The sequence below is a fragment of the Perognathus longimembris genome, chromosome 27 (genome assembly GCF_023159225.1).
Source record: "Perognathus longimembris pacificus isolate PPM17 chromosome 27, ASM2315922v1, whole genome shotgun sequence".
Lineage (NCBI taxonomy): Eukaryota > Metazoa > Chordata > Mammalia > Rodentia > Heteromyidae > Perognathus > Perognathus longimembris.
The window spans coordinates 738,110-809,693 of record NC_063187.1 but is presented as its reverse complement, the minus strand read 5'-3'; the positions used below and the strand labels follow the sequence as shown (position 1 = coordinate 809,693).

Below are 71,584 nucleotides of genomic sequence, written 5' to 3'. Positions count from 1 at the left end.
ACCACAGCTCCACTTTCAGTTTTCTGGTGGTTCATTGGAGATAAGAGTCGCACAGACTTTCCTGTGCAGGCTGACTTTGAACCACGATACTCAGGCGTGAGCCATCAGTGCCTGGCTAAAGTTTTATTTTTGGCATTGGTTCTGGGGCTTGAATTCAGGGCCAGTGTGCTGTCCCTGAGCTTTTATGATCAAGGCAGGTGCTCTACGACTTGAGCCACACCTCTACTTCCCAAGCTTTAAATATGGAAAGAAAATTGTATAATACTAGAAGTTTTTGTTGGTAAGCTATAGGTGCACTGGTACTTTATGAATTTTTGTTATTTTTGCAACTTGAATTTGATATAAAAACATAAATTATATTATGAACAGATTAATAAGTGAAACTCAAATAAATGTAGCCTCTAAAATAGATCCTGCAACGTATTTGAGAATCTACGACATACCATTTCAGATCAATAGAAAGTTTGTAGGTTTTGAGAGAGCTAGCTAAGCTTTGTAATAAAATATATTTATAGCCAAGGTGCTGGTTGCTCATTACTATACTATAATCCTAGCTACTCAGGAGGCTGAGATCTGAGGACGGTGGTTCGAGGCCAGCCTGGGCAGCAAAATCTGTAGAGACTCTTATCTCTAATTAAACACCAAAAGGAAGTGGAAACATGGTTCCAGTGGTAGAATTCCAGCCGTTAGCAAAAAAGCTAAATGACAGCACCAGGCCCTGAGTTCAAGTACTAGCACACACAAAAATATTAGATTCATATTTCTCATTTTAAAAAGAATTCCAGACCGACTAAATATTCAAATGAAGATACAACATTAAACCAGTGAATAACCACAATCACAAAAGTACCTGACTGTTGAGAATTATTAATGAAATAGCATTTTGACATTGTACTGCTGTAAAATGTCTGCTTTGAACTCTGTGAGGTTGACAGAATGGGCTAGATTTTATTGCTCACTACAGAAGCTCCACAAAACGTTCATCTGAAACCCATTAAAAGATCATTTCTATTTACTTATAACTTTAGAATCAATTCTTGGTTTAAAAAAATCGGAGGTGCATTTGGAAAATAGCAGCATTACTTGCTTCATTTCCAGTATAAGTGAGGAATGATCATCTAAACTAGGCACTGGTGGCTCACGCCTGTCATCCTAGCTACTCAGGAAGCTGGGATCTGAAGATCAAGGTTCAAAGCCAGCCCAGGTAGGAAAATCTGTGAGACTATGATCTCCAATAAACCACCAAAAAAGCAGGAGGGGTGCTGTGGCTCAATTGGTAGAGCACCAGCCTTGAGCAAAAAAGCTCAGGGACAGCGACTAGGCCCTGAGTTTGAAATTCAGCACTAATACACACACACACACACACACACACACACACACACATATACACACACACAAAGAGAGAGAGAGAGAGAGAGAGAGAGAGAGAGAGAGAGAGAGAGAGAGAGAGAAAAGTTATCCTAAGTCTCTTAGGTCTTTTCTCTTATTTTCATTTTGGATAAATTTATCTCCCTCTCCCCTTTCTTTTCTTCTTCTCTCCTCTCTTCATCTCTTCTCGCCTTTCCTCCTCCCGTCTCCTTTTCTCTCCTACCCCTTCATCAGAACCTGATCTCAGGTCTCACACTCAGATGACTTTCTTTTTTACAGCTGGTGCTCTATGGCTTGAGCCACAACCCTAGCCCAGCTTTTTACTAATCAACTGCAGATGAGGTGTCACAGACTTTTCTGATTAGAACAGTTCATGAGACTCATCTCCAGTTAAGCTCCCAAAAAGCTGGAAGTGGAGCTGTGGCTCACATGGTAGAGCACCAGCCTTGAGCCTAAAAGCTCAAGGAGAGTGCCCAGGCCCTGAGTTCAAACCCCAGGAGTAGCACAAAAAACAAACAAAAATGCTCAGTTCCTCCAGAACTGAGCATCCTAGCTAGGATTGAAGTTGGGAACCCCCTGGTCATGGACCAAAAGATAAAGGAAAAGAACAAACCAAGTCTTGGGGTTGAAGGCGTGATTCAACTGGTAGTCAACGAACAAAAGCATCAGGTACCAAGTTTGAGTCCTGGTCTCAGATCAAAAATAAGTAAATACATAAAGAAATGTGGAAGCCACCAGGCCTTGGTATTTATCACTAATTATCATGTACAATGTGAGTGCATCTATCAGAATTATGTAGCTGTTACTCTTCTCTAGAAAACTGCAAGATTATGAATAGCAAGATCATGCTGAAGCCCTTATAGAAGATAATAAAAGTGTGAAAAGTAAAATAAGTAATGCATATTATATATAATAGCAGATAATTATGGTGTACATAATATGCTAACATATTAGCATATATTATACACATGAATATAATAAATTACATATTATATATTATCTAATTTATAATGTGTTGTTATACTTAGATACTATGTTATTAATGTACTTGACTAGTTATATATGTAATATATAATATGTAAGTATAAGTGTATTATATAGATAATCTTTAGATTCAATCCTTTATCTGTTTGTTCAGATATAAAGACCTATATTCCATTATATATGCACTTTAGATCATCAAAATATTTCTACAGGTAATTATCATTTTAAATGTTATTCATAAACGCACTGTAGTTAAATTAGGTCTTCCTGGAAATACCAAAATAGAAAGACAAAGGATAAAAAGACAAACCAATGCAACAGCAATACTTACAAAACTATATGGTATAAACCAACTGTACAGCTCTTGGGGGGGGGAGAGGAAAATGGGGAAGCAGGGGAAAAATGAGGGAGGAGGTAACAAGTTGGATAAGAAATGTACTCACTCCCTTACGTATGAAGCTGTAACCCCTCTGTACATCACTTTGACAATAAAGAAATGAAAAAAAGAGATGACATAAAATATTCACTCTACTGAAACAGAAAGTTCTACCTGATCAAAATGTGGAATCTTATGCTCAATTAAGTTTATTATAATAAATACAGTAACTAAATCCTTGAAAACAATAAAAATTAGGTCTTTCTAAATGCTTTATTTTTTTTATTAATTGGGGAAAATGTGTATTTTAGGAATATCCATTTATATTAAGATATGGTATCATGCGTCCCCTAGTGGCCATAGTTTTAAAATGCCACCTGGACCATTCTCTAAAGAGATTTTTGTTTTAACGTCTTAAATTACCTTTAAGTAGTTTTACAAAGGGTTTGCAATTCAATGTGTAGGTTTATGAGTAGAATACATCTTGACCAGTGTCAAGATTGTAAGATTTCATTTGACAATGCAAACAAGCACAGACTAACTACAAATGGCGGTCATTAAATTGCTCAAATAATGTATGTGAAGCTGGCCATGTTTTCAGAGAGAAGCGTAGTAACGAGAAAATTAATCACTTTTACTCTATAAAATTCTTTGGTTTTGGTTGCTTGTGAGCCTTGAACTCAGGACCTGAGATTCTTTTGCTCAAGGCTGGCGCTCTACCACTTGAGCCACAGCGCCACTTCTGGTTTTTCCTTTTTTGTGTGTGTGGTTCATTGGAGATTAGAGTCTCAGGGATTTTCCTGCCCAGGCTGGCTTCGAACCGTGATCCTCAGATCTCAGCCTCCTGAGTAGCTGGGATGACAGGCGTGAGCCACTAGCACCCGGCTGTCAAGGAACATTTATTGCATGAACCACCAAGTGTGGACATGAACATGTCCCCTACCATTTGGACTTCGACTTTGACTTGATCTTTGTTCTCCTGTTCTTCATCCTGAGTTAACATGAACTCGCTTTCTTGATTCTCTCCATCTCTGTTCTCCTGCTCGTCTGTCTCCGGGGCAGTCGGCTCTCCTTTGCCAGGCTTGGGCACGGTGGGTTCCTCTCCTGTGGGCTGAGCACGGGGAGCACCGGCGTGATGTGGTCGTAGCGCGTGTGCAGGAGGCGCAGGGCAATGTCACTCGTGGCTAAAATCCTTGGGATTTCAAATCCCATTCGGGTCTGGGAGAAGCGGACACTCCTGTGCCTGTCAGGAATTCGTGGGAAAAGAAAGGGTGAGCCCTGAGGATACATGAGGTGTAATTCACACCCCACGTGAAATTCACCCATCCTGGTTGGTTTTCCTGTAGCATTTGGACCCTTCTCAGAGCATTATTTTGGACTTTATACCTCTATACACTCTTGTTCCCTTTATGGTAATATCTGTCCGTCTCTTTCTCTCTCTTGTGGTAACACTGGAACTTGAACTCAGAACCTGAACACTATCCCCTAGCTGTTTTTGCTCAAGACTTGTGACACCTCCACTTCTGGCTTTTTGCTAGTTAATTGGAGGAAACAGTTCATATTATAAGTGTGTTCAGCATTTGGTGGCTCATGTCTGTCATCCTAGCTAGTCAGGAAGCTGAGATCTGAGGATCATAGTTCAAAGCCAGCCCTGGAAAAAAAAAAGTCTGTGAGACACTTATGTCCCATGAACTACTTGAGCTGTGGCTCAAGTAGTAAAGTGCTAGCCTTGAGCAAAAGAGCAAAGGAAGGAAGGAAGGAAGGAAGGAAGGAAGGCTATAATTCACAATACCCAGCCATCTTCTTAACTTATGTATTCTGGTTATTTACCTTTGAAATTCACTACCATCCCCATCCAATTAACTTGAAATGTTTAAGATAAAGCAGCAACCAAATAATCAGAAATTTTGTTGTTACTCCTCAGAAAGATACTTCTTGGCTGAAAATTAAGGAAAAGGCACAAACTGTCTAAATAATAACCAATATGAAGCTAGGTACTGTGGGCTCAAGCCTGTAATTCTAATGACACAGGGAGGCTGAGATCTCAAAATCATGGTTCAGAAAAGTTTGTGAGATTCTTACCTGCAATGAACCACCAAAAAGTTGGAAGTAGAGTTGTGCTTCAAGTGGTGAGAGCACCAATCTTGAGAGAAAAATCTAAGGGATGGTACCCAGGCCCTGAGTTCAAGGCCCAGGATTGGCACAAACAGATACCTACCCAGTCATTGTGTCATGGAGGTCGGCCAGAAGAAGGAACTTGCTAAGCAAATGGAGAGCTATGATTCAAACCCACAATGGCTGCCATCCCAATACATACTTTTTCCAAGCACACACCCCAGCCAGCATCTGCTCATGGGGGAAGGGTCACCCCTGGGGTACCTTGGGTTCTTCTTGAGGTTTGCCCACAAGTATAGGTTAATATTCTCATCCTTAATGACTTTTTCCATATTTCCACTGTCCAGGTCGGCTAAATTACTAGCTTGCTAGAAGAAAAAGAGGAACACATTAAAAAGGACCCAAAGGTCTCAGAAAATTGCAACTTGGGTAAGTTATTTCCTCAATGACTCCCTTTGTTAGTTAACCCATCACCTGGGTGAAGTTAAGGTTAAATGAAAATGACAAAGGAGGTTCTCAATAATTCTCGAATTAATTGGGGTTACCAAAAGGGAAAATGGCTTGAGATGAGCCCAACTTCCAAAGTCAATATTAGCCAGACACTGGTGGCTCATGCCTGTAATCCTGGCTGAGAAGGTTAAGATCTGAGGATCGAGGTTCGAAGACAGTCAGTACAAAAGTTTGTGAGACACTTATCTCCGATTAAACCACCAAAAAGCCAAAAGTGGAGCTGTGGCTCAAGTGGTAGAGCCCCAATCTTGAGTGAAAAAGCTAAGTGACAGTTCCCACGCTCTGAGTTCAAGCTTCAGTAATATCACACACACACACACACACACACACACATATGCATACATGTATACACGCATGCAAAGTTTTACTTTCACTAATATGTTGAATCTGAACCTAAAATGATGATGATGATGAAGATGATCATGGGACACAAGTAGAAAACAGGGACAGTTTGGGAGGAAGAAGATTAGTGGGAGAGGAAATATTACTAGGGTGTGTGAGGAGGATGATCAAAATATTTCAAGTATAAAGAAATCATAATAAAGCTCACCCAATCCTGTTTGAAATGGCGAAAGGAGGGGAAGGGATAAACTTGTTGGAAGGATATTTGACCCATCTATGGAATTATAAAATGAAAACCCCTTGTACTACTAATATATGCTTAATTTAAAAGGAAAGAACATTTTCTCTAGGTGATATTAGCATATTTGTGTAAGTAAAGATTTCTTGTCCTAGTGATTTGTTTGTATTTGTGCCAATACTGGGAAATCAGGGCCTGGGAACTGTCCCTGAGCTTTTTCACTCAAGGTTGGTGCTCTACCATCTGAGACAAACTTCTACTTCCAGATTTTTTTTTGGCCAGTCCTGGGGCTTGAACTCAGAGCCTGGACTCTGTCCCTGAGCCTCTCTGTGCTCAAGGCTAGCGCTCTACTACTTGAGCCACGGCACCACTTCTGGCTTTTTCTGTGTATGTGGTACCAAGGAATCAAACCCAGAGCTTCATGCATGCTAGGCAAGTACTCTAACACTAGGCCACATTCCAAGCCCTGGCTTTCTTTTTTTTATTGTTGTGTCTGGGTTGTTTTTTGTTGGTTCATTAGAGAATAGAGTCTCACAGACTTCCCTTCCCCAGGCTTGCCTTGAGTCATGATCCTCAGATCTCAGCCTCCTGAGTCGCTAGGACGGCAGGTGTGATCTGAAGGCCAATACACTGACACTCTGAGAACAACATCTTCCTCTACAACTGCAGCCCCTCATGGCCTGGGCAGCTTGTGGACCCTTACCTGAGCCCATCACGACACAGGAGCCCGAAAAGCACTGATTTTATAGTCTTTCCCTCCTCATTCCCCAGAGAGCATCTTCTGTGAGCACAGGGTCTTCGCCACCCCATTCTGCACCCTCTTTCACAACAGCATTATTATGCGCGTGGGCATTCACTAACATGAGACAATCAGATTATCCCAAGGGTGGCCAGTAAGGAGCCAGGGACACAAGTCTCTGTTCTCACAGGACCCCATACGCAATGACATAATCCAGCCTGATCGGGACCAACCACCAGGTGCTCCAATTAGTCCTGCTCATCATCTTAGTCTTCGTTGTCGTCCTCCTCCTTCCCCTCCTTTCCTCCCTTCGCCTCTCTCTCCTTCTTTCAGTTTTACTCTTTCTCTCCCTTCCCTCCCCCCTTCCTTCCTTTCTTTTTTCTGCATATGGATTTGTCTGCCCAGGCTGGCTATGAACCACGATCCTCAGATCTCTGTCTTCTGATGACAGGTGCGAGCCCTTGGCACCCAGCTAAGATCAGTTCTTTGTGCAGTACATAAAGCTCCAATGCTTATAATCGTTAAGGAGGCACATACTCGAAGAAGGAGCTCTGTAGCTATGTTGAACTTGAGATGGAGGACTTCTTGCAGCTCGTGGATTGACCCTTTGTAGTGCATCGTAGCTTTGCTTCCCAGATCACACCGTGGAGTTTCCAAGAGAATCAATTTCATTTTCTCAATTAACTAGAATATAAAGAAAGATCGTTAATCCACCGAGAAGCAGAGGCGCAATGAAAAAGGGAAGTCCTGTCGCTTTGGGCCCAAGGAAGATCTCCTTCTCTTTATCCTATGATTTCAGAAGAAATCCAGAATAACTGTCACCAGGCTCGGGCCAGTGAGTCCACAGGTGAGTGACAGCTGGTCCCAATAGAGGCTGGGGCGTGATGGGAGGGGCTGGCCCTGGGCTATGGGGCTGTAGATGCATCCCAGAGGCAGGGAGGTTTAGGAAGAAAAAAGGTTCCTTCATTCATGGCACAGGCCTTGAAGCAAAGAGGGGAGACGCCAGCCCAGCCCACTACAGCCATGCATCTGGGGAGCCAGCGCCCATCCACCGGGAAGGGGGAGCCCCAAGGTTTAATTACCTGTGGTAAGCCCCCAAATAAGAGAAGAGCTGGCACTGGGGCTCACACCTGTCATCCCAGCTACTCAGGAAGCTGAGATCTGAGGATCAGGGTTCAAAGCCAGCCTGGGTAGGAAAGTCCATGAGACTCTTATCTCCAAATAAGAACCAAATTGGTTGGAAGTGGCACTGTGGCTCAGGTGGTAGAGCACTAGCCTTGAGCCAGAATGCTGAGAGACAGCACCCAGCTCTGAGTTCAAACCTCAGACTGGCACAAAGAGAGAGGGAGGGAGGGAGGGAGGGAGGGAGGAGGGAGGGAGGGAGGATGGGTGGGAGGAAGGGAGGGAGGGAGGGGAGGAAGGAAGGGAGAGACCACCTTCTAAAATTTACCAAGGAGTATCCCTTCCTCCCTTCCTTCCTCCCTCCCTCCCTCCCTCCCTCCCTCCCTCCCTCCCTCCCTCCCTCCCTCCCTCGGTACTCTATCTCTCAGCTTTTTGTCTCAAGCCTGGGACTCTACCACTTGAGCCACAGCTTCACTTCTGGATTTTTGCTGGCTCATTGGAGATGAAGTCTCCTACCCCTTGATCACAGCTCCACTCTGGCCTTTTGGTGGTTTACTGGAGAGAACAGTCTCACAGACTTTCTTGTCTTGAGTTGGCTTCAAACCAGGACTTGGATCTCAGTCTCCTAAGTAGCTGGGATTACAGGTGTGAGCCACAGTGCGGACAGCTTTAGTTATTTGTTTGTTATAGGGACTCTTTCAGTCCACCATCTCTACTTGCAAGGTGCTACCTGCGAGTCTGGGATTACAGGCAGCACCTGCAGCCCTGCCTGGCCTTTCCTTGTGCACTTTTCTACTGTTAATCGATGTAACTGCTGGGGTTAATATCAGGCAGTTTGAAAGGCCCACGCAGCAACACTTACATACAGGACGAGTTTGCTTTTCTCAATCACAGTTTCGAAGGTCTCATTGAGCTCCTCCCTCCACAGGCTGATGAACGTGTTCATTTCCTGAGACTCCGAGGGGGTCGGGGTTCCCATCGCACGCGATGTAATGCTTCCACTGGGGAACAAACACGCTTGAGAGCACACAAAGAACCTGCTGGAAGGCTCACTTCTCAATGTGGTGTATTTTTCTTTCTTTTTTGCCCCCTCTCCCAATTGCAACAGCTTTTGATGGCTTTAACCAGCAATTCTAGACAAGCCAAATTATAACCAACTACATCAGATCTCTTTCATCCAAAAATTTGTGTGTGTATGCATATGTGCCAGTCCTAGGTCTTGAACTCAGGGCGTAGGCACTGACCCTGGCTTCTTTTTTCCTCAAGCGTCACTTCGAGCTTTTTCTGTCTATGTGGTACTGAGGAATTGAACCCAGAGCTTCATGAATGCTAGGCAAGCACTCTGTATCACTAAGCCACATTCCCAGCCCTCTCATTTTACTTAAACTGTATCTTCTTTGCCTTTTTTTTTGGTACTGGGAATCGAACCCAGGACGTTGCACTTGTGAGGTGAATGCTTTGCCACTGAGCCACAGTCTAGCCCTATGGGATCTTCACCAGCACTGTCAGTACTGCTTCTGCCACTCTTCCATCACCTCTTCACCTTTCAGCTCAACCCATTCACATATGTGTGAAAGTCACAGGAGGCAAAGAAGACCAATTTGTGTTGGGCCTAACGCTACAACATCTACAGGCAGCTTAGGAGGGTGAGATTAAAAGGAGAACTTTTTTATTTTGCCAGTCTGGGGGCTTGAACTCAAGGCCTGAGCTTTGTCCCTGAGCTTCTTTTGCTCAAGTCGAGCACTCTACCACTTGAGCGACAGTGCCACTTTCCCAGCCTTTTCTGTATATGTGGTACTGAGGAATTGAACCCAGGGCTTCATGCATGCTAGGCAAGCACTCTACCACTAAGCCACCTTCCCAGCCCAAAAGGAGAACTTAAAAAAAAATATAGTGGAAGTTTCCTGGGATCAACATGAGTATCAAATTTCCCTGGTGCTTATGAAACAATTAGCTCAAAGAAGGAAATGAGTCTGTCTTACCCGAGAAAGAGATCTGATTTCTTGCTTTAATTTCTCTGCTTCTGGAAAACACAATTCTAATAGATAAAGTTCTCCCAGCTCCTGGTTCCTTCGCTCTAGATCCTGTGAGGCAGGAAAAGATAAATCTATCTGCTCTCTCTTTTATTTTTATTTTTGGTCAGTCATAGGGATTGTACTCGACTCTTTTGCTCTTTTGAGCTCTTTTGCTCAAAGCTAGCACTCTACCACTTGAGCCACAGCCCTACTTCTGGTTTTCTGGTGGTTCATTGGAGATAAGAGTCTTATGGGCTTTCCTGCTTGGGCTGGCTTTGAACCTTGATTTTCAGATCTCAGCCTTCTGAATAGCTGGGATTACAGGTGTGAGCTGCCAGTGCTAGCATTAATCTGTTGTTTCATTTTACTTTTGCTCCAAAAGTACCATCTATAATTTCTTTGGCTATGTCATTTCAAATGGAAATTTAGGGGCTGGCAATATGGCCTATTGGTAAAATGCTCGCCTCATATACATGAAGCCCTGGGTTTGATTCCTCAGCACCACATATATAGAAAACGGCCAAGTATGGCTCAAGTGGTAGAGTGCTAGCCTTGAGCAAAAAAGAGGCCAGGGACAGTGCTCAGGCCCTGAGTCCACGCCCCAGGACTGGCAACAAAAAACAAAACAAATAAAACAAAATGGAAATTTAAATAGCTTTGCATACAACTGATATTGCCTAGATGTTGCATCTCAAATCAGTGTTGCAAAAGCGGACTCTAGATTATGTAGATTTTACACACTTATGTGTAAAAGTCATCTTTAGGCTATCTTGGCTTCCTCACTTTTACTCATTCCTTGCTTTGGATCTAATAGAAAGGTCCAGAAAACTAGTTTTCTTCCATGAACTCTGAGGGGCTAAGAAAAAGGAGGATGAAAAGGAAGAGGAGGAAGGGAAGAAGGAAGAGGAGGAGGAGGTAGCTGAAGGCTTACTATTAGGGGCTATGCAGCAAGTGTAAAGGTCTGCATTCAAACCACAGGGCTACTAATAAATGTTTTAAAATTCAATTTTAGCCTGTAATCCCAGCTATAGAGGAGACTAAGATGGGGAGGATGACAGTTGGGAAGCCAGCCTGGGCAGAAAGTCCTCAAGACCCCTTCTCAATGAAGGACTAGTACATGGCGGCCTGTGCTTGTCATCCTAGCCACGTCAAGAAGCCCAGAAGGGGCTGGGCAGGTGGCTTAGAGTGCTCACCTAGCATTCATGAAGCCCTGGGTTTAGTTCCTCCGTACCACATGAGCAGAAAAAAGCCAAAGTAGAGCTGTAGCTCAAGTGGTAGAGTGCTAGCTTTGAGCAAAAGAAGCTCAGGGACAGTGCCCAGGCCCTGAGTTCAAGCCCCAGGACTGGAAAAAAACAAAACACAAAAACAAGCCCAACAATAGCCGCCAGGTGCAGCAGCTCATGCCTGTAATCCCAGCTCCTCTAAAGGCTGAGATCTGAGGATGGAGTTTTTTTTTTTTTTTTTTTGGCCAGTCCTGGGCCTTGGACTCAGGGCCTGAGCACTGTCCCTGGCTTCTTCCCGCTCAAGGCTAGCACTCTGCCACTTGAGCCACAGCGCCGCTTCTGGCCGTTTTTCTGTATATGTGGTGCTGGGGAATCGAACCTAGGGCCTCGTGTATCCGAGGCAGGGCACTCTTGCCACTAGGCTATATCCCCAGCCCCTGAGGATGGAGTTTGGAAGCCAATCTGGGTAGGAAAGTCCATGAGGCTCTTATGCCCAATGAATCTGGAAAAGAGGTAATGGAGCTGTGGCTCAAATGGTAGCGCCCCAGAATTGAGTGAAAAACCCAAGCAAGAGATCAAGGCCCTGATTTCAAGCCCCAAATATTGGCACATACAAAATTAATTAATTAAAAGTTGGGCACAGGTGGCTCATGCCTGTAATCCTAGCTATTCATTGAGGCTGAAAATCGAGGTTCAAAGCCTGCCTGGATAAGAAGGATCATTAAACTTTTATATCAGTGAACCACCAAAAAAGACAGAAGTGGTCCTGTGGTTCAAGTGGTAGAGTGCTAGCCTCGAGCAAAAGAAGCTCAGGGACAGTGCCCAGGCCCTAAGTTCAAGCCCCAGGACTGGCAAACAAAAATAGTTTCTGCATAGCAAGCATGAGGCCCTGAATATAATCTGCAGCATTACCTGTATATATGAAATATACATACATATGTAATAATATAGATCATCTATATTATATAATCTATATGTATATAATATATTATATATACAACATATAATACAGATTATATGACAGACATATAATATGTAAGGTTATATATTACATAATCTAATGATATTTATTATAGATTATATATTACACATATGTACATGTAATTATATATTAATTATATATTATATAGTATGATACATATCTTATATAACATTATATATAATAATGTCATATATTATAAAATTATCTATATCATATAGTATATCATATACGTAATATTATTATATAATATATTCTATATAACATTATATTATATATCATCTATCATATTTATAGTGCATATAATGATATAATGATATAATACATATATTTATTTGTATATATATATACTTATATATTATGTAATATAATGGAATTTTACTCATACATAATGAAGAATGATATTATGGCATTTGCAAACAAATGGATGGACCTGAAAAAATTCTATTAATTGAACTAAGTCAGGTCCAGAGTGACAAAGAATGCATGTTTCCTCTCATATATGGAAGTTAGGCTTAATTTATAAAATAGATGTGAACATATACAGGGCCACACCCATACTTATGACCTAAAGTATGATACACTCAGGGGAGGGGTCCAATGGAGTAACTCCTTTGAACCACCCAGAGCATCTTGAAATGACTACTAGAGAGAGGAAGGGAGGGTGAATGCAGCCAATAGTCTTTGTCCACAGGTGGAAATGAAATTGGATGACTTGAGGGGAGGGAGGGTTGGGGTGGGGAGCGATGGGGAGATGGATGGGAGAGGTGACGTAGATCAAGATGCATCGTCCTCACATTGAGCTGCAGAATTGAAAGTGGTTTGTACAACTTCTTAATGATAATGAAAATAAAGTTTAAAAAGAAGAACATTACTTACTGCTCAAGTGGTAGACTGCCTGCCTCGTGAGCCTGAAACCCTGATGGCAGGCAGCCTCTTCCCCTCCCCCCACAAAAGCCATCACTAATGTCAACCTACTTTTTCTTCAAGTTGATGCCATTTTTCCTCTGCAATTCGCTGCCGTTCAAGCCTTTCCTGTTCTTCTTTCTCAAGTTTCAACCGGGCTTCCTCTAAAGAACCAAAGCACAAAGAATGAGCTCAGTGATTAGATCACTACCAGCCCAGTGCTGGTGGGCAGACCTGTAATCCCAGCTACACAGGAGGCTGAGATAGGAGAATCACAGTTCAAAGAGAGCGCAGGCAGGAAAGCCTGTGAGACTGGAACCTCAAATAGATGGAAATTAAAGAACAGTACTAGAGTATAATGATGCTTTTAGGGTGAAAACTCAGGGCCTAGGGGCTGTCCCTTAGCTTTTTCACCCTATGTCAAGAATTTTGAAAAGAAAATGACCAGGCATGGAAATAGCAGGCTGTGGTTAGTTTCCCATTTATATGCAAAGACCATGGAAAATTCTGCACCTTCCTCTTTCAGTCTCCTCTCCTCTTCCTCCTGTTGCAGCCTCAGTCGCTCAGCTCTGGTGAGTTTTTTCTTCTTCTCCTGACCCATAACAAAGCCCACAGCACATAAAAGGTTACTAACATGCCTCCAAGTTACCTAAAAATCACATTCCTGGCTGGGAAGGTGGCATTGTGGTAGAGTGCTCGCCTAGCGTGCATGAAGCCCTGGGTTCGATTTCTCAGCACCACATAAACAGAAAAAGCCAGAAGTGGTGTTGTGGCTCAAATGAAAGAGTGTTAGCCTGGAGCAAAAGAAGTTCAGGGACAGTGCCCAGGCCCTGAGTTCAAGCCTCAGCATTGCAGGGGGAGGGGGAGGGAGGGAGAGATGAGAGAGAAAGAGAGAGAGATTCCTCAAATATTAAATATGAAAAACACTTCTGCTTTCATGAAACCCATTTTTCATGTAGACAAGATAACCTCCAAATGTGCACACTTCAAAAAACAAATAAGAAAAATCGGCTTGGCTCATGCCTGTCATCCCAGCTACTCAGGAGGCTAGGATCTGAGGATCTTGGTTTAAAGCCGGCCCAGGCAGGAAAGTCCATGAGACTATCAATCCAATAAACTACCAAAAGGTTGGGAGTGCAGCTGTGGCTCAAGTGGTAGAGCGCTAGCCTTTAGCAAAACAAAACAAAACAAAACAAAAATACCAACAAAAAAACTCAGGGTCAGCACCCAGGCCCTGAGTTCAAGGCTCTACTGGCACCGAAAAAGAGGGGGGGTGTGGAGGGAGGGTGAGAAAAAGAGAGAGGGAGACCAGCTTGTAAATTACTCAACACAAGAGAAAGACATATGTACACAATCTAGGTAAGTTGCTTGTTTCTAGTTTCTCTAGCTTTAAAATAACAGCAAAGAAAAACTCATCACACTCACATGAGAAAGAGAGTAATACATATGTAAATACAGCTTGAAAACTGTCTGTAACCATGAAAGGGACTTTTATGACTCAATGTACTTGAAGAGCAAATTTGCCAGTTTGGAGTGGAGAAGTCTCTACTTAATAGCAGAGAGCAAGTACAATGTTTAAATAGCAACTGGTAATAAAATTTGTGTTGGTAACTCACACCTGTAATCCCAGCAAAAATTAGAAGTGGAGCTGTGGTTTAAGTGGCAGAGTCAGGTGTGAGCCAAACAGTAAAGCAAGAGATTGAGCTCCTGAACTGGCACCATAAAAAATTTTACCAAAAGAAAATAAAACAAATCCTAGTATTTATTTTATTTTTTGCCAGTCCCCGGGCTTGAACTCAGGGCCTAGGCACAGTCCCTGAGCTTCTTCTTGTTCAAGGCCAGCATATGGATGCTAGGTAAGCACTCTACCACTAAGCCACATTCCCAGCCCCATCCTACTATTTTTATGTCCTGTCTTGAATAGTTCATGGGTATTAGTACAGTAAAATGGCATTCGGGTTTTCATTGAGAGATGTTCTAACTCCTAAATGTGTTAGAAATGGAGATGTGGCTGAAGTAGTAGTGGAAGCCATGAGCATAGAAGCTAAGCATGAGTGGCTCGTGGCTCATGCCTGTCATCCCAGCTACTCAGGAGGCTGCCATCCTGGCAGAAAAGTCCATGAGACTTATCTCCAACTAACCACCTGAAAACCAGAAGATGGATTCTTAATCTGTAACAAAATACTTACAAAAGTAGATACAATGGACCTTTTAAGGGTAAATATCCACATGAAACTAAAGTAACATCTGAAATTTTCAATGTGTGTAATTATAAAGCATTACTCGGTGTGGGTTTTATTGGTGTGTGTGTGTGGTGTGTGTGTGTGTGTGTGTGTGTGTGTGTGTGTGTGTGCAGGCCCTGGGGCTTGAATTCACTGCCTGGGCGCTGTCCTGAGCATTTTAGCTCAAGACTAGAGCTGTACCATTTGAGCCACAGCTCCACTTTCAGCTTTTTGCTGGTTAGCTGGAGTCTTGTGTATGAGTACCATAGACACAGAAAAGGCCGAAGTGTTGCTCTGGCTCAGGTGGTAGAGCACTAGCTTTGAGCATAAAGAAGCTCAGGGACAGTGCCCAGGCCCTGACTTCAAGCCCTAGGACATCAAGAAAAATAAAAAATCTCATGGACTTTCCTGTCCAGACTGGCTGAATAGCAGTCCTAAAATCTCAGCCTCCTGAGTAGCTAGCATTACAGTTGGCCCAACACTGGCCACAGGCAACTCTATGATTTTAACTAGCATTACTTTCTAAACGTAAGTTTAGTAAATTCTATAAACTATAATACAAATATAAAATCGTTTTAAAGTTACAGAAGAAATCTATTTCGAGAAAATAATTTCCACATACCTTTTTTGCTTTGGGACCCTAAAAATTAGAAGACAAAACAATTGATAAATTAAAAAATAAATCATGCATTTAAGGAAAGTACCATGAGTCATGTAAGGAATTAAGAGAAGATGAGTAAAAGGGATAGGAAGTTTTCTGTGAATCTCAATTTATCTTTAATTCAAAATGTGTTTAGAAAAGAAGTCACACAAAGCTGCAAGTGTGCTTGGGAAAGACTATGTTAAGTCATCCAGTACTAAGCCAAGGATGTGTTTCATGAACCGGGCAGGAAGGCCTATTACACAGGTTACAAAGAAGAACGAATTATTGACTGATTCTTGGTGTTAATGTTAACTTTGCAAGCTAGGACTGATCTCGAGCTATAAGAGAAGGCCTGTGAAATCAGACTGGCTTTTGTTTAGCGGGAATCAGTTATTTAAAGCCAGCTGAGGCGAATCTGCCTCCTTGGAGACACGCCTGGAAACCACACACACTGTGGATGTTTAATTAATGCACATCTGAGTACACGGAGGGACCGAACCATGCATATTCTTGCAGAAGCCTGCACAAAGCAGCCTGTTCACAAGCGAAGCGAAGCTTTTAATGAACTGCTGGGGTATTAAAAACAACAACACAAAACCCACCGGCCACATTGCAGAAACAAAGCAATTTATATAGGGATAATGATCGTACTGGACCTGAAGACGGTCCGATTGCGAGGTTAAGACACTGCGGCCCCACGGCCTCGTCTGCAGAAAGGAGTCTGTGGGTCTCCGGGGAGGGAAGGTCAAAGGTCGGAAGGGGGGCTACCCCCTCTCTCCCCGCTCACCATGGCGAGGCAAGGACGACTTCTCCTCGCTCAAACAAGTCGGAGTTCACTCGTGTGAACAAACGCTCCCGCGTTGTCAGGGCAACAAGCCCCGCCCTCCAGGCCCCGCCCACACGGCTCCGCGCAGTCGCATTGGGGCTCTTCCGGTTGCCGCTTCACCGTCTACTCCAAGCTCCAGTTGTCAGAACAACTGGCCCACCTACCGGTACGCGAGACCCAAGAACAGACACACCCACACTGGTCTGTGCAACCGCATTGGGGCGCTTCCGGTCCTAGGCCCCGCCCCCAGTTGTCAGGGAAACAGCACACCCGCTTTCGGACGCGTGAGCCCCGCCCACACAGGCCTGCGCAGTCGTACTGGGGCTCTTCCGGTCGCCTCCTGGACCCTGTAGCGGTGTTTCCCGGCTTCGCCTCGCTTTCACGGCTTGCGACGTTGTCGCGGAGGGCGCGCTTTACGGTTCTCGGGAGTTCCGGGGTCTGCGAGGCGGAGCTGCGCGCCGGTGAGAGTCTAGGGGTGCGGGCCGGGACCCCCGGCCAGCTGGTCTCCGCGCTGCAGGAGTGAGTGGGGTGACGCCTCTGGGAAAGGCTCACCAGGAGGAGGAGGCCGTGCCCTCGGCCCCGGACACCCCCTCGGGTGGGCTCCGAGGTGGGGACCGGCACCTTCCAGAATCTTCCTTCTGCCCGCCGGTCTGACAGGTCTCGGGGTAACCGTCCGCTCGTCTCCTCTGTGGGACGGGATTCTCGGAGTGACGGTGGCCGAGGCCCCGCGAAGCCTGTCCCGGCCCTTTCCCAAGGTCACGACCTTGTCCTAGTCCCTCCCCCGGGTCACGACCTTTACCCCTGGGCTCCCGCTCAGAGGTCACCGAGAAAACTGGAGCAAAGAAAGCAGAGATGCCCTGGGGAGGGAGGCCGTTTGTTTGTTTGCTTGCTTGCTTGCTTTCTTTCTTTCTTTCTTTCTTTCTTTCTTTCTTTCTTTCTTTCTTTCTTTCTTTCTTTCTTTCTTTCTTTCTTTCTTGTCAAAGTGTGATACAGAGGGGTTACAGATTCATATGAAAGGCAGTGTGTGCATTTCTTGTTCTACTTTTTACCTCCTCCCTCATTTCCCCCTTCCCCCCTACCCCAGGCCGTTTCTATTTGTGGCAGTCCTGGGGTTTGAACTCGGGGCCTGCGTGCTGCCCTTGAGCTTTTTGATCATGTACAATGGACACAATTTTCAGTAGGTGCAGCAGGCTGTCTTTAAGTGTCCGTGTCTTTATGAAACTAGTGTCGAATTTGTACTATGCCTGTAATCGTAAAAAGCAGCCCTCCATGATTTTTAAAATTGTATTTATTTTTGTGAGTGTCCTGAAGTTTGCTGTCAGGGCCTGGGCATGGTTCCTGAGCTGCTATGCTGGGGCGGGGAGGTGGGGGGGGGCGCTTATCACTTAAGCCGCAGCTCCCCACTGCTGGCTTTTTGCTTGTTCATTGGTGATGAGAGTCTCACTAATTTTTCTGACCAGGCTGGTTTCAAACTGGGGTCCTTGATCTCAGCCTCCTGAGGAGCTAGGATTGTAGTCGTGAGCCTCTGGTGCCTGGAAAGACCCTAAGTATTTTTATGATTTCTCACTGTTTGAGATCTGGTTGTACAAGGTCACTGATGATCTACTATTTCTCAGGATGCAAATTCTGCATGGCTTTAAGAGTTCTCGCCCCTGTGTGTGTCACACTTGTGACATCAAGCCTCTGTCCAAGCATAGCAATATAACACATCACCGTCTCTTTCCTGTAAAGATCTAAGTTAGCTTACCACAACTAGTTAGTATGAAGGCAGCTTTGTTTTGAATGTTTTCAACAAAACCACCAATGGAGGGGAGTAGTGAGTGGCTCACACCTGTTTTCCTAGCCACTCAGGAGGCTGAGAACTGAGGTTCACAGTTCAAAGCCAGTTGGGGGCAAGGAAGTCCATGAGACTTATGTCTAGTTAATCACCAGAAAGCCAGAATTGGGAGCCGTGGCTCAAGTGGTAGAGTAAAAAAGCTTAGGGACAGCACCTAGGCCCTGAGTTCAAGCCCTGTGTGTGCACACAAATAAATTCTCCATGATATAAGACCTCAGTCCACTGGGCGGTTAATGGGGGTCCAGGGAGAGTAAGGAACTGTAATGGAAGTCCTAAATTACCTTAAAATGATGGGTTTCACAGGGAAAGGCCTTATCTAAACTCTATCAGCTTCCCTCCTAGGGAAGAGGAGCTTCATGGATGTTAGGTTCCTAGGACATTGGATTGCACGCCAGAATGTTTTAGAAGGGATTATACCTGTGAACTTTGTAGTCCTAGTACAAGCTTCCTGAATAGTCAGAAGGCCTGTTTCTTGAGATCTCTTCACCTTCAGACAGGTGCAGTACATGTCTCTTCTAAACCTGTATACCCACCTCCTTTCCTGCACATGGTCTATGTTCATGGGCACAATCCTAGTACCTTTTTCTGGCCTCATACTGTCTGGTACTGGTATTTTGGAGTAAATTTTAATTATTTGTGCCTTTATTTCTTAAGGCTATGCTGTGCCTCTTTAGCCCTGCCTCTACTTTGGCTTTTTAGGTGGTTTAATGGAGATAAGAATGTCACTGGCTTTTCTGCCTGGGCTGGCTTTGATCCACAATTCTCAGATCTCAGCTTCCTAGCTAGGATCATAAACATTGAGCCACTAGTACCTAGAGTAAATTTTTATGTGAGACTGTCTAGGAAATTGTGCTACACTTGAGTCAGCTGATGGAACCTCATGAGAGAGTGATACTGCCTTTTGTTGGTGATTTTTCCTTCAGTTTATCATCTGAACTTTGAGAAAGAAATTTTTGATCAATTTGGATACCAAAACACCTTGTCCTTGTGCATGGCAGTGTTCTAGTAAAAGGACAGTTTTCTGTTTAGCCAGGACTGGTGTGTAAGAACCCGTTAGCCCAAAATAAGTAGGGAAACTGAGGAAAAGCCCCCAACCCAGACCCTCAACTGGGAGGGCTGGCCTATCCATAGGGAGTTCCCAGGCCGGGAGGAGTGCAGACTTCTCAGTGCAAACCTGTGGGAAGTAGGCACAGGGGTCCCTCAGGTCACAGCTGTTTTGGCATCTGCCTGAGAGGAGGGGCACCTGTGCTGTCCCCTGTGCTGGCCTGCTCCTCGGGGATTTACTTTCATCAGGCCTTAGCTGGTTTCCAGATTCTTCTGGAAGAGGAGGTGGTATCCCTTTTCTAGTGTGGCCATTTCTCCCTCTCTGCCACATTTTCCCCTCCTGCCTCGCCTCTCTCTCACTTCCACATCTCCCAAGACTTTGTGCAGGGTTAAAGTACCCTATGGCCCCTTGCTGCACTTTGTTTCCTAAATTGAAAATTAAAATCTGCCTGAAAGTCATTTGTATAATGATGATGATGACAAACTCACTTGATGTATACATAAATTAGCAGCAAAAAATCAGACATATTTATCTTGGCCATACTTTTTTTTTGGCCAGGCAAATCTTTTATTCATAACTTATAAAAAGGCCTACTGAAAAGCCACAACTCAAGCCAGGTCTCATAACAGCTTTCACAAATTACAAAACTCATGAAGCTGAGCCCTCCAGGTAAACAGACTAGAATTGGCTGTATGACATTACAATGATGTAGAATTAATTTCAAATTATTTGAAAGTCAGTTTTAATTCTTCCAGAAGAATAGACATCACTGTGCCAAAAAGCTGTCAGATGTGGGTACTAGGATTTGAACTCATGAGTCATGGTTACTATGCAAGCCCCTTACCACTTGAGCCATACCTCCAGCTGTCTGCTCTGGTTATTATTATTATTATTTTTTGGCCAGTCCTGGGGCTTGGACTCAGGGCCTGAGCACTGTGCCTGGCTTCTTTTTTTTTGCTCAAGGCTAGCACTTGGCCACTTGAGCCACAGCACCACTTCTGGCCGTTTTCTGTATATGTGGTGCTGGGGAATTGAACCCAGGGCCTCATGTATGGGAGGCAAGCACTCTTGCCACTAGGCCATATCCCCAGCCCTGCTCTGGTTATTTTTGAAATAGGGTCTCGCTTTTCATCAGGGCTAGACTGGACTGCAAACCTCATGTTTTAGCTTCCTACTATAGCAAGTACACACCACCATTCCCAGCATTTTTGTTGAGACGGGGTGGCCTGGGCTTGCCTGCAAATGTAAACCTCCATGTTCCAGCCTCCTATGTAACTTTGACGACAGGTGCATGCTGTCATATGGCCATCAAAAAAGAATGTTCTATTTTTTAAACTGAATTACTGTAGTTATGAGTTAAGTAGAGACAATTAAGTCTTTGGCTAAGGAAAATAAGTAGGATAGAGGATAGCTACAGTAAAACTTTAGAAGCTGGGAAAATGAATGGCTCTGCATGCTGGAAAAGCTCAGCCCACATGTGAATTCTCAAGGCATTGGGATGGGGCGGGGGGGGGGGAGGGAGGAATTCTGCTACAATTGGGATCTGGGAGGACAGGGACTGAGAGCTATTTGAGGCAGGGGTACTCTGCTCTGGGAATTTATAGATGATACCATTTTTGTCAAAATGCCCAAAAGAGAGGGAGCAGATAAAAGCTCAGAATACAAGAAGTGGAGGCTAAGAATATGGTGTAGTGGTAAAGTGCTCGCCTCGTATACATGAAGCCCTGGGTTCCATTCCTCAGTACCACATATATAGAAAAGGCCAGAAGTGGCGCTGTGTCTCAAGTGGTAGAGTGTTAGCCTTGAGCAAAAAGAAGCCAGGGACAGTTTCAGGCCCTGAGTTCAAGCCCCAGGAATGGCAAAAAAAAAAAAAAAATACACGAAGTGGAGCCAGCACAGGTGGCTCACGCCTGTTATCCTAGCTACTCAGGAGGCTGAGATCTGAGGATTGCAGTTCAAAGCCAGACTAGGCAAGGAAGTCCATGAGACAGACTAGCTCCAATTATAATGCTAGCAAAAGGCCAAAGGTAGAGCTGTGACTCAAATGGTAGAGAGTCAGCCTGGAATGAAAATGCTAAGGGACAGCACCCAGGCCCGGTGTTCAAGCCTAAGTAATATGACATCTTAAATGATTCCCACAATTATTACTTCGGGTTTCTTGTTAAAATGATCTTGTTATATAGCCATGCTGGTCTCCACTGGTTTTCCTCCTGCCTGTCTCCTGAGTATTGCCACAACAGTATTGCACCACCCTATTGAGCTCAGCAGGTTTTGTTTGTTTTGTTTGCCAGTCCTGGGGCTTGGACTCAGGCCTGAGCACTGTCCCTGGCAGCCTTTTTGTTCAAGGCTAGCACTGTACCACCTGAGCCATAACAACACAGTTTTTAAACTGAATCCGCAAATTCCATGATTAACATAAAGCTGATGTAAGAAAGCTATTTGTAAAACACGTTGCTTCCTTGGTGGCTTCAGTCCAAACACCGTTCTGTGGCGGTGAGCACCATGGGCTTCCAGGGAAGAGAAGGAGATGAAGGGCTATAGGCTGCACTCCAGCAAGGGCTGTGGAGTGAGGTCTCTGGGAGGAGGAAGAGAGGTGGTGCAGGCTGTTGGGGGCCGGAAGTGGGGGAGGTGATGTTGGGGTGTGGTCTCACTAGGGCTTAGGTTAAGGATGTTTTAAGGGGTGACAGTGACAGAAGATTCAAAAAGTCGAGACAGCCAGGCGCTGGTGGCTCCACTGTCATCCCAGCTACTCAGGAGGTTGGGATCTGAGGATCACGGTTCTAAGCCAGCCAGGACAGGCTGGGACAGGATAAGTCCCTGAGACTTATCTCCAATGAACCACCAGAAAACCAGAAGTGGTGCTGTGGCTCAAAGTGGTAGAGTGCCAGCCTTGAGCTGAAGAGCTCAGGGACAGCGCCCAGGCCATGGGTTCAAGCCCCACGACGGACCAAAAAACAAGTCTGAGGCTAATGGGAGCCACATAGCTCATTGTTGGCCAGGAGTAAAAACTGGAAAAGAGCCAGCAGTGGAAACATGGCCACGGCGCTGAGACTGAATCAGCATTAACCAGAGATAGAGCTCAGTTTGTATGCATACATCGTGCTATACATAGGCGAACATTTGCAACTTTGTTCACTTAGGAGGTGACAAGCCTCCTGGAATGAGTACTTCTAGCACGGCAAGCTAATTGCCAGGCTCCTTGAAGAAGTGATTTCACAGTGGAGACCCTTTTGTTTTAACCACGGTCCATGGACCTTGTGGTAGTCACTGTCCACCTAGTAAGATGGGAAATAGTGCCTAGGTTCCAGGGGTGGGAACCTTCTTTTTTTTTTTTTTTTTTTTTTTTTTACCAAGAGCCATTGGGCATTTGTAACAAGATTCTCAAAGTTCTTTGAATCCCAAAAGTAAAATAGCAAAGCAGTACTCCATTCCCATCAGATTGACAAATCTTAAAAAGTACACCAGTTTCTTGATGAGATCTGGAATCACAAGTTTTGTTTTTCTTTTGATTCAGGGCGTTGAATTTGCTAAAACAGGTGCTTGACCACTTGAGCCATGCCTTCAGTCCCTTTTTTTGCATTTTTTTTCTCCCATTAGGTCCTCACAACTAGTTTCTTCTAAGTAGTTTTTACCCTTCTGAAGAATCTCCCAGATGTGGGGCCTTGTCTTGAGAGCAGAATATAGGCACCGTTTTCATTTAGGGAAACTGAGGCTCAGAAAAGTAACCCAGCACCTTATGTGGGCTGGGATTCAGGCAGTTCTGACTCATTCCTTGTGGCATAAAGAAGTCAATAACCTGCCTACAACCCCTTTTCTCAATCTGTGCCTTAAATATTTTCCAAATATTTAAGATTTTTTTCTGATTTTTAAAGATTGCATTGGATTTACAAAAACAATCTTCCTTTTCTCTAGGTGTGTTATGTCCAAAAGTGGATCAATCTCCATGTTAAATGAAAATGGCCAATTCCTTAAGAGGAGAAGTATTGAATCTTTATAAGAATGTAAGTAATGGCAATGTCAGCTTTATAGCTTTATCAATATGTTGTATGACATGGAGTGTTGAGAAATGTAAAATCTTTCTTTTTAAAGCTGCTGTTTCTTGGACGGGACTACCCAAAAGGAGCAGACTATTTTAGAAGGCGTTTGAAGAATGTTTTTCTTAAAAACAAAGACGTGAAAGATCCAGAGAAGATCAAAGAACTTATTAAGCGAGGCGAATTTGTAATGAAAGAGCTAGAAGCCTTATACTTCCTTAGGAAATACAGAGCTATGAAACAACGCTATTATTCAGATACCAGGGTTAACTGATCAGAACACTATAAACTGGCTGAAATCAGTACAGCTTGTGTATGTGTACCAGGTATTAATAGGAAGTACTCTAGCTTAAAATGGCCACATATACAACATATTTACATAAGGACCTGAGCTGTCCTACTAGAGTACAATTAATAGGAGTCAATCATGACACTGTGAGCTATATCCACAACCCTGGATGTTCAATTTGTATTAACAAAATAATTTTACTATTACCAATATTATTAAAAATTATTAAATATTAAGTTAATAATTTAGTGATATTGCCAATTCATGAATTGAGTGCCCAATTTGCAAACAAAATTATAGTACGTTTCCTAACAATGTTTTAGCCAATCATGCTTGGCCAATTGCTCCATTTTACTGTCAAGAGAAAGCTATCTATCTAATGCACCTCTACTAAGTAAAGCACTTTTTCCCTTCCCTTCGCTGGTACTTGAAGGCGCATAATCCAGGTTCCCTATGGACAGATCACTCCTAAGAATGATTTCACCTTAAGGCAGAGTTCTGTGTGAGGGAGGGTTCCTGTATTTGTAATTCTGTTGCTGGCTCCTTCTGTAACTCACCAACAGGCTTCCCTCCTGAAAGTCATCCATAATGTTATAAAAGCATATTTGTTTCACATCTGCTTCTAAATGAGTTAACATGACCAGGCCCAACCCTACCTTGAAGTTTACGCAAACACTTTTAATGGTTTGAAGAACCTACAGAGAACATTTCTAATTTCAAAGCTGAAAAATAAAGATTTTACTGGTATACTTTAATGTCTACTTTATAAGATCTTTTCTTTTTTGCCGTTCCTGGGGCTTGAAATCAGGACCTGGGCACTGTCCGTGTGCTTTACCACTTGAGCCATAGTTCCACCTCCAGCTTTTTCTGAGTAGTTTATTGGAGATAAGAGGCTTACAGACATTCCTGTGGCTTTGAACCAGGAACTAGATCCTCAGATTTCAGCCTCCTTAGTAGCTAGGATTATAGGCGTGAGCCACCCATGCCCGGCTCTTTCATCTCAGTTTTCCTCAAGAACCAATCAGGGCTGGGGGTATAGCTTAGGGGCAGAGTGCATGCCTACCACACAAGGCCCTGGGTTAGAGTTTCAACACCCCAGGAGGATAAAATTAAAGAGTGAGTTTTTAAAGAAGGAAATAAGACACTGTTATAGTCACCATAACTATTTTTATTACATTACAATAATTAGGAGCAGTACAGTTCATGACAAAAATGACAAATTTCAGATCACTTCACAGCACATACTCCTATAAACATTTAAAAGTTAATTAAAAGAATGGTCATTTTAAAATTTAATGTTTGATATGACCAATATTCCTAGGTCAGAGCAACCAAATGATGGAAAAGACTGGATCACACTGCATATGTCCCACAAAAAAAAAGCACAATGTACAAAATGTGCATGTATCAGTTTACACTATACAAAAATAGTTAAAATACATCCCAGGTAAACATGTTACATTAAGAAATAGTACTAGTAAGAAATTGGCACTCAAAAGGAAAAATGCAAAAGTATTTTCAACATGAAAACACAAGACAGTGGATTTGGAAACTTCCAGATCAAATGTGTAACCCATTGAGCTCTATGGGAGAGGGAGGCTTCTGAAGTGAATGTTTTCTGCAGATTGTTTGTTTTCTAAATTCATCTAAATGCCTACCACCCACACAGGCACTTCAAACTATGATGCAGATCTTCATCTAGTTATGACTATTCTTTAAGAAATAATGCCTCTCTTTAGAAAAATCATTTTCATTTTTGACAGAATTTTCCAGGTACCAGTTGTATTCTACTCATTTCCCAATGCAGAATACATGCTATTCAATATTAATACAGAAGCTATTAGATATAAATTCAATTTTGAGGTCACTGCTAGGTTTTCAAAACATTATTACATAATGAATGCATTTTGTCCAATGGAAATGATTACAGATAATGTTTATTGCCTGCCCCCAAACAACAGGAAAATAAAATCTCACTGGAATATAAATGAGATGAACTGGTACAAACTAATTCAACATGCCTCACAAAGCTATGAATCTTAGGACAAAATTGTGCAATGGTGGCCAAAGTTTTGATAACCTATGGAAATTAGGTTCTAAATTGCTATGCAGTGTGACTCAGTTAATAGAGTTAAAGTTCCTAATTGAGAATATTCACTCAAATGATACTATATATGCCTCTATATCCCCACCCCCACGTGAATGCCTAAGACTATGTATGCCATCAGGAGTTTTTCAATTTCTCATTGACTTTAAGGCTGTAGTAATTGGGTGACAGTGTGTATGTCTAGGACTTTCCCCTTTGAACATTCTACTAAAACCTTTTGTTATCAGAAGGTTAACATGAGTCAAAATGCACATCATAATTACCACTACATAAAAAAATTGCTCAGCAACATAAAAAAATTCAAGAGTCTGAAATGTACATTACACAACTGCAATCCTCGGGTGTATATGACCTCGTATAGAAAGACAAGAGGTTACGATGCCAAACTTCATGCCTACCTAAAGATCCTAAAGTCCTAGTTACTTACTTGAGAGAAAAACTAAACTATTAGGGAAACTTTACTCCTTTTCTATAAAGTAGCTTAGAGTTGTACTGGAATCAGCCCAACAATTACGACAGGACTGGGAAATGGAGATTGCATATGCCTAGCATATATGAGGCTGTGGGCTCAACCACCAGCCCCCCCCCCCCCAAACCTTTTGAAGTTTCCTTGTAAGAGTTTGACTTATACAATGGAATGTATCATTTTTAAAATTCAGGACTAAGTCCTAGATACAGATTTCACCACCACCTTTTACTAAATTTTATTGATAAGGGTCTCTTTGAAAACTACTTTGAAAGTCCCTTCCTTAGCAGTGGATCAGACAGCAGAGATGAAGTTTTAAAGAGTCAAGGTTAAACTGCAACAGCAACCACCCAAAAAAATAACTTATGAGTTTGAACCTCATTATGGTATCAGATTATTTTAGCCTCTGAGGAAGTAAGACATAGGGCAATTGTGATGTACCCTTGAGCAACCTTGTATGTTGAATTCCATAGCAGCAATAAAACTGGAGGTGGGGGAAATGGAAAATCTTAAGCTACACCGAGTGCGTGGAAAAACAGACCAGGCAAGCAAAATGACAGTCTATAGGAGGCAATCCAAAACTGGAATGAATATTCACATATAAACTTCACCTCTTGCACAATTTTGACCAGGAAACAAACACTGAAGATGATCATAAAGGTAAAAAATTACAGATTGTGCTGAGCTTGACATATAAGTGGGTCTGTATGTAAACTGCATATAAATCATGTAAAGTGAGTGCCTTGGAGATGATCTGAAGTGGATAGTGATTTGCCCAAAGTCAGACATAACTAAAATCAAAATCACTTCCTCTGAGTCCAGTAGTTTCCATTTCGCTGCAAATATTTTGATAGTAGTGCTTGAAATTCATTGAAATAATTGTTTTCATTAATCTTATTTTTTAAAGCATTAGATATATTAAATATGGATGAAATGTTAATGTAGCCAGACGTAAGAGTCTGAAACTTACTTCATCATTGAAAAGAAAAAAAGTATCCTTTGTACTTTCCACCCAAACTTTTATTTTTTTTTTGGTACTGGGGATCCAACCCAGGACATTGCAGTTGCTAGGCAAGCACTTTGCCACTGAGCCACATCCCAGCCCTCCACCCAAACTTCTAAGCTTATATTTCAAAGTTTTGTTTTGAACTTCTATTAAGAAAAAAAAACCAAAGAAGTGAGGCTCTTAATTTTTTGGTAGGACCACCAAACAATGAGACTTCATCTTGTTGAGTTATCCAAGGGCTGTCTCCCTGCTGGTTCACATTTGACCAACTAAAGCATGACATGGAGGCGAGTAGAGATGAGTCAGCTGCACTGTGAAACCTCAACGGAACACAGGGACTCCCTGAGGCTTGGCCTCGAAACCTGGGCCTCTTCATCCCTTGTTCCTCCATAACTGGCTCAATCCATCTTCAATACCATTACAAAAATTCAAATTATTTTCAAAGATGACAGACTAATGGGCTAATAAGACAGAGCAATTTGACACGGGGCGGGGGGAGGAGACACACACACGGACTACATTTAATTCCCATTAGAATTTTTTTTGTTCTTGTTAAAACTGTTTTGGATCACTATAAAAATCTGAGTAGTGTGGGATGCATTCCCCCAATGGGTGCTAGGATCCTTATTTTTGTACTGAGTCTGCCTCATCAAGAAAAGCTAAGAGATGTCTTACAGTAATTATCTAATGTAGAAAGCCAATGGTCTTTTTTCCCCCATTTTCCCCCCTTTTTATAAAAAATATATCTTTGGGAGAGTGACCACAACTAATAGCAGTAGGATGAAAAAAACGATAGGACAAGATGGAGGGACACTGGAAGAGCCCAAAGGAAGCCCATCAATCTGTGATCCGTCACTGTTTCAGAACAAACAAACTATATATGGGCTTAATTGGAGCTGTAATGACTAATGAATCCATTGAGGTGACTAGATTGAAACAGGAGAGGGGATGATTCCAGAGCTTGCTGTTTCACACCCAGGCTCACCATTATTAAGAAAATTAGGGAAAAAATCGGCTGCATGCACCAAAACCTGAGGCAGAAATCTCAGGTGTTCAGTATTTTTTTCACAGGCATTGCTAGTTCAAAAACCAAAACTCAGGGAATACTGGCACTTAGAGGAAAAAGTTTCCACTGTCATTTTTAAAATAAGCATGTAAGATAAAAGCTAACAGTTTGCATGGGACAGGAAAAAAATTAGGTAATGCTAAAACAAATGCTAATAATTTAGTGTAATGTACAAAAATTACCACTTTTACTTAAGTATGCCTTAAGAAAAAAGTATAAACTGTATTTACATAATTATACACTTTGTCTTTGACTTCTTTTTCTTCTTTTTCCCATCTTTGCTCATTTTTTCTTTATGTTTTCGGATTTCTCGAACTAACGTATAGAAAGCATCGTCCACACCCTGAAATTAAAAAACAAAGTAAGATATTGAGCACTATGGCAGCAGAGGATTGATTGCTAGTAAAAACATTAACACTGAGAAAGAATGGGGCAGTTTCTCTTCAGGAAACAAGATGATCGCTTTTAGGATTCATTCAACAGGAACGGTGACATTCACAACAGGCCAATAACAGTGGCCCGGAATAACAACAGCCCACAATGGCATACAAGCTTCACAAAGACTTTTCTCCTAGGAGAAATTAATTGGGTACTAATTTTTCCATATTGGCAAACCTCAGTCACCAAACTCCAAATGCCTGCCTACAGTGCGTGTTTCTTAACTTTAGATGAAAGAAGTTTTAGAAGTCCTCACAGTAAAAATATGTTTAGTTTTATGCCTCCTCTGATTTACCAAGAAATAAACAGAACCCACACATGGTTTTGTTTTCAAATAATGTCCTTCATTTCCAAACTTTTAACAAAGAGGTTTAAAGTGACCCCAACAAAGGATATTACTTTGAAAAAAAACAAATGTCTCTGACTTATGGAGAAATGAGCTCAGTAAGTATCAATCATCCCCAAATGGGTGTTGGGAGAGATTCCCTTTGTATTTTAGTTTCTCTATACCTTATTATTGTTTTCAAAATCAGCCAGATAAATGCTGATCTTCAATATCTGCCCATTGAAGCCTGCATCTATTTGTGATCAAGCAAGGTACTTAAGTCAGAAAATGACTCTAAGGCAGAGTTTACCAGTCCACAATGTGAAAAGTAGCATTCTAAAAGTGGCAGCCTACAGATAAGTTGTGGTGGGGGCCTTCAATACACAAGACCCCTATGTCAACTCTTCTCATGTCCCATGTTTGAAAAGCAAACTAAACGTAAATAAAAGCAAAAAAACCCACAAAAAAACAAACAAACAAAAAACGCAAACACCCTGAAAAATAGGATCCTCTTATTTTAAAGTCGGTTCAATCTACTACAAACTACAAAAAGAATACTTAATGCTTCCAAGCCTAGACACTAGAGGGCGACTTGGGACCAAGTACTCAACACAACACCATATAAATGAAGGTAACTGTTTCAGAGGGCTAAAGGGACAAGAGATTTGTCAGAGAGTGAACAAAATGGAAATACACAGGGTTTGGGATCAAAATACTTCATGTACCCAAGTGAAAATGGACCAATGAAGCTTGTTTGTGAAGCTGAAGCGGGAGATGGGGAAGAGTGATGACAGGGACGGGTCACGTACCCAGACATGTCACAATAAACTCCCCTACAAGTAATAGATGCTAATTAAAAAACAACAACCAAGTAGAGCTGTTGGCTCAAGTGGTAGAGGATGCTAGCAATGTGAGCAAAAGCTCAGGGACAGCACCCAGGCCCCGAGTTCATGCCCCAGGAACAACAACAAAATAAGATAAATACTGAGGTTTTGTGTTTTTGTTACCAATTGTAGTAACTATGTTGAAAGGGCTAAATTGTATACATATAATAACATGTACTTAAATATTAAGCCTATGAGTAAATGTTATATTGAAAGTAATTTAAAATTGTACATGATCAGGTTCCTGGCTGATTATGACTAAGATCTTCAACATAATTATTTCAAAATTAAGAGAAGCACAGGCAGTCCTTGAACACATATAGCACAGGATGGTGATGGCCGGCTTCTCTCACTTGTGGAAATCGCTGCTGACACAAACACAGAAGGGGATTCTGTGGAAGGGGAGGTCGTTTCAGCAATGCCAACAGGGTTTATTCACTCATCTCCTTATACTGCCTTCCACACAGGGAAGGCAGAATTTCAAATAACGGAACTAAAATGTCTAACTCACTAGCACTTGACAGTTGGGAATCAGAAGTGTTAGAACGGCTTGTACTGAACTTGCTGCCTTAGATAATTTCACTGATGGGGAAATGTCACCATTTGCTTACGTAGGCCAACGACTTCCTTTTTCTCCTGGGGCAAATAATCATTCTCCATATGCTCACAGCAAAGACAAAATTAGCATGCTAGCAATTACTTAAGTGCATCCCCTTCAGGATTGTGAAAAACTGATGTGTATACATTATCACTAGCTAACAAAATGTAAAAAGGGTATTTTTGTTAGCAAGTAAGTACATTTTTTGTTTATATCTGAGTGCTATCTGGGTCACTTAAAAAGCAAGGATTTTGATAATTGTCACACTCTATGCACTGTGAGAACTATACAAATTAGAACCTTAGAATATGTTCTGCTTTTTCATGTGTGTGCATGCCTAGGATTTGAACTCGGGGCCTGTGCACTGTCACTGAGCTTTTTTGTTCAAGACTAGATAGCTGCCCTTGTGCCACAGCTCCACTTCCAGCTTTTTGGAAGTTAACTGGCAATAAAAATTTCATGGACTTTCGTGCATGACCTGGCTTAAAAATCACAATTCTCAGATGCTTGTCTCCTGAGCAGCTAGGATTACAGGCATGAACTACCAGGACACCTCCTGCCTTTGTTTTGAATATAAATTAAGAATAAAACTTTATTTCAAATAGTTATGTCTTTAGAAATCCTAGTGAGACAATAGGGAAAGGAAGAATTAAAACCGTTGCTTAATTTAGCCATGATACTGTTTTGCAAAAGTGTTACATTTTCAAATTGTTCTGTAATGTTAGATTTTGCCACACCTTTTAAAGTGTTGCCTTACATAATGATACTGAAAAATAGTGAACTGGTACATCGCAAAAATTCCAGGAATGCTGTTTATTCTGAGCTAATAGATTAGTATTCTGTAAGTCTTAGAAATAGGTCTACTTTGAGGGTGGGTGGGGTGGGGGTTAAATTAATTATTTCAGACCTAAAAGTCACCAAATCAACTTTTAGTTTCATTATTTAGTTTTGTTAGTAGTTATTATTTAGTTATGATAAATGATGTCCCACTTGTTTCTAATTTCATGTCCTCAAAGAATGTTCTATCATGCAACAATAATTCAGGGCAAAAATTCAAGCTTTGATATGAATTTTCTGTCACCTAATGAATGAAACACTTGCTGGTCTAGACAGAACTGAATGCTGGTGTGCGCCAAGAACCACACGTGGCAGGCAAGAAATAAAAATATGGTTTTCCTAAGATACTACTGCTACTATAAGAACAAAACACAAAAGGTTACTTCCGTGTAACATAGGAAGCCATTGATCTTTAAAACTGGCATACTTGAAATGCACTAGAAGTGCCAGGCCTGCAGATTCTGAAAGGATGGACAAGAGAAGTGGGCGAACATGACTTTAAATACAGCCAGGGGCAGGGCACACATTCAAGAGGAGGAGGAAGCACTGAGTCTGTTTATGTTACAACAAAATTCAGGCAAGATGGCAGGCAGGAAGGTGGTGTTTGATTAGCTATAGGCTGCTAGACTTCAGGGCACAACAAATCAGTGATTTCTTCCAAGTACCTCTGCATGTCCAGTGAATGAGAGTGGTCACAGACAAAACACAACGGGTGGGAAGAGAAAGAGCCAGCAGGAAATCAGAGAGACCTGAACAAGTGATGGGATAAGACGTAGCATGTAGCAGGGTAGAAATTCAGGCTGCTTCTAGAAGGTGCGAGAAGCAAGGGTGACGTGGTTATCCTGAAACACCTTCGGTGTTCACATGGATAGAAGAGCAGTTGTGACAACTGAGTTAGAGAATACAGGGGGACAACAGTTATTTTGTTTATACACTTTCCAAAAAGAAAGAATACATTGTAAGAGAGGCCTTTCCCACCTTCTGGACCATTCCAGAACATTCTACAACATTCTTTAGTTTTTCTTTTATAAAGATTCAAAAGCTGATTTCTTTAAACTAGACTCTAACTGCTCTTAGAAAAAGAAAAAAGGCAGTGTGTATCTAGCTTCAGACTGTATCATTTGAGCTCATGGCAAACATAGGTTAGTTTACTATGGTCATCCAAACAGTCCCAATGCCAACCCAGATGCCCCTCAGTAGACGAATGGATCAGGAAAATGTGGTACATATACACAATGGAATTTTATGCCTCTATCAGAAAGAATGACATTGCCCCATTTGTAAGGAAATGGAAGGACTTGGAAAAAGTTATACTAAGTGAAGTGAGCTAGACCCAAAGAAACATGGACTCTATGGTCTCCCTTATTGGGAATAATTAGCACAGTTTTAGGCTAGTCACAGCAGAGGATCACAAGAGCCCAATAGCTATACCCTTATGAACACAGAAGATGATGCTAAGTGAAATGAACTCCATGTTATGGAAACGACTGTTAGATCATTGTTGTAATGACTTTCAACATGCGATGTGAAACCGTAGCTTCTATTGTTGATGATCCTCTTGTATCCCCTTTCTGTGGTTGTACCTGCAGTATATCTGTATCTTATCTGAGTACATTGGAAACCGTGTATACTGGTATTAGAACTAGGAAACTGAAAGGGAATACCAAAATTGAGAGACACAGGATCAAAAGACAAACGACTACAAACGCAATACTTGCAAAACTGTCTCGTGTAAATCAACTGAACAACTTATGGGGGGAGAGGGAAAGGAGGGAGGAGGTAACAAACAGTACAAGAAATGTATCCAATGCCTAACTTATGAAACTGTAACCTCTCTGTACATCAGTCTGACAATAAAAATTAAAAAAAAAATAAAGTTATCATCAAGAATGAAAAAACAAACAAAAAACAGTCCCAATGATAATACTACTCATCACAATCAAAATAAATATATCCATTATGGAAATAATGGTTTCTTTTCATATTTCAAATTAGAACACCATACTAAAAAATAGTTCAATGTGGTTGCTACTTTATTACTTTGGAAAGACATCTTGCTTTCTGCCCCAAGTCATATGCTGAACTTACCAGATTACATTATTACGCATTTTTTAATTTTCACACAGCCAGGAGTCTCTTCTTCTTTGCTGAGTTTTTTCAATCTGTACTGTCGGATCTCTCTCACCAATGTATAAAAAGCATCCTCCACTCTCTGCATTGTAAAACACAACTTCTTTAAAGACTGTTTGCTTGGGAAGAGTAATTTACTAGGGCAGCCATGAGCAAGGAGTCTGAGATTATGAGCTTTGTTTCAATTTATTTTTTCTTAGAAATGAGACTGCATACCATTGAGGATGCAGTTTTAAAATATGGGCTAGAACCTGGTTTGTTCTTATAAAAGTCAGTTTAGGAGTTGCAAAAGAATTTAATTAGGAATGAGATTATGAAAAATTATTAGTGTCTGTTTACACAAGCATTTTAGTTTACTAGTGGTGGAATGAGAAGGCTCAGTTAAAATTAGGTTGAAATGTTTGAGTCAAGGAAAACAAATTTTCTGTGTTGCTATCCCATTTCCTAACTCAACGCAGTACAATAGGGTATAAAGCTTTTGTTAAAACAAAACACGTATCAGGAGACAGCCCTGTCATCCAATTTTTTTTTACTTCATTTTGATAAGCATCCTTTTTTATATTCATATGCACATAACTATTGAGCTATTGTGATCCTCTGCTAAGACTATCCTAGACATAGTCTAGTTATTACAAATGAGGGAAAACATACAGCCTATGTTTCTTTGGGGTTCTGGCTTGCTTCGCTTAAAATAATTTTTTTTCCAAGTCTTCCCAATCTTCAGTTAGACATTTTCAGTCTATTTCTGGGAGAGGTGACAGGCTTTTGTGAATATTAATGAAGGGCTGTTTACCAAAATATTAAAATATCAGTAGGTAAATATAAAACAGAAACCAAGCTGTATCTTTGCTGCAAGTGTTAAAAATGCCTTGCAGGTACTGGTTGCTCACACCTGTTTCCCTAGCTACTGGGGAGGCTGAGATGAGGGTCACAGTTCAAAGCCAGCCTAGGAGTGGGAATATGATCTAGTGGTAAAGTGTTTGCCTCATATATATGAAGCCCTGGGTTCGATTCCTCAGCACCACATATACAGAAAAAGCCAAAGTGGCACTGTGGCTCAAGTGGTAGAGTGCTAGCCTTGAGCAAAAAACTCTGCATCAGTGCCCTGAGTTCAAGTCCCGGACCAGCACAAAATGAATAAATAACTTGCAGAAGAACACTGTTCAAACTCTACTGGCTTTGTTCCTTATATTTCAATTTAAATATTCTAAAGGGATTTGCTTATAGGCCATGATAACAAAAGGTGTACATAGCCATTATGTGGATGAAGATTTTCATATTTCAAGCCCAGAAAATTACCCTGAAGGTCAGAGAGGATGCATAACTAATCTGTTCAGAAAAACATGCCGTCAAAGTAGAAGCTTCCATCTAAAAGAGACACGCAAGTTAGTGTCAAAGGCAGAATGTTAGCAGGGCGCCGGTGGCTCATGCTTGTAATCCTAGCTTCTCAGGAGACTGAAACCTGAGGATTGAGGTTCAAAAGCCAGTATGGGCAAGAAAGCCTATGAGACTCTTATATCCAATTAATCATCAAAAAAGCTAAATGTGGAGCTGTGGCTCAAGGCATAGAGCACCCACCCACCTTGAACTTTGCTTAGTGACAATGTTCAGGTCTGAGTTCAAGCCCCAGAACTAAACACCACCAATAAAAATTTTTTAAAAGACAGAATATTTGTGTTCATTCTTCTAAAAGACGGAAACATTTAGGAAAGCTGGCATATCTTTATTTCTGCTGGTTTTTAAATTTTATTTTGGGCTTATTTTGTTCCTTTTGTATTTGAAGAATGAACTGTTCACTTGAAGAAGTGGCATATGTTGGTGAGTGGTCAAAGAAAAGTTTCCTTTGAATTAATTCTGACAAAATGAACCCAGCACTTTAAAAAGCTAAGAAATAGCAAACATCTGACTTTTTAAAAATCCAGACAGAGAAACAGCCACTGCTAGCACATACAAGAGCATCCACAACCAGGGCTTATTTTTTGCAGTCATCTGTGTGTATCCATATACTGCCTTAGTGCTACGACTTCAATTCTTTGGAGTACGCTAAAATTTTTACACATTGTAAGAGAAAGAGCACTGCTCTGGCTGAATCCAGCAAGTGTTACCTTTAAATTGCAACTTTAAAATCCATAAAATTAGATTTCAGTTAAGAAGCAGATATGTAAATACATTAAATATTAAAATGTATACCTCAAGGTTCTAATATACCAAATGATATATTTGTTTCCAATAATGAAGTAGCAAATCATTACTGGCAAGAAAACATTTATCTTAATTGTTTTTTTTTTGGGGGGGGGTCAGTTGTGGGGCTTGAATTCAGGACCTTGGGCACTGCCCCTGAGCCCTTTTGCTCAAGGCCAACGCTCTACTACTTTGAGCTTCAGCTCTACTTCCGGTTTTCTGGTGGCACATTGGAGATAAGAGTCTCATGGGATTTTCCTGTCCTGGCTGGCTGTGAACAGCAATCCTTAGATCGCCTCATGAGTAGCCAGGATGACAGGTGTGAGCCTTAATGCCCAGCTTTATCTTAATTTTGATGGAATAAATTTAATCAACTACTGGCTAAGTGAGACAACCACAAATAAAAATCTTTGGCTCTTTTTAAAAATCATTCAATATTGGTTTTATACCTAGACTTTTTCATAGATTTATCATTAATGTTTAAGAGAAAAAGGTTATTTTTATTCTTTTATCCTTAAGAAAAATATGTATTTGAAATTTTCTTTTGTGTTTTCTGAGATAATGCCTTGCTGAGTCCAGTCCAGGCTGCTGTCACTTGGTATTTTCAAATATAATTCCCTTTTTGAAAACTAAGGGAATAATGATCTCAATTACTTTCTCATCCTCTTGTAGAGACAAACCAGGCAAAAGCTCATATTTTCTGAACAATTTCAGGGATCTAAACCTTTATTCAGCCTTCACATGCTGGGGGCAAGTGCAAGTAGTGACCAGCCTACTAAATTGGTGGGAGCAGATTCTGATTGCAACTTACTTCTAAAATCAGTTTGGGTGTGTCTGTGTTTTCAGTGAGCACCCCCATCACCAATATTGGAATGTATGATTTTATTATTAGCAATGCAGAGAGAGACCAGGAAGCAAGAATCACAAAGAAGAGACGGCCTCCCGCCCCACTGATTTGGACTGATTAGCACACTGTATGAAATCCAAACTGGATTTTTAAAGCACAGTCATTTACCATCCTTTTAAAAGACTTAAGTTAGTTATTATTCAGGTAACAATTTCAAAGTCCTCCTGACATGACAACAACAGGTCAGTCTTGTTTGTCCTGCCCTGGTGCTGGTTCTTAATTAAAAAATCACAAAATGGGATACAGCATGGAAAACAATATTGGATACATATTCCAACAATTGTAAATAATTGTTACAATAAAGTGAAACATACTTAATATCCATTGTAACAAGATGCTTAAGTTCTTGATTAGCACACAATAGGACATAGCTTCATAACATATATATGCACTCTAAATGCCTAAGAAATTCTAAGCAATGAAAATATGTACAAAAAACAGTCTAATTATATCATTTCTTTTTGAATAAAAGGTTTGATGATGTTGTCAACACAAAACACACCACAAGAACAAGGGTACAAAGGACCCCTACAGAGGAGGGAATGTTAGTGGAGAATATTCTGGATCATCCTGTCTTGGCCTTCATTAAGGGATTTCACTTTATCAAGTATTTCTGCTGAACCTACAAAATCCTTGCAACATGCTTGCAAGGAAATAACACATTAAATATCCTAACTACAGAAAGATGAATTAGATCAGCCTTCATGGGTAGAGGAAATGGAGAAACAATGAAAACTCACATGGCATCCTAACTTTCTCAAGCAACCTTGACAAGTGCAATACCCCTCCTCTCTAGGCGCCCACTATGGTATACAGAAGGTGCTCAAATCTCACAAAAGTTCAAGTTCAAACGATGACTCATGCACACAACTAATAAACAGCATTATGGCTTCTGAGGAAGTCTGTCCTTTTGCATAGTTCATTAAATAACCTATGGTAAGCTTTCACTAATGGCTTTGCCAAGCAGTCCCTATTTTTTTTTATTTCAGAGGCATGAGCACAGGGACTACACACTGCATACTGGCAAAACCGAACTCATTTCCTTTCAGATGAAGGGTGAAAATGACTATTAATAGCTATATGTATAACTATATTTTATTTTATTGTTATATATACACACATAATATAGATTATATATGTAATCTACAATCCTTACTAAGAATCTTTAAAAGTATTAGAAGAGCATTTGTTTCCTTTTCACAAAATATGCACATTTTAAGTTCAAAGTCCTGCCTGAACTATTGTGTTATAAGTTATCTGGAGGGATCAATATAGCCACAGACTATTTTGCACTACCACACACAAGCCAAGAGTGAGTTTGGCATTTTTAAAGGAGGGGGAAAAGTCACCATTTAATAGAAACCATGTTGGATTATCTGGCCCTCCATAAGAAAAACTTACCATCCCTGGATTTCTATTTCTATCTATGAGAACTTCTGAATTAACTTTCAGTTCCTATTAACCTTAATTTGTTGGTGTTTCTATCTTAGGGTCTGGTACAAGACTACAATCTGAGCATGTAAGAAATTGCTAGTGGACTACAATAAAAATACGCAAATAACATGAGTAACAGGATTCTGCAAAAGGCAGGGGCTAGGGCTTCAAACTTTACAAAAACTAGACTTATAAAACTTATTTTAAAAAGACTTGTTACAACTTCTATTAAGGTCATTTTGAATAGCTCTTTAGAATCTTCCAAATATACAATTATCAAATCAACCTCAAGGATAATGAATGTTTCAAACCAAATTATTTTCTAAGCGAATCAACAAGCCCACTTAAATCATAGAGAAATTAAATATCCAAATTACAGCTTAGGAACATATTTACTTAAAACCATCAATAAAACAACAAAAATGAAAAATAGTCACATATTCTTTAAGTGCTTTTATCTTATCCTCTACATATTAATAAACCCACATAAATGCTGTGAAGCAATTCAAGTGAATCATATACCTTCAAAATACAAAATGAAATTCTGAGAAACTCAAGGCTACCAACCAGTCTAAATCTAGGAAAGCAGGCAGTTTCTAACCAATGGTGGATGTTGCCATACATAAAATCACCAACATCGAGCAGCAATCATTCAGCACTTTGGGGGTAGTCAACCAGCCAGCCAGGAAGAGCACCTGGTTAGTGCCAGCCCAGGGGGAGAGGGACACCCCAGCAGGGATCCTTAGTGTAGTCACCCATGATGCCTTTCAGCTCCAGTTCCCCTGGGCCCAGCTGATGCATCTGCTATGAGTCTGAGAGACTCCATTCCCCTAACCCTTTATCTGGAGTCATCTCACATGTGCCTTGTAAAGTGTCAATTAAAATGATCACTAGGACCGGGAAGGTGGCTTAGTGGTAGAGTGCTTGCCTAGCATGCATGAAGTCCTGGGTTCGATTCCTCAGAACCCTATACACAGATAAGGCCAGAAGTGGCACTGTGGCTCAAGTGGTAGAGTGCTAGCTTTGAGCAAAACCTCAGGACAGTGCCCAGGTCATGAGTTCAAGCCCCAGGACTGGCAAAAAAAAATAAATTAAAAAAATGTGGGCTGGGAATATGGCCTAGTGGCAAGAGTGCTTGCCTCCTACACATGAAGCTCTTGGTTCGATTCCCCAGCACCACATATATGGAAAACGGCCAGAAGGGGCGCCGTGGCTCAGGTGGCAGAGTGCTAGCCTTGAGCAAAGAGAAGCCAGGGACAGTGCTCAGGCCCTGAGTCCAAGCCCAGGACTGGCAAAAAAAAAAAAAAAAAAAAGTAAAAAGCTCACCAATCTAAAGCCTATCTTTTAAAGTCATCAATAATACAAGTGGAAAAAAATTTCATGGCAGAATCTAGCTAGTAGGTTTGCAAATGTTTTCAATACAATTTAGTTTTCTGATTTTTTGTTTCATGTAAGCAGAGAAGTTACAAATATAATCAAGTTTCATGAGTTCTTTCGCTCCTGAGAAAAACAGTCAGAGAAAAATCAGTAAAAAGCAAATGAAAGAGCCAGGCACCAGTCAGCTCACGTCTGTAATCCTTACTCAGGAGGCTGAGATCTGAGGATTGCAGTTTGAAGCCAGCTTGGGCAGGAAAGTCTATGAGACTATCCACAATAATCTACTCAGAAAAAGTGAAAAATGGTGCTGTGGCTCAGGTAGTAGAGGGCTAGCCTTGAGCAGAAAAGCTCAGGGACAGTGCCCAGGCCCTGAGTTCAAGCCCAAGGACTGGCAACAAAAATTAAAAAAAAAAAAAAAAAGTAAAGAAAATGAAAAAAAAAACAGTCTTTGCAGTCCTTGGGAACCTAGGCTATAACACTTAGGTAATGCCTGCTAAACCTTCCTTGAGCTTGTGAATGAGGGATCACTGAAACTGACTGTAGTATATGACAGTCAACATACAAAGTTCAGTTTTTCATCTCAAGATGAAGACTTCAAACAGAACTGCTTTCTTTTCATGTTTACAGAGCTTGTTTAACTAAAAAGAGGTACATATGATTGCTAGGGAAGTCAGACATTTACAGGCGCCGAATAGTCTTTCTAAAGTTCAGTTTATAAAATCCGATACAACTTCTAGCTAGAATGCCTGTTTTTATACAGGTAATATGTGATTAGTTGTTTAGCATTTTAAAAATGTACCAGAAGTTATATTTTATACAAAGTCATTTAAGGGGAGCAAACAGAAAAACCTACAAACCAACTTATGAGTCATAAACTGACAAGTTGCTAAATATGTGGAAGTTGTATGCCATCATATCTTTACATATTCCTTCCTAGAATTCCTGAAACAATGATAGATTCTTATTTTGTACCGAGACTAATGATACCAACTGAAATTACCATATTTTACCTAAAGAAGTCACTTTTAAAATGAAGACCAGTTTTGAAACAAAAGTCAGGCTTCATGTGACATTCATTTTTGTAGGAACAATACAGTAAATGAATATCTAAGCATTCCTTTTTAAAGTGTGAGAACTTTCTCCAAAATAAATATATCATCAAAAAAAAAATTCTGCCAAAGTGAAATTCTTCTACTACCACTCTTGACAGTACTTATAAAATAGAAACTCAAAATCTGTGCTACTGTTTTTAGCATTTAATTGAAAAAGGAGTCTACATTTCTTGAATCCTGTATTTCTAAGATGTGCCCAGAGGTAAATAATTTTCACTGTGAAAAGCAAATACCCAGCATTGTGGATTGAGAAGGCTGACACAAGAGAATGAAGGGTTCAAGACCAGCTTGGACTCCATATCCAGACTGTCTCAATTACTCCTTATCCAAAAGAAGAAAGAAAACAAGATCAAAAGGACTATGTACACTAGATTAAGAAGCACCAGCCTCTCAAGAAAGAGAATATTTACCAAGTAACATTGTTTTACTATCTAGTTCAGCGAGGAGGGAAATTCTCAATTACATCACGTGATTTAATATGTGCCAGCAGGCATGATTGTCAGGTGTGGCCACTAATGTTCTGGGTCCTTCGGCCCAAACAGGACTCCATGAGAGTGTGTCTCGTCACCGATACGCTTTGCGATAATCTCGTTTTACTCACCTGTCTTGTCTTTGCTGAGGTCTCAATGAAAGGAATTCCATAACTTCTTGCTAAATCCTGAGCCTGCTTCGTGTCTACTGTTCTAGAAGGCAAATCACATTTATTTCCTACTAGGACCATAGGTACATCTTCCGAGTCTTTGACTCTTTTAATTTGTTCTCTGGGGAAAAAACAAAGTTGCAACAGAGGCATTAGTAACAAAGAAATACTTCTGCCTTAGAAAACTGGGTGCAATGATGGTTCCCATAGAATCCCTTCTTCCTAGCCTACAAATTTCCCCTGCTGTTTCTCTCTGTTATTTTTCCCGTCTATCTTAATCAAAATCTTTCCTTACCCCTTAAAGATCAAATATGTATCAAAGTAATACTACTATCTAAAAAGTTTCTATGTAGGTAGATAACAAAGATAAGAGAAAACTCTGAAAAATTCTAGACCAAAATGCTAAACCTAAGTTTTTTTTTAAAAAAAGAACATAATCTTAGACATATACATTGATGTGGTAAAAATGCACATATACACAAATTATCTTCACCAAGATGTAAATTAACAGTAGTCTTGTAACTGTCACATTTCAGTAACTCTGCCTCACAGGAAGGACAGACAGTCTAAAACCCAAGCGGATACTTGACATCACAGACAGCACCAAACTATCCACCACACACTAATGATAAAGTTTAATTTATACATCAGGCATAGTAATACATTAATTACCAGAACAATTATAGCAGTTACTACTCTACTAAGAGGTACTGAAAACATATGAACTGTTTATTTCTGTAGTTTTTCATCTAATCTTTTCAGACCTTACTGCGGTATAAAGAACTACTCTTTTGTCTCAGAACAAGGTAAGGGCAGCTGGAAAGACTGATTTTTAGAAGACCAACAATGAAGTGACTACAGTTTATTCTGTTAATTCTTTCTGTATTTTGCTACTTTTCAGTATACAAATTTGGGGCCAAATTAGCCATGAATTTCCAAGATATCATTTGAGAACACAGTAGACAGCAGTTAAAAGTGGTCCAAATTTCCAGTTCTTCCACTCACTGAAAAGATTTGGAGAAGTTAAACACATTTTCACGATATATACCCCACACCAACACTACAACTACTACCCTCCCTCCACCCTGATTTCTCCAGTAGTAGACTAAACGTGCTAACATAAATATTCTTAAATATAACATTAAGTGGGTTAACACGGAATATTTGCTCAACATGCAGTTTCATGAAAACTGTATACTCCCAAAGAAACAAGTATGTTTGATACACTATTATGTAGGTAGCCATTCTTATGCAGATTCATCATTCTTTTAAAAAAACACTAACTTCTTTTTACAACATTCAAATTCTCTCTCTTTCCCTCTCTCTGTACCTATCGCCATTATTGTTTAATTCAATCCAAGCAATCCTACATTATACGTTTTAAATCATTTGAGTGGTAGCAACTCAAGCTACCTTTTCATATCTGTTTATGGTTTGTATTTTTACAATGGATCTAAGAAAAGTCTTAGATCCTCTAGAATAGTTAAGAATTCCTAGATCTCTGGAGCCCAGCAGACTCAAGTCCCTACCTCTGAGTCTGGGCCTCATTACTACTCATGCTGACCGGGACTCTCATCTTCAAGGACTTCCCTTGTAAAAGGAGACCAAAAGTAATTTTCACTCATCTACCTTTGATCTCACAGGGATATGGTACTTAGCGAAGAATCAATCATCAAGGGGCTACAATTACATCTTAATTCAATGTAAACCCACCTATAATGGTGAATATCTTCAAATGACTTAGTATTATTTATGGCAAATACACACAGAAAGCCCTCCCCAGTCCTCATGTACTGGTCCCTCATTGCACTGTATTCTTCTTGACCTGCTGTGTCGAGAATGTCCAGGAGACAGGTTTCTCCATCAATTACTACTTGTTTCCTGTAGGAATCCTGGGAAGGGAGAAACACAGGCTGGGTTATTACAGTGTGCCTTTAGTTAAGAACTTGAATAGGTGATTCTCCAATACACACATGAACACATGAACTGGTCAGCATTCATTAGGGAAATGCAAACTATGATACACCATCTAGAGAAGGGGGTAACAATGTTAAGACAAGGAATGTACACATATGTAATTATAACCCCTCTGTATATCACCTTGACAATAAAATAAAATTAAAAACAACAACAACACCATCCAGTACCCATGAGATGGCCACTGTTACACAAAAGAAAAACAAGTATGATTGTGTGTGTGTGTGATCGTGAGTATGGCCAATATGAGACTGGTCTGGCAGTTCCTGAAAAGTGAATTAAGAATCACCATGTGAGCCAGGCACCAGTGGCTCATGCGTGTAATTCTAGCTACTCAGGAGGCTCAGGCTGAGACCCGAGGATCATGAGTCAAAGCCAGCCCGGGCAGGAAAGTCTATGAGACTCTTATCTCTGATGAACCACCAGAAAACCGGAAGTGGAGCTGTGGCTCAAGTGGTAGAACACTAGCCTTGAGTTGAAGAGCTCAGGGACAGCACCCAGGCCCAGAGTTCAAGACCCACAACCAGAAAAAAAAAAAATACCACGTGACCTGGCCATCCAATTTCTATGTATATAACCAGAGACAAAAGCAGGTACTTGTGCAGGCATGGTACCCCTCTCCAGCAGCATTAGGTACCAGAGCTGAAATCTAGAAACAACAGCAATGTCCATTAACTAGTGAATGGATAAGCAAAATGGAACACACACACACACACACACACACACACACACACACACACACACACACACACACCACAGATGAAATCTTGAAAACATGGCTAAGTAACATAAGCCAGACACAAATAGACAAATTCCATGTATCAAACACCTGGACTAGGAAAATTCATTAAACAGATGTAGAATAGAGGTTCCCCCAGAAGCTGAGGGCAGGAGGAGTGGGGAGTTGTTTGAGGGGAATGGGGCTTCACTGTGGGATGAGGTGAAAGTTTTGCAAGTGGACCGTGGTCATGACCATACAGCACAACATTGGCCATACAATGACGCAAATGCACTTAGGGCTCTGAGCTGTACACTGAACAGCCACGTGGGAAATCTTATGTTGCACTACTGTGCCACAAAATTTGTAAATGTTATTATATGGATATTGCACAAATGCAAGTGTACAATATCAGTAACAAAAATCTATACAAAAATAACTACCGGTTCTTTATCTAAGGTGAGTCAGATGACAAGAACAATACAGCAACTTGTAAATGGTCATGCTTCCACTTTAGTTTAGTCAAAGGAATATGCACAGGAATAGTCAACACATGGGATTCCTAATGGCCTCATTTAGTTCTGAAAACCCTGAGAAAATGCCACAGATAGACACTGTGCCTCAATGGGCCCCCCCACTTCAGCTGCAGACTCTGAGGAGCCACTGATACAGAGACCACAAATAGCCAACTTTATTTGTGCAAATAGGACTGGAAATGTAATTCAGTGACAGTGACACACACACACACACACACACACACACGAAAGGTAACTTCAACAGAAATCAAAATTTCATTTTCCTCCAAATTTTGAATGGTATTTTGCTGAAAATGTCCTATATACTGCCAGAATAGGCCTCAAGAAGGGAAGAATTGACCAGGTGCCAGTGGCTCAGACTTGTAATCCTAGCTACTCAGGAAGCTGTGATCTGAAGATTCCAGTTCGAAGCCAGTCAAGACAGGAAAGTCCCTGAGGCTCTTTATCTCCAATTAACTGCCAAAAAGCCATAAGTAGAATTTCAGTTCAAGCGGCAGAATGCCAGACTTGAGTGAAAAAGCTCAAGGATAGAGCTCAGGACTTGAGTTCCAGTCCTAGGACCAGCACACATACACCCACGCACGCACACAAATGTGCACAGAAATGAAACAAGAAAATGATCAGGGTTTTATATTTGAAGTTAGCCATTACTTTCAAAGTTACAAATAAACTTTTCGATAAGGTACTTCAACTAAAAGCTATCTTTTGTTCTAGTTTCCTTAGAAAATAAACACAAAATTAAGTCACTTAAAGTCAATACAATAATAAATGAAAATAAATAACTTTATGTCCTCACTCCCAAAGTATTTCCTTTTTTACTTTTTACTGAAAATATGAAACTTCTAAATGAAATGTGCTCTGCTTCCAAGAATGAATTGGAGATGGAATTAAGATGTCTCTAATACAATAAAGAGGCAAATCCTTCCGGAAATCTACAGCAATATTTATCTAAAGCAATACAAATGGCCATAGCCATTGACACAATGCCACTTATGCTAAATGATGCTAAGGAAATACTACTTACTTTTTAAAATGATCCTTATAGTATAGTATATTTTTAATATGGTATCCTAAAGTGTCTTTTCTGTGCATGTGGTACTGAGGAATCGAACCCAGGGCTTCATGCATGCTAGGCAAGCACTCTACCACTAAGCCACATTCCCAGCCCAACTATTCTTTTTTGTGTGTCCCAGTATAGGGTCTTGAACTCAGAGCCTATTTGCTCTCCCTTAGTTTTTTTTGTTCATGTTTGGCTCTCTACCACTTGAGCCACAGCTCCCAACTTCCAGGTTTTTGCTAGTAAACTAGAGATAAAGTCTCACTGACTTTCCTGCCCAGAGCTGGCTTTGAGCCATGAACCCCAGATTTCAGCTTCTTGAGTAGTTGGGATGGCAGGCATGAGCCACTGGTGCCTGCCACATGGCTGTATTCTGTAACTACATTCTTACTTGTATAGTTGCTAAGTCAATGAAGGAAGCAAGCTCCAGGACGGTAGGGCTCAGTGTGTTGCTCACCACTGTATACCTGTAACTAATTAGAATCTGTCTGCTGAATAAGAGTCCATTCCATTGCCAATATATACAAACACTACAAAATGCAAACTTCTCTAACAATCTGCTACTAGCATTGTTAGAGAAACCCAATGTAACAGATAACTCTATACCAGTTACAGTACTGCATGAAAGACCCACACAATGTCTTTTTAAATGTATCACTTTGCAATCTCACTATTTTGTGAATTTTAGAATTCTTTTCAGACTTTTCTTATAAAAAACAAGCAATAGTTTAAGATATTGTAAATTTTATTGATAATGAAATAATTTTTATGCTTAGAAGAGTTCATTGGTATATTCTGTTGTATAAGAATTAACATAGGGGCTGGGAATACGACCTACTGGCAAGAGTGCTTGCCTTGTATGCATGAAGCCCTGGGTTCGATTCCTCAGCACCATATATATATAGAAAAGGCCAGAAGTGGCGCTGTGGCTCAAGTTGGCAGAGTGCTATCATTGAGAAAAAAGAAGCCAGGGACAGTGCTCAGGCCCTTAGTTCAAAGCATCAGGACTGGCAAAAAAAAAAAAAAAAAAAAAAAAGAATTAGCACATTATTTACCAAAATATTTCAAAATGTAGAGAGAGAAAATCACATCAGATCTCATTTTGTAGGTAGTAGTATTAGGAAGCTGTATTTTTTTTTTTTTTGTCAGTGTGGAGCTCAAACTCAGGGCCTGGGCGCTGTCCCTGAACCTCTCTCTTTGGGCTGAATAGGGAGAATTGTTGGCTCTTTCAGCTGTATTAAAATATGCATATTGAGCGGGGCTGTGAGTTATGCCCTTAATCCCAGCTACCTGGGAGGTGCAAGGCCAACCCAGGGAAAAGCTAGAAATGACCCTACCTGAAAACAAAAACAAAAAAACTGAAACAAAATGGATATGGATGAGAAGCTGAGCTCAAGTGGTAAAGCAAGTGCAAAATACATACATACATTCACATACACATACAAGAACTGCATAATGAGAAAGAAAAAGCTAAACCAACTATGGTAAAAATGTCAAGATAGGACAAAGCAACCAGGCAATATAGCACATACCCATAATCCCAACACCTAAGAACTGAGGCAAGGGGGTGATGAGTTTGGAGCCAGCTTGGGGTACACAGAGGGAGACCCTGTCTCAAAAATCCAAAAAAGATATGGTAAAGCAAGTTGGTACACACTTGATTTTCATTATTTTATTTTTCCACACAGCATTAAGCATATACCTAATTCATTACTTGTAATAAGGAGTTTATATTTTTAGTTTTCTTTAAATTTCTCTGGGTTCAACAGATTAAAAACTATTACTGTTTTTAATAGCAATTTCCTTGAGGAATACTAACATCAGAGCCTCACACTGTCATCCTCTGTGTCATGTGCATCTTTTTATATTGACTTTGGTATGATTTTATTTTATTGTCGGCACCAGGGCTTAAACTCTGGGCCTGGGCACTGTCTCTGAGCTCTTCGGCTCAAGGCCAGTGTTCTACCATGTTGAGCCACAGTGCCACTTTCGATGACTTTCCTGCCCTGTCTAGCTTTGAACTGCGATCCTCAGATCTCAGCCTCCTGAGTAACTAGGATTACAAATGTGAGCCACCAGCACCCAGTTTTTTTTTTTTTTTTTTTTTTTTGGCCAGTCCTGGGCCTTAGACTCCGGGCCTGAGCACTGTCCCTGGCTTCTTCCCGCTCAAGGCTAGCACTCTGCCACTTGAGCCACAGCGCCGCTTCTGGCGGTTTTCTGTATATGTGGTGCTGGGGAATCGAACCTAGGGCCTCGTGTATCCGAGGCAGGCACTCTTGCCACTAGGCTATATCCCCAGCCCCAGCACCCAGTTTTTGGTATGATTTTTTAAAAAATTGTTTCCCAGTTGATTACACACCTTTAATTGTTCTGAGGAGCAGAAACTCATCTGTACATTTGGAAGCTAAGGTTTAAATACTCAGGGTTAATCCAAAGACTACAACAACTTATTATAATATTGTTAACTTATTCAGAACATCCATGTTAATGTATTCAACTTTGTTTTCCAAAACAGACAGTAACCTGAGTGTGGGCAGACATATACTGTCACACAGCAACCTCTAAAACTAATGAACTTGTACTAAAGGGAATCGTATTAATTAATAGTAATTACAGTAATCAGAGCTTAATGAATCCTAACTTAATCAATGACACTATGAGAATCTCTTCAAAAGCATTAGATCATCTCCTCAGCCCATGTTGTATTTGTGGATTTATTGGCAATTGTTTGTAGTTTTCTTAATGAGCTATGTAGTCTGAGTGCTCACCTCTGGGGAAAATGGAACATTTATTTTTACTTTCTTAATGCTAAGTAGTTTATGTTACTCTTCTACAAGATTACGTGACTCCGTTGCAAAATAAAGTGTTCCACACCGTAGACCATTCTTAAAGGGAGCTAGAAATGTGTCTGATTGCCTGGTATGTTAGAATAACAAAAAAAGATTTAGGGCAGAAGAAAACTAAAAGCAGGTTTATGAATATATTCCCACTTTTCTACTGCACTCTCTGCTGTACCATGGGACTAATTACTACTGAAAAGCTAAGTAAGATCTTAATACACTTTAGATTTGGAACATCCTTAAGCCAAAATCAGAAATGCCTTCAACTCCAAAACATTTGCATTTTGAATAAGGTTCAATTGGTAAAATCTGCACAAACAGCCCCATATCAAAAAAATCCTGTAATCTGTCACAGTTGGTATATTCAACCTGTGTATTTTCCATTATTTGCTTGTCGATGGAGAAAAGTTCTTGCTAGGCAGCCCAGGGAAGAGTCTCAAGTTCCTCAGCCTCTCAAGAATTAGGAATACAGGGTGCATTCCCCATGCCTGCCTACACTGTTAAAGAGAGTTTCCCAAGGATTTAAATATAGTGGGGAAAAAAGTGTATGTAGCCGGGTGCTCATGTCTGCAATCCTAGCTATTCCGGCTGAGATCTGAGAATCATGGTTCAAAGCCAGTGAGATTCTTATCTCCAATAAGCTGTGCAGGTCAGCTTTTGTGGGCTCAAGGAGTTCAATGAAATCTGACTTAAAAGGATTATGAGTAAAGAAGAGGTGGGGCTGGGAATATGCTTGGTAGTAGAGTTCTTGTCTTGTATGCATGAAGCCCTGGGTTCAATTCTTCAGCACCACATAAACAGAAAAAGCCGGAAGTGGCGTTGTGGCTCAAGTGATTCAGGGTCAGTGCCCAGGCCCTGAGTTCAAGCCCCAGGACTGGCCAAAAAAAAAAAAAAAAAAAGAAGAAGTGTTAAAAGAGATCAAGTCCAAGCAGGCTACAGAGGGCCCCTAGGCCATCACTAAGGAACCAGGAAGTTCATCAGGATTAATGAATTACGGAGAGAACTAGATTCACCATGCTCAGTGGTAGTACTATTATGATGAATTATGGGAAAAAATCCGATGGTTTTAGGCCCAATAGCCCCAATCCTCATCCACATGCCCATGTGTCCAACACAATGGCTACTTTTTGATGTTACTGTTATCTCATCATTCTCTTTTGGCTAATTTTTTTTTTGGGGGGGGGGGGGCCCAGTCAGGGAGCTTGAACTCAGGGCCTGGGTGTTTGTTGTCCCTGAGCTCTTTTGCTCAAGGCTAGTCCTCCACCACTTTAAGCCACGGCACCACTTCCTGTTTTTGAGTGGTCTCATGAGGACTTTTCTGTCTGGGCTGACTTTGAACCATGCTCCTCAGATCTCAGCCTCCTGAGTAGCTAAGATGACAGGCGTGAGCCATCGGGCATACCGCTTCCTTTTGCTTTATAACTTCTGACACCTAGCTAACAAATTCTCCCTATCAAGTTCTGCTAGTTGAAAGATCTAGTGTGGTGGGTTTTCTGGACTGTACTTTTGACCTCTATAAGGAACAAGGAAGAAGGAAAGAAGGAAGATGGAAGGAAAGAATAGAGACTAGGACATAGGTTAGGGAATGTTAAAGCAGCAGCAGTAGCAGCAACAGAGGAAAACGAACTGGTCTGAAAAGTACATAGCTGATAAAACTAGCAGAACAAGCTAGTCCCAGTGGCTCACAGTGTAATCCTAGCTACTATAGAGGATCGCAGTTCAAAACCAACACTGGGCAGAAAAGTCTGTGAGACTCTATGTCCAATTAAGCATGAAAAAGGAAGAAGTTGAGCTGTGGAGCTGTGGCCAAAGTGGTAGAGCCTTTAGCCTTGGGGAAAAAATAAAGCTCATGGACAGGGGCCAGGACCTGAGTTCAAGCCCCAGTAGTGGGTACCAATAAAAATGAATAAATAAATTATTGCAGAGCTGCCCTCACTGGGTTCATCCCCTAGTACTGGGTACCAATAAACAAGTAATCGCAGAACTACCCTCATAAATCTCTAGTAGGAATGTAAGTGGTGTAGCTACTGAGAATAACATTTGAGGCTGGGAATATGGCCTAGTGGCAAGAGTGCCCGCCTCGTATACATGAAAAGCCCTGGGTTTGATTCCTCAGCACCATGTATATAGAAAACAGCCAGAAGTGACGCTGTGGCTCAAGTGGTTGAGTGCTAGCCTTGAGAAAAAAAAAAAAGAAGCCAGGGACAGTGCTCAGGCCCTAGTCCAACACCTAGGACTGGCAAAAAAAAAAAAGTCTGGGGCTGGGGATATGGCATAGTGGCAAGAGTGCTTGCCTCGTATACATGAGGCCCTGGGTTCAATTCCCCAGCACCACATATACAGAAAATGGCCAGAAGCGGTGCTGTGGCTCAAGTGGCAGAGTGCTAGCCTTGAGCAAAAAGAAGCCAGGGACAGTGCTCAGGCCCTGAGTCCAAGCCCCAGGACTGGCAAAACAAACAAACAAACAAAAAAACAACAAAAAGAATAACATTTGGTACTTTTAATCTTAAAAGTTATTACAGAGTTATCATATGACCTAGCCAGTCTATGTCTACATATATACCTTTAAGAACTGAAATATATAATCACTGAATGCTTATAGCAGCATTATTCAGAACATCCTAAAGAGAATTCTGTGTCATGTAAATGATATCTGTTTTCACAGATGGGACTGAGAGGGGAAGAAGAGAAGATGGGTGTCATTTGTTGAATTCCTAGTGCTTGGCTGGTTTGCTGGGTATGACCTATATGAAATCTTTTAAAAAATATTTTTATTGTCAGACTGATATACAGAGCGGTTACAGTTTCATATATTAGGCATTGGATACATTTTTTGTACTGTTACCTCCTCCCTCACTCCCCCCACCCCTCCCCCTTTCCCTTTCCCCCCATGAGTTGTTCAGTAGATTTACACTAAACAGTTTTGCAAGTATTGCTTTTGTAATCGTTAGTGTCTATTTTACCCTGTGTCTCTCGATTTTGGTATTCCCTTTCAGTTTCCTAGTTCTAATACCAGTATACATGGTTTCCAATGTACTCAGATAAGATACAGATATAGTGCAGGTACAACCACAGAAAGGGGATACAAGAGGATCATCAACAATAGAAGCTATGGTTTCACATAGCATGTTGAAAGTCATTACAACAATGATCTAACAGTCGTTTCCATAACATGGAGTTCATTTCACTTAGCATCATCTTCTGTGTTCATAAGGGTATAGCTATTGGGCTCTTGTGATCCTCTGCTGTGACTAGCCTAAACCTGTGCTAATTATTCCCTATGAGGTAGACCATAGAGTCCATGTTTATTTGGGTCTGGCTCACTTCACTTAGTGTAATTTTTTCCAAGTCCTTCCATTTATTAGTGGTGCTCAGACCAGAAATGTCAGCTAGAGTCAGGCCTGGAGTCCACTCAGCTCCAGTACTGCTGCATGCCACTGAATTGTGGTGTGGACTTGGGCAAAGTACTTAACATGTCACCTCCTCCCCGCCACTATGTCCCAACACTAGAGAAGGGAATGATACACATAATGCATCCATCAAGGTTAAAGATCAGGAAAAAGCCCTCTATAAAAATGAGAAGTGCTAAATTACCTGTATTCTTTTGCCTATTACACTGTATAGGCTACTCTAAGCCAAAAACAGAGAGAGAAGGCCACTGGCCTAGTGTTCTATTAGGAAGAGTCCAGAATTAGTATTTTGTTCTGATAAAATCAGAGGACATCTATAGTTGGAGTAGTTTGGCAAAACTAATCACCATACTTCAAAATATAATAGACCATTAGTGGTAGAACACTAGTCTTGAGCATACGCACACACAAAACCCCTGAGGGATAGCGCCCAGGTCCTGAGTTCAAGACCCAGGACCATCTCCCTACCCCCAAATACACACAAAAAGAACTGAGCCAGGCGCTGGTGGCTCATGTCTGTAATACTAGCCACTAGGGAGGCTGAGATCTAAGGATCATGGTTCAAAGCCAGCCCAGGCAGGAAAGTCAGTGAGAACCTTTATCTCTATTTAACTACCAGATAACCCAAAGCAGAGCTGTGGCTCAAAATGCTAGAGCACTAGACTTAAGCAAAAGAGCTCAGGGAGAGTGTCCAGGCCCCAAGTTCAAGCCCCATGACCACCACTACCACCACCACCAATAGAGTTGACAAGTTTCAGGGGAAAAGGGTTTAAAGTAGCAATAATGCAGGATTTCCACTCTGATTGGTAAATAAGGAAAAAAGAGCTTGTTCTCATGACAAAAATTTCCATGAAGACATTCTTTACAAAGTACAGATAAGGAAAATAAAGAATTCTTTTTCAAATAATAGGTACCCAGAATTATAACACTATGAATATTAGTTTAGGACTACAGAGAATACAATGTATATTATTCCCAGGAGAAACAAAAAACAAAAAAATAAAACATGAGTTCAAAATTATGACTGACAGGTACTGGTGGCCCATGTAATAATCCTAGCTACCTGGGAGGCTGAGGTCCAGAAGGATCATGTTTAAAGACAAAGACATTGCCCCATTCATAAGGAAATGGAAGGACTTGGAAAAAATTATACTAAGTGAAGTGAGCCAGACCCAAAGAAACATGGACTCTATGGCCTCCCTCATAGGGAATAATTAGCACAGGTTTAGGCTAGTCACATCAGAGGATCACAAGAGCCTTATAGCTATGCCCCTATGAATGCATAAGATGATGCTAAGCGAAATGAACTCCATGTTAGGGAAACGAGTGTTATATCACTGCTCTAATTACTTTCAACACGCTAAGTGAAACCGTAGCTTCTTTTGTTGATGATCCTCTTGTATCCCTTCCTGTGGTTGTACTCGCGCTATCACTGTATCTCATCTGAATACACTGGATACTGTATATACCGGTATTAGAACTAGGGAAGTGAAAGGGAATATCAAAATCGAGAGACAAAGGATGAAAAGACAAACAACTCCAAAAGCAATACTTAAAAAACCATTTGGTATAAACCAACTGAACAACTCATGGGGGGGAGGGGGGGAGGTAAAGGGGGAGGAAGGGATGAGGGAGGAGGTAACAGTACAAGAAATGTACCCAAGGCCTAATGTATGAAACTGTAACCTCTCTGTACGTCAATTTGACAATAATAAAAAAAAGACAAAGAGCAGGAATTGAAGGTGTGTAGTATAGCATAGCCAGTGGGCGAAAGCATCAGATCAAGAGTTCAAATCCCAGTCTTGAAGAAAAAAAGGCTAAAGAACAAAAACATTTCACAAAGACCTCCCTTCAATCAATAGCTGGGTACAAGAGTGCACACTTGCCATCTAAGCTACACAGGAGGCTGAAGTTGAGAGGATCATAGTTCCAGGCCAAGCCAGACAGGAAAGTCCTTAAAACCCCATCTCAAGAATAAGCTAGGTTTAATGGCATGTACCTGTCATCTTAGCAATAGAAGGAAGTGAAAAACTGTAGGATCGTGCTCTAGGGATACATGTAGGCAAGAAGCTAGACCCTATCTTAAAAATAACCAAGGCAAAAGAGGGTTGCGAGCATGAGTCAATGACAGAGTGCCTGCCAAACAAGTTCAAAGAACTGTCCCCACCCAAAAGTGTTTAAACTCAACAATACTTAAGTAACAGATTTTGAAAATAAGCATGCAACAAGCACTTATCTGTAGCTTGTAGAAGTCATGGAGCATTCTCCCACAAACTGTTATAAAAGTATAAAGAGGTAAGACTGGAATGATCACAGATTGAATATAACCTCCAGCAAAAGTTGTCATGTGGATTTAACTATAAATACTTAACATTGATAAGACAGACAGACAGACAGACAGACAGAGGAATATCACTTGTGATGCTTCTAATGCAATAAATGTTAATTTTCATGTTTCATGTACTTCTCATTTTTACTTGGCCTTTATGTCAATTTCCTTATCCAAGAATAGATTTGTATTATCTAACTTATAAAGAGGGCAAATCTTGGCACCAGTGGATTATGCCTATAATCCTACTCAGGAGTCTGAGGATGAGGTTCAAAGTCAGCTCAGGCAGAAGAGTCCACGAGACTCTTATCTCCAATAAACTACTCAGAAAAAGCCGGAAGTGGCTGTGGCTCAAGTGGTAGAGACCTAGCCTAGAGCACAAAGATGCTCAGGGACAGTGCCCAGGCCCTGAGTTCAAACCCTACAACCAACAAAAAATTAATATTTCTTTTCCCAACAGTGTACATTTACTTGTAAAAACCGAGCCACCATAGAAAAAAACAAGTTGAGTCTGTTTTCAGATAGGTGGGTCTCAACACCAGTGCTCTGACTCAGTTTCACTTATGTAATGGCTATGGTTCAATGCAAGTTACACATAATTGACTCAGTTCTTTCCCACAATTGTAAAGTGAAATTTGTATGGAGAACATAATTTATGACACTAATTTTCTGTTGGTTGATATATTATTTTCATTAAAAAAAAAAAACACACCACAAAGTCAGGCACTGGTGGCTTGCTAACACCTGTAATCCTAGCTACTCAGGAGGCTGAGAGGTAATGATCATGGCTCAAAGCCAGCCGGGGCAAGAAAGTCTGTGAGACTCTTATCTCCAATAAACTAATTAGAAAAAGCCAGAAGTGGCACTGTGGCTCTAGTGGTAAAGTGCTAGATTTGAGCACAGATAGTCTCAGAGACAGAGCCCAGGCCCCTGAGTTCAAAGCCCCCAAGGACTGGCAAAAACAAAACAAAACAAAAAACCCAAAGCAATCAAAACCATAAAAAGCAGCACAACTAAATTCATGTGTGTATGTGTGTGTGTAAATATGTTAAATATTTATCAATTAAATCCACAGGACAACTTGGGAGAAATACAACTGCCTTGTCAAAACAGTACGTTTTGATACATATTTCCAAAATGACCCACATAAAGTTTGTAAGTTTACCACTACACAAAGAGTTGGTAACTATGTTGCCAACATTGTTACCATTCTAATCTTAACTGATGTTAAAGTATATGTTGGTGTGGGGGAGAGGGCTGGCTGGGAGGTTATGACTTATGCCTACAATCCTAACTACTCAGAAGGCTGTGATCTAAGGATCATGGTATGAAGCCAGCCCAGTCAGCTAAGTCTGAGACTCCTTTGTATCTCCGGCTAACCAGCAAAAAGCCAGAAGTTGTGGCTCAAGTGGTAGAGCACCAGCTTTGAGTGAAAGAGAGATAGCACTCATGGCCTCAGTACAAGCTCCAGTACCAACATGCGCACCCAAAAGATTGTCGGAGCTTTGTGTTGTATTAATAATGCATCTTTTTATATATCTCCGTATTTTCTTATATATAAAGGCTTGTCTTACAGCTTCCTGTTACTAGGAGGAACCCATAATTTCACTGGGTTTCATTTGTAGCTTTATTAGAAATACTTTAATTGGGGGAGGGGAGGTTTCCTTGGGCTTAAAACACGGGGCCTGGGTGCTGTTCTTTAGCTCTACCACTTGAGCCCACAGCTCTACTTCCAGGTTTTTGAGAGACTCTTGTCTCATGGACTTTCTTGCTCATGCTGGCTTTGAACCAAGATTCTCATATCTTAGGTCTCTGAGTAGCTTGGAGTACAGGCATGAGCCACCATTTGGTATCTTAATTTTTATTCCTCCAGACAATTCAGTCTTTAAGTCAATGATTTTTCTTAATATTTTAAGGATACTCTCAAAAGGAGAAAGGATTTCTCTCTCTCTTTTTTTTTTTGCTAGTCCAGGGGCTTGAACTAAGGGCCTGAGCACTGTCCCTGGCTTCTTTTTGCTCAAGGCTAGCACTCTACAACTTGAGCCACTTCTAGCCTTCTAGCACTCTACCACAGCGCCACTTCTGGCCTTTCCTATATATGTGGTGCTGAGGGATTGAACCTAGGGCTTCATGTATATGAGGCAAACACTCTTGCCACGAGGCCATATTCCCAGCCCACTTCACTTCTCTTAAAAGGAGAAAAAAATAATCCCACTCCTGCAGTAAAGAAACTATTATCAATTTTCTTAGTCTGTGCCAGGCAAATAATATGAAAGACTAAAATCTGGGGTTCACATAATTATTTTTATTTCTCAGTTGTGTGCAATTTAACATTACAATGTATACATGGCAATCCCAGAAGATCTGGAGGGAAGCAAAGAGTAAAAAATTTTCATTTTAAAAAATATGTATTTCCTAGCTCTGGGCTGGTGAGTTTGGCAAAATTGGATCTTGATTTCTAACCATCACAAGGAACAAAACTGTGCCATGGCAGACCTGCTGTTACGTGAGTGAGGTGGGCTTGTAGCATACTTAATTACAGCGCCATGGAATTACACTTTCACACTCCAGGGTTTTAGTGCTCCCAAGTACATGTGGAAGAATTAAGTATTAATACTGGGAAGGGCTCTAAAGTATGAAATATCATTAAATTGTCTTTTTAAAGTCCAGGTAGGGAACTGCTAGCCTGCAGGCCATATGAGGCCCTAGAAATCATTTCACAGAGGTATATGCTCCTCGCTGTCTGCAGTCAGCTATGGGTCCTGGTGATTTTGTATGGCCTGGGAATGATATTATAAGTATCCAATTGGACCTTGGCAGAAAAAGGTTCGCCCACCCCTTTAAAAGGCCTCAGTAGGCTGGACAATGCAGACAAGTTCATGGTATCCAGAACAGCAATCACAGTCAACAGACTCAACACACTGAATCATACATATATACACACACACACACACACACACACACACACACACACACGAGTCTACACTGATGCAAGTAAAACAAGCCTAATGAATAAATTAGGGGATGGAAAAAGAGAGGGACCCCTATTTCTGGCAGATGCCAGTTCATGTAGATGTAATGACAGATGGCCACTTTACAATCTCAAAGTAGCAATTTATTCAGGCAGGAGTTATCAGTGGATGCTCCTAATCTTATTCCTCCAGAGTCCTTACTAGTTATAAAGGAATTAAGGATGATCTCACAGAGCAAAGCCGAATAGCCATCACCTTAAAAATCACAATAAAAAATGCTTCATTAATAAGAGAACTCAAGATGTCATATGAGGAAGAAATAATAACATCACTGACACAGAATTTCTGCCTAAACTGCTTAACCTGAACCTGTCAGTTCTTGAGGAAACAAAGAGACCTAGAGGCCGATCTACAAACCTGGCTGTACTTCCCTGAAGAAAAGAGGGGAAAAAGCTGAGAAACAGATCTAGATCCCAAGTTAAGACATGACAAGTGATTTTTCATCCTGCTTAAAGGACATTGTGAGAACAAATAACAAATTACACTAATTATAAAACAAGTATACCCATGTTGAATTTCCTAGATTTCATCCAGTATGTTATTATAGTTTCACATAGAAGTATTGTGCAAGTAGACTGCCAAACTTTTTCTCTGGTTGGTCACTTAGTAAATAAATACTTCGGGTTTGTGCTCTCTGTTGAAATTATGCCACTGTGTCATTGTACTGCAGAGCTGCCTGCAAACACAGTGTGACTACATCCTAATGAAAACTTCCCTCCAAGTCACAGGTAGGATGCAGATCTGTCAAAGAAGGTAGATGTTTAGAGGTGAAAGGACATAAACTGTAACATGCTCAGATGGTTCAGCAAGAATAAATATAGCCAAGTATGTACATCCATGCGTGCATGCATGCACACATGCACGCACACACACACACACATACACCCAGGGAGAAAACAATTCTGGCATAATATTAATATGGGAATCTAGTTCAAGGGCAACAGTATTCCTTATGGTTATATCTTTATCTATCTTACATATAGATATATCTCTTATAGATATAGGTATGTCTCTTTTTTAAGACTACAATAATGTAACTCCTACTGATCTAGGCACTAAAGAAATGAAAGAAATTCAATGCTTTCTGGAGTTACAAAGCACTGGATTTCTGAGTTAAAATAGTGCTCCTTGGGCTAGAAATGTGACTTAGTGGTAGAGTGCTGGCCTCATATACATGAAGCCCTGGGCTCCATTCTTCAACACCACATACACAGAAAAAGCAGGAAGTGGTGCTGTGGCTCAAGTAGTAGCATGCTGGCCTTGAGAGAAAAGCCAGGGACAGAACTCAGGCCCTGAGTCCAAGCCCTAGGACTGGCAAAAACAAAAACAAAAAACACCAAAAAAAAAAAAAAACCCAACCCAAACCAAAAACAAAAAAGAACAGTGCTCCTCCAAACACCTCTAAGATGAGGGCCTTCCTGAAGCAGGGCTGGGCGTGGCTGCTCCATGAAGCTCTAGCCCCTGGGGAACCAGGCAAAGGGCTGGGGAGTTGGCTCCAGTCACACATCATCTGCCCCGGGGAGCAAGAGGCCTGAGTTCAAACCCCAGAATGGGGCCTTAGTGGCATTGTTAGAACCAGCATCTTAGGGGACACCAAATCATAACATTTTTGTTTTCACTTACTTCCATTTCTGTTTTTATATGTTTACACTTATAAAAACCCAAGGTAGAATACACATAAGTTTAAAAACTCAGTCCTAAGGAAATACTTATGAAATAAACACTTAATTCTTTGTGCTATACTGGAGCTTGAACTCAGGACTTGGGCGCTGTCCCTTAGCTTTTTTGCTCAAGGCTGGCACGTACCTGAGCCATAGCTACACTTCTGGCTTTTGAGTGGTTAATTGAAGATGAGTCTCACGGACCTCCCTGCCTGAATTGGCTTTGAACTTCCAACCTTAAGACCTCAGCGCCCAGCTACTTATTCTTAAATTGACCTGAATAAAGTGCCTGAATTTTGTGTTAGAACCTACAATCATATAAACATCTACAGCATATGAGGAGCCTTCTTCACAGATTTGAGTAGATCCTTCCCAAATCCCTGGTAACCTAGAACAAGGCTTTCAAGCCTGAAGAGGAGCGCTGAGCACATCAGCAAAGTGTCCACCCTGTACATCCATTCACCTCCTCACTTAGGCCTAAATAGTCCACAGTAATGTTTCTATGAACTGCACCAAAGTCACACTGCTATTTGAAATTTTTAACAGTGTCGATTACAGACACTAAAGTAAAACGAATATATTTACCAATGGATAGAACCACAGGTTACAACTACAGGTTGAAATGTTAAAAAGACAATCCAAATTTAGGATGTCATTCTTATTAATTAGAGAAGTGAATTGCCAGTAGAGGGCGCCCTCACACAAGGCGGTACAGCCATGGCCTGGAGAAAAGTGGGGACAAATGCACTGTGGATCCTGTTTTAAAGGCAGAACATTTCAGTGGCATTAACAGGTGAATAGGGAGATTACAAATGCGAATTACATTGGTTTACAAAAGGTAAGGTTGACACTTCTGTTACATTTGAAAGCTAACACAAAATTTGCCTTAAAGGTATGATCTGGACAATTTTAAAAGATGCTTAAAAAAATGATCCTTAAGACATTATCTCAGTTTTAAGCTCAAGGATTTACATTTTGAGCTAAACAATTCAAGGATTTACATTCTTGGGCTAAGTAATTCAGTGTGGCCAGGGCTGTGTGGTGATTACAGGAATTGTAAGCAATGACCTCTAACCTCATAGGTGTCAGCCTCAGCCTTCCCTGCCAGAGTAACAACCCCAAAGTGTCTCTAGACCTGGCCAGAGGTCAACCTGGGAACCACGCCCCTTGGCCACCAGGCCCAGGGAGCTACAGACACATTCATATGTGAGGTCAGAAAACTATCACCACTTACACCACTCTCACTTTTCTCTATTATAATCTAAACGCATTATTCTGCCAGTAAAATGGATTTTTATCATTAACACAGGGAAACAAAAGAATTAGAGAACTAGATAGATACCTTGGTAAATAAATACCACTCTTCAGTCAGTTTCATCAAAGAGAATAATGTTTGCACTGAATCTGAACTGCCAAAATAACAAACGTATGCATATGTCAAAGAATTAGAGCCCAGAAGTACTATTCTTGCTATATTTATATTACTGGTATATGACATGTAGTAGACATTAAACATATATTTACTAAATGGGTCAACTGCTATCTATAACAAGTGCCTATTTCCTTTTAAAGAACAAGATGTTTTTCTTCCACTTAATTCTGCCTTGGGATAAAGTATTTCAGGGGATATATTTTGATATTAAGTGACCTCTAAAGTCTAAAATATGCCTGTGAGTTACATATTATTTATGGGAACTTCTTATTAGGATTTAATAATCTTGCCCCAGTAACAAGGTCTTTCATTATTTCTTTAAATATTCCTTAGTGGACTTCATAAAAGATAAAAAATAATATCTTTCAACTCAGAAGCCAAGGTGATCACAGAGCTGGCTTCAAATATAAATGCACTCCACATGCCATGCCTCTATTTTGGTATCCTATCTCTGCAAAAATTCTAAAGCAAAAATTCAAATTCTGCTTACTAACACATTTGAATTTGTTAAATTATTTAATATTTTTTTTCTTAGTTTGAAAGAGTAGTTTCACACTTATTTATTCATTCATTTGTTCATTCATTCATTCTATTTTTGTGCCAGGGCTTGAACTCGGGGCCTGGGCACTGTCCCCTGAGCTACTTTGCTCAAGGCTAGAACTCTACCACTTGAGCCACAGCTCCATTCCACTGTCATATTTAAAACGTGATACAAGATACAGTGGAAACTTTACTTGTTTTTGCAAACTTTAAGTATACGTATAGATTAAGTCTTCATAGGTGTGTTTGAACCTCTCCAAGACCCAGTTCTATCCATAAAACAAAAGAAGCAATGTCTACTCTCCCTTATCTTCTATAAGCAAAGTGCTCTCAAATTCCAAATCTAAAAATGAGTAGGATTATTAATTCATTAATGTGGGAAAATGGAGATTTCCAGATGTGCAGAGTTTATACTGTTTCTCATTTTCTCCCCAATCACATTCATCTCCAACCAAAACCTAATAGTAGCCAGGTGCCAGTGGCTCACACCTGAAATCCTAGCTACTGAGGAGGCTATAATTTGAGTATAGACATTCAAAACCAGCCTGGAAGAGACTATTATTTCTAATTAACCACCAAAAAGTCAGAAGTGGAGATGTGGCTCAAGCTGTAGAGCACCAGCCTTGACAGAAAAAGTTTGCAGACCTCAGGCCATGAGTTCAAGCCCCTGGCTAGTATTAAAAACAAAGCAAAACAAACCCCCAAGCCTAACAGTTACATCCACCTTTTAAGTTTTTACAATAACATGGACATTTTACTCAGTCAACTTCTCTTTACATTTCTTACAAGTGACCAACACCAACATCTTAACAGTCAGTTCCCTGAGACTCTCCATTATGGGCGAGATTAAGTGATAATGTCAGCTACTTTTCCAAAGGTACCTAAGCTACGTGAAGGAATGTCCGTTTCAAAGTTCAGTTAGTAATCAATGTTTCCCAATGAAGTCCTCAGGCTTAGCAGAAATCACATTCAGAATGAGAGGTTTAAGATGATAAACTTTACTAGCTTCCTCACAAATAAATGAATGAAGCTACTAAACTTATTTCAAGAAATCAATGAGTTTAGAATGTTGAGCACAAGGTTTATCTTTTTTCTTATTATCTTTAAGTAGTTGTACAAAGGAGTTGCCACTGAACAAAGCAGTTATGAATACAATATGGCTTGATTAATGGCACCCCTGATGAACAAAAGGTTTTCTAACCAATTTTATCACATTCATACACAGGTGCATTCATATGGCACTTATGATCACTGATAAGAAACAGAAAAGTAAGATGTCTCAGACTTTTAGATAAGACTGAACCAATCATCTTTCAAACTATTAGGAAACATCCATGTTTTGCCTATATTTTACAAACTTCCTTTTCTATTTAAAATAGAGTATGCCTAGTAATCTTGGGTTGGGAATACAGGTTGAAATGCATGAAATTGTAACACAGCACAAATACACAAAGACCTAAGCAGTCAGTTCGGTTAAGACCATTTTCCTTCACTAAGGCAAACTCTGAAAGCGTTTATTAGTCAAATCTTGGCAAATCAGCATTATTTCCCCATCTTTTGGTACTGCAAAAAGTACGTGCTACTTCCTTATAAAATTAGTACAGCAAACCTTAAAGGCCCATCTCAATTAACACTGGCCCAGATTCAGCCACGCCCTCAGAATCTACCTGAGCAGTGTTTCTTCAAGATATAACGAGCCGAGAACAGTGGCTCACACTTGTAATCCTAGCTACTCAGGAGACTGAGATTGAAGATTGCAAGGATTGTACTTCAAAGCCAGGCAGGGCAGGAAAGTCCATGAGATTCTTAGCTCCAATAAACTACTGAAAAAAAAAAAGCTATGGTGCTATGGCTGAAGTGGAAAGAGTGCTAAGCCATGAGTAAAAGAAGCTCCCAGAGACAGCACACACTTAGGCACTGAGTTCAAGTCTCAGGACTGGCCAAAAAAAAAAAAAAAAAAAAAGACATTACAAAACACAGTGGGCAAAAGGGCTTTTTTGATGTGTTCTTTATCCTACTGTCTGAGACTTAAGAGAAAGATCTGGGAAATTCTTCAGAAGGGATTTTTAAAAATTGATACATTTGAAAATGATTTAAAAGGGATTGAGATTGTTTAACCTGAGGTTAACAATGTCCAAGGAAGAATTTACCTCCAAGGCAGGTGATACATTTAATACAAATAGGACAGAAATAAAATATCACATAAAGACTGAGATTATGCATAAAATGAGTTAACAAGGGCAGCTATAGTACACTGCCTGGTGCAGGCTTTGTTTTGTTTCTCCAGTCCTGAGGCTTAAACTCTGGGCCTGGGTGCTGTCCCTGAGATTTTGTGCTCAAGGCTAGCACTCTACCACTTGAGTCATAGCTCCACTCTCAGCTTTTTGGTGATTTACTGGAGATAAGAGTCTCACAGACTTTCCTGCTCAGGCTGGCTTTGAACCTTGATCCTCAGATCTCAGCCTACTGAGTAGCTAGGATTGCAGGTATAAACCATTGGTGCTCAGCTTCCTACAGGTTTTTGAAATTAGATAAATCTTTATGCACTTGGTTAATATAAGAAGTCCGCTATCACCAGAAAACACAAGTACACTAGCTGATTTCTCCCAGGGTTTTCTTCTACCATTTTGTGGTTGGTTTTTATTTTGCCCAGCTTTTCTAGGTCTGAAAATAATTATTAAAAGCTTACTAATTCAAATTGTACTTAAAAAATCTTGCTGGGGATATGATTCAGCGGTATCTCACCAGCCTCAAAAAAAAAAAAAATCATGGAAAGGCCTGAGTTCAAATCCTAATACTGCCAAAGGGGGAAAAATAATACTTGGTCAGGAACTGGCTTACACCTACAATCCTGGCTACTCCATAAGCTGAGTTCTGAGAATCAGGGTGCAATGCCTACCAGGGCAGAAAATTCCACAACAATCTACCTTTTTTTTTTTTTTGGCCAGTCCTGGGCCTTGGACTCAGGGCCTGAGCACTGTCCCTGGCTTCTTCCCGCTCAAGGCTACTACTCTGCCACTTGAGCCACAGCGCCGCTTCTGGCCGTTTTTCTGCATATGTGTTGCTGGGGAATCGAACCTAGGGCCTCGTGTATCCGAGGCAGGCACTCTTGCCACTAGGCTATATCCCCAGCCCCAACAATCTACCTTTAATTAACTAATAAAATGCAGGTGAGGTTCAAGAGGTAACATACCAGTCAAAAAGCAAACCAGTTGAGCAAGAGCAAGAGCTCAAGGCCCTGAGTTCAAACTCTCGACCCACACAAAAACAAAAACATACAAACCCTCAACCATCAGATGATTATATTTTAGCAATACACTTCTATCACTCAAACTTCTATGTGTTACATGAAATTGTCAAGAAGCACAGAAAAACAAAGCTATGCTCAGAAGAATGACTTTCAGGTATGGACAGAATACAAGGGCACATTTTTTGCCCTCTCACAAAACCCTGCAATTCACTTTCAATCAAAATGCACAGATACTGTCACAGTGAACACCATGAGGGTAGCCCCAGGAAAAAGCGGAGTTCCCGTATCTATGCTTGCATCTCACTTTAATTAGTCTGAAACCCAAGCACACTTCAGCCAGTCATTCATCCCCTTTCCAGTTCAGGACACACAGAAGTGATTAGAAAAAACCTTTCTTTTTATACCTAGGATGGTCCTGAACCTGTGCTGCAGTATGGCGTACATGAAATCGCGAATTTACCTCTATAGTCGGGTCATATTCATCCACAAAGTGATTCTGAATTAGCTGAATCGTCAAGGCACTCTTGCCTACGCCACCAGCTCCAACTACCACAAGTTTATATTCAGTCATTTTCAGCAGACCTTATAATAGAAAAAATAAATGAAAACATGATTAAATGAGAGTGTGTGTCACACATGGGGTTAATACTCTACCGATCAACTTATGCATGCCTTTTTGGGGTAGGAGGTGGTGATGCTGGTTGTAGATCTTGAACTCAGGGTCGGTGCTGTACCTGAGCTTCTCTGGCTCAAAGCTAGCACTCTACCACTTGAACCACAGCTCTTCCAGCTTTTTCTAAGTTGTTTGTTGGCGGTCAAAGAGTCTAATTGCCTTTCCTGCATTAGCTGGCTTCGAATCAAGATCCTGGGATCACAGCCTCCTGAGTGGATAGGAGTATAAGTATGAGCCACCTGTGCCAGCCTATGCAAGCCTTTTAACACATGCTCACCTTGAAATGAAAAGCCTAAGGTAATTCTGAAATTTGACTTAGGCAACAAGCTGTACTTCAGCTACAACCTTCCTCATGGATATTTTAAAGGAATGCATAGAGTAACTAGTTGTTTTGTTTCTTGGTACCAGTCCTGGGGCTTGAACTCAAGGCCTAGACGCTTGCCCCTGAGCTTCAAGGATAGCTCTCTATCATTTGAGTCACAGATCCATTCTGGTATTTTTGGTAGTTAACTGGATGTAAGAGTCTTGTGGCCTTTCCTGCCCAGGGTGGCTTCAAACTACAATCCTCAGACCTCAGCCTCCCAAGTAGCTAGGATTATGGGCATGAGGCACCAGCGCCCAGCTTCTAATGAGACTTTTGGATCTAGAAAAGTATCTGTGGCAAAAACAAAAGTTAAAAGAAGGAGAAGGGGTTGTTCAGGTAAGTTTAGATTATTCAGTATAGTCTAATGGTCATCCATCAATATACAACCCTATGTTAGTATAAGGAAAATGTAATGAAATCAGTGTCATAGCTGTCCATACAACTGTAAAAATGGAATAAATCAAAGTTAACGCAACCTTAAAAATATAACCTTCAGTGAGGGGGAAAAAATTCTAAGGACACAAGTGGGTCTTTCTCAATGATCCATGTGACTCTGACCGTGCCTCCAGCGTGCTAGTCTCTCAAATGCAGTAAATATCGACAATTTGCACAATGACCAATCCCAGGACTGGAAAAACAGCTGATACGGTTTGGTCAGCTACCATAAACTTTTTGAAATGAGTATGTCCAATTTGTCTCCCTTCCTGTAGATCGTAGCAGTGCAAGTAAGGGGTGAAATGCAGGGAGATGCCACAGTGATAAAATAGTTCCAGATCAGTGAATGTGTGCGCATTGTAAATACTAGATCCATCGAGCTTCCTACAGACTGAAGAGTTATTCAAACAGACACCAGAAAAAATTGTAAGTCACTTGTTTTACCAACATACTAAGCTCATCCCTATTCCAGACCCCTCCACCTTCCTCCAAAAGAGCACTGTGGTCATCACAGGTGTACAGCCCAGCTCCTGCTCTGTTCTGGCCCACCTTCATGCTGGCTGCTTGTCTTAGCAGTGCTGAGAGCTACCACAAGCCTATCTTCCCCTACATTTTATTCCAAAAGGAGGCCACAGCAGGGGCTGGGAATGTGGTTTAATGGTAGAGTACTTGCCTAGCATCCACGAAGCCCTAGGTTCCATTCCTCAGTACCATGTACAGAAAAAGCCAGAAGTGGTGCTGTGGCTCAAGTGTTAGAGTGTTAGCTTTGAGCAAAGAAAGCTCAAGGACAGTGCCCAGGCCCTGAGTTCAAGCCCCAGAACTGGCCAAAAAAAAAAAAAAAAAAAAGGCCATAGCAGCCAGGCGCCAGTGGCTCATGCCTTTAATCCTAGCTATTCAGGAGTATGAGATTGGAGGATTAGAGTTTGAAGCCAGCTCAGGGAAAACTGCAAGTGGAGCTATGGCTCAAGTGACAGAGCACTAGCCTTGAGCAAAAGAAGCAGGGACAGAGCCAAGGAGTGGCAAAAAGAAAAAAAGAAAGAAAGGCCAGGGCCAATGGGATAAACAAGAAAAAGCAACCCAAGAAGTGCCCCTGTGCTATCTCCAAAACAATGTAGAGCCTACAATGGCAGTTCAGAAGCCCACTGTGTTCTGTAGACTTCTGGATGGGGAAGGGGGGGGGGGACCCAAATTACTATCATAGTAACACTGAGATTTCTTGAGCTTATTCTCTACCACAGTCTCACAAGCACCTGACAGAATGTTCAAAGACTATGTGTGCACTAGAGACTGAATACGTAGGATGCAGCTAGGAGATTACAGATGTCCTGTGTTAAGGAGTAGGGACATGAGACAGATTGGCTAACATGTGAGTCAATACTACTTTTTTTAAAAAAAATTGCTTTCAGACAAGTTGTTTTTCATTTAAAAAATTATTCCTGCTACTAAATCATAGGCATGATATTCCTAGTTCTAAACTGACAGAATTTAATTTTTTTTCCTACTATGGTAAGTAGTTGTTAAGTCTCCAAGCAAAAAATTTCAAGTTCTTCCTTAATTTTTAAGTGAAAAGCAAAGACTGGAAAGTATGCTAATTTAGGGTTCTTCTATTACATATTAATTGTAGATGCATTATAATAACAGACACATTTTGGTTTATTTGTCTATACTGTGTGGTTGTTGCTGGAGGAAAAACAAATCCTGAATCAGGTGTTGTTGTTTTTTTAAATCAAGCAATATTTAAATTCACAGCAATGAACTGAGCTCCAGAGGCTTATTCAGGGAATATTATGAGCCCCAAAGGGTCTCTTCACCCCAAGGTATAAAAGTTAGGGGGTATAATTGGGACTCATTGCCACCAACTTAATATGAAGACAAAACATTCCCTCTTATTTGTATGAGAGCTAAATTTTGATCTACCATCTCTTAAAACCAAGTGTTGGGTGGGTAGCATCACAGTACACAGAGAATCCAAGCACAGACTGTCACCTCTCAGACACAAAATGTGTCTGTCCTGTTTTTAACCCCAGTCACTGAAGAGTGACAGCAAGGCTGTTATAAGATTAATAGGGTTATATTCTGACATGACTCTTGCAAACAAGAGTTTCGCCTTTATTCATTTCTTGTTAGATCATTTTTCCAGGGTATGTTACAAACACAGCTTCTTATATACTGTATAACAGAAAACACCTTGGGTTTTTTTTTTTTTAACTCTTGGCTTTAGGTGACTTAAAACTTACATAGGCCTATGTATTTATTTGCTGGTCCAATATTTGCATGAACTAAATTTTAAAAGGGACAAACCGTTAAGGGTGGTGGTAAAAATAAGAAAAATGGCAAATTCAACTCTAAGTAACACTTTAGCTTCTGCTCTGTTACATTCAAAACTACCAAAGAAAAGGCCCAACTTCTCTGTTCCTTGGTTTTTCCAGCCTGGTGGGCTTGAACTTGAAACAAAGCACATTTTTTTCTGGGATTAACTCCCCCCGCCCCCCCTCCGCTCCTGTGCTAGTATTGGGGTTTGAACTCAAGGCCTGAGCTTTTCCCTTCAAGGTTGGTGCTCTCCCGCTTGTGCCACACCTCCACCGCCAGCTTTTTCCAGGTTCATTGGAGAAAAGGCTCTCCAGAACTTTCTTGCCTAGGGAGGAGGGTGGGGGAAGGTAGGATTCGAACCCTAATCCTCAAGTCTCATCCTCCCTCCGGTGCTGAGATCACAGGAGTGAGCCCCAGCATCCAGTTTGGGATTAACTTTTTCCTTCGCATGGTAGGCCACCAAATCCACGCGTAGGGTGTGGGCCACCTGTTCTGCCACCACCAGCAGCACACCACCACCACCTCCACCGCGGCCGCCTCCTTTGTGGCCACCGCAATGTCACAGACCGGGGTGGGGGAGGGGAGCAGCCGGGAACTGGGCGGCGGACGCCTCTGCTCCCCCTTTTCCACCCACCCAACACAATAACCTGCAATGAGGGAGGTTGAGGGAGGATCCACCGATCACTTCCCAGGGCCCGGCCCGGCCCCGAGCACCCCCGACCCGGGGACCGCGCCGGCCTCCGCCCTCTCCGGCCCCCGCCCCCACCCAGCACCCCCCCGGGGATAAACCACGGTCCCCGCAGCCTGAGTCCGGAGGGAGAAGTTCGGGGTACCGGGGAGGCCGTCCGCAGCCGAGCCCCCATCCGGGGGCAGTAGGCCCGGGGACGGCGGGCGACAGGGCGGGGTGGGGTGCGGGGTGTGGGGCGGCCGCACCGCGCCGGGCGGAGGAAGGAGGTTCGGGTCCAGGAAGCGGCCCCCAGCGGCGACGGGCCTCCCTCGGCCCGTCCTGCCCCGCCCCGAGGCCCCCGCGACCCCGCCCGGGACCCCCGAGTGCGTCCTGCCGACCCCGCCGGGAGCGACCCGGCCCCCCGCGTCAGGGCCCCGAGGGCGGCCCGCGCCCGGCCTCCCGCCCGCACCTGGAGCCGCCGGGCCTCGGGCCTCCGGCCGCTTGCCTGCAGTGCCCGCGCCTCCAAGCTCGCTCCCGCTTCCGAAATGGCGCGGGGGGAGCCCGGACTCCTCGGTCGAGCCGCCGCCGCCGCCACCGCCGCTGACGCCGCCGCCGCCGCCGCCACCGCTACCACTACCGCCGCCACCGCCGCCGCCGCTGCCGCTGCCCCGGCCGCCGCCTCGCAGAGCCGATCTCCGAGCGCACCGATGAGCCCTGCAGGCCCGGCGGCCGCAGAGGGCAGGGCGACCGATGCGCTCGGCGCTCGATTCCTCCTCAGACGCGCGCGGGGCTGGGAGCGGCTGAGGGCGGAGTGGGTAGAGCGAGGGGGGACGGCGGCGAGCGCGGCCTTGGAGTGGGCGGAGCCGGACGGGCGGAGAAGGCAGTAGGCGGAGCCTGAGGAATGGTGAAGAGTAGGGCGGGGCCTGGCGGGCGGGGAATTGGGAAGGGGCGGAGCCTGGGCTTAGAGGTGGACCGGCTGGCGGGGGAAGAGGACGGGGCGGGGTCTGGCAACGGGCGGGAAGGGAGGCGGTGCCGGAAGAGGAGGACAGGGGGCGTGGCATGGGTGGCAATAGGGAAGAGGAGCGGCAGAGAGGGGCGGGGCCTGGGCGCAGGCGGGAAGGAACGGCGGAGGAGGGGCGGGGCCTGAGCTGGGATGAGAAGGGGCGGGGCCTGTGGCTCTGCACCATGCTTACCACCCTGCTGTGTGTCAGCACGGAGAAGCTTCCAGAACCCCCTCAGCCCCGCGAGACCCGTCTGCTGGTGCAGGTTATTTACTATCATCCGGTCCGCGATCACGCCGTCACTGAAGGGGGGGACAGGGGGTGCGACGCGATGTCCGGGGCGCCCGGGCATCTAGCCCGGGGCCCAGCTGAGGGACCCCATCTTAGCCGCCAGCCCCTTGGGGACGTGCACCCACTGTCCTCCAATCGCAGTAAGTGCAAGCGGCGCTGGTAAACCACCTGGAGGGTTCCCTTGAATCCAGGCAACTCAGGAGGCTAAGGCCGGAGGTCCGCAATTCGGAACCAGCCTGGTGAGACCCTCATCTCCAGTTATCCACCGAAAAAGCCCGAAGTGGAGCTGTGGCTCAGGCAGTAGAGCACCAGCCTTGAAGCAGCACAGAAACTCAGGGACAGTGTCTGGGTCCTGTCAAGCCTCAGGACTGGCACACACACACACACACATACACAAACACACACACACACAGAGCAAACAGTCATTTTATCCTGCTAATACGTCTGTTAGCTAAGGAAAGCTGTACAAAATCTATCACACCCTCACAATGGAGCCCTCTCTCTGCCACCCTTTCTCCTGGCACCAGGTAGGAGGCAGAAGAGACAGGTGACAGACAAGGAAGAGAAAAGAGTGTGCCTACTCGATGCCAACTACATGCCAAATGCTGCCCACATAACATTTAATTACCACAACAGCCTGAGGAGTTAAGAGTAATTTTTTTACGCGATTTTAGATGAAGTAATTTAGAGAGGTTAAAATTTTAGCCAGGTGCTGGTGGCTCATGCCTGTAATCCTAGTTACTTAGGAGGCTGAGAGCTGAGGACTGGGGTTCGCAGCCAGCCCAGGCCAGAAACTCTGTGGAGACTCTTATCTCCAGTATACTACTTAGAAAAAGCTGGAAATGGTTCTGTGGCTCAAGTGGTAGAGTGATAGCCTTAAGCAAAAGAAGCTTAGGGACAGTGTCCAGGCCCTGAGTTCAAGCCCCAGAAGAAGCCAAAAAAAAAAAAATGCTATAGTCCTGCAGTGTTAGCTCACGCCTGTAATCCTAGCTACTCAGAAGGCTGAGATCTTGAAGTTCACCATTGGAAATCAGCAAAGGAAATAAAGTCCTTGAGGTACTTGTCTGCAATTAACAGCAAAAAGCTGGAAGTGGCGCTAAGGCCATAGTAGTAGAACAGCAACCTTGAGCAAAAAAGTTGAGCTTGAGGCCCTGAGTTCAGCCTTAGTAGAGGCACAGATGTGCATGTGCACACGTGTGCACACATACACACACCCCACACATAGGAAGAAAAAGAATGCCAGGGCAGGCTGCTTGGGCAAAGACTAAGCATTGTTTCTCTCTCTGGCGCCTGCTTTGAAAATCTTTGTTTAAGCATGTTTTATGTCTTATTTTGATTTTGTGCTGGTCCTGGGTCTTAAACTCTTACTTGGCTTTTTCTGCACAAGGCTAGTGCTCAACTATTTGAGCCACACCTCCACATCCAGGTTTTTGCCTGTGTTTGTTTGTTTTATTTTTCCTGGTTATTAGAGATAAGAGTCGTGGCTTATCTTCCCTGGGCTGGCTTTGAACCTTGATCCTCAGATCACAGCTTGCTGAGTTAACTAGGATTACCAGTGTGAGCCACTGCTGCCTGGCTCTCAATGTTCATTCTCTCTCTCTCTCTCTCTCTCTCTCTCTCTCTCTCTCTCTCTCTCTCTCTCTCTCTCTCTCTCTCTCTCTCTCTGCCTTCCCCTTCCCCTCCCCCTTTCCTGCTCCCTCTCCCTCTTCCTCTCTTTTGTTGGTCATGGGGCTTGAACTC

The 71,584-nt window shown here is 41.9% G+C and overlaps 3 protein-coding genes across 5 annotated transcripts in view; 1 reads left to right on the top strand and 2 right to left on the bottom strand.

Annotated features, from left to right (window-relative positions):
- The window catches only part of Dnai7 (dynein axonemal intermediate chain 7), a 25,760-nt gene extending 12,242 nt beyond the window's left edge, over positions 1–13,518 (bottom strand). The window contains 9 exon segments of the mRNA XM_048335271.1: positions 3,672–3,823; positions 3,826–3,971; positions 5,108–5,211; positions 7,210–7,356; positions 8,657–8,758; positions 8,760–8,795; positions 9,777–9,878; positions 12,990–13,081; positions 13,431–13,518. Of these exon segments, the coding sequence (XP_048191228.1) occupies positions 3,672–3,823; positions 3,826–3,971; positions 5,108–5,211; positions 7,210–7,356; positions 8,657–8,758; positions 8,760–8,795; positions 9,777–9,878; positions 12,990–13,081; positions 13,431–13,518 (969 nt within the window).
- Positions 13,519–16,926: 3,408 nt separating this feature from the next.
- On the top strand, positions 16,927–24,568 carry Etfrf1 (electron transfer flavoprotein regulatory factor 1). Its single transcript, XM_048335270.1, has 3 exons — positions 16,927–17,069; positions 23,403–23,491; positions 23,580–24,568. Exons 2-3 carry the CDS (start codon positions 23,441–23,443, stop codon positions 23,796–23,798), a joined length of 270 nt encoding a protein of 89 aa, XP_048191227.1. The 5' UTR covers positions 16,927–17,069; positions 23,403–23,440; the 3' UTR covers positions 23,799–24,568.
- Positions 24,569–28,313: 3,745 nt separating this feature from the next.
- Kras (KRAS proto-oncogene, GTPase) lies at positions 28,314–69,174 on the bottom strand. Of its 3 annotated transcripts, XM_048335269.1 has the most exons (7): positions 69,022–69,149; positions 64,564–64,685; positions 43,035–43,213; positions 41,283–41,442; positions 33,637–33,752; position 32,972; positions 28,314–28,801 (listed from the first exon to the last, which is right to left on the bottom strand). In XM_048335269.1, the coding sequence occupies exons 2-7, from the start codon at positions 64,672–64,674 to the stop codon at positions 28,685–28,687; spliced, it is 684 nt and encodes a 227-aa protein (XP_048191226.1). In that variant the 5' UTR covers positions 64,675–64,685; positions 69,022–69,149; the 3' UTR covers positions 28,314–28,684. The 3 variants fall into 3 exon arrangements, with proteins under 3 accessions (XP_048191226.1, XP_048191224.1, XP_048191225.1); XM_048335268.1 differs by lacking the exon at position 32,972 and having other exon boundaries at positions 28,677–28,801; positions 33,629–33,752; positions 69,022–69,174; XM_048335267.1 differs by lacking the exons at position 32,972; positions 33,637–33,752.
- Between the last annotated feature and the right edge of the window lie 2,410 nt (positions 69,175–71,584).

Excerpts from the sequence above, each read along its gene's own strand:
- Kras (XM_048335269.1), bottom strand. The coding sequence starts at position 64,674 with ATGACTGAATATAAACTTGTGGTAGTTGGAGCTGGTGGCGTAGGCAAG. Across the intron at positions 43,214-64,563 it reads AATATGACCCGACTATAGAG|GATTCCTACAGGAAACAAGT; the intron begins GTAAATTCGCGA and ends CTCCCTTCCCAG. Across the intron at positions 33,753-41,282 it reads CCTCAGCAAAGACAAGACAG|AGAGTGGAGGATGCTTTTTA; the intron begins GTGAGTAAAACG and ends TTTACAATGCAG.
- Etfrf1 (XM_048335270.1), top strand. The coding sequence starts at position 23,441 with ATGAAAATGGCCAATTCCTTAAGAGGAGAAGTATTGAATCTTTATAAG. Across the intron at positions 23,492-23,579 it reads TATTGAATCTTTATAAGAAT|CTGCTGTTTCTTGGACGGGA; the intron begins GTAAGTAATGGC and ends TTCTTTTTAAAG.